The sequence below is a fragment of the Lontra canadensis genome, unplaced genomic scaffold (genome assembly GCF_010015895.1).
Source record: "Lontra canadensis isolate GAN:19392208 unplaced genomic scaffold, GSC_riverotter_1.0 scaffold32, whole genome shotgun sequence".
Classification (NCBI taxonomy): domain Eukaryota; kingdom Metazoa; phylum Chordata; class Mammalia; order Carnivora; family Mustelidae; genus Lontra; species Lontra canadensis.
The window spans coordinates 11,683,577-11,755,665 of record NW_022631026.1 but is presented as its reverse complement, the minus strand read 5'-3'; positions in this window follow the sequence as shown (position 1 = coordinate 11,755,665).

Genomic DNA, 72,089 nt, shown 5'->3' with positions numbered 1-72,089 from the left:
TATGAAAGATCTGGAAAACTTAGTTAAGAATCCTAACTAAGGAGCAAAGATAAAGTTCTTCCAATAATTAGAGAGTAGACACTTTTTTTTAATGATACACAGGATATTTAGAAAAATGGATCAGCTATTAAGGAAGAAAGCTTTTACAAATTAAATTACAAAGAAAATTATAAAGCCATGAACTCTGAATACAAAATAATTAGATTATGAGTTTAAAAAAGTGTTTTAATTTTTTTGGAATTTTGATATGAATGTTAAAAACCTTAGTGTCGAAGAAATCATAATGAGTATTTGTAAATATTTAAAACTCAGCAACAAGGAAAACATGTCAAAACCTGTGTGAAATGCAATGACTTCTATTTCCTAATACAAGCCATAAATAATATCAGAAAGGAAGAAAGCATCAAAATTAAGAAGCTAAATATGTATCTTAAGAAATAAGAAACATGGAATAAATCATGGGATCAGAGGGAAGAAATAATAAAATTAAGAGCAGAAATCAACAAACCAAAACGTGATAGGTATAATAGAGCAGATCAGTGAAGTCAAAAGTTGGGGGAAAAATAAGCAAACCTCCGAAAAGATGGATCAAGGGAAGGCACAAATTAAGTAATAATTGAAAGGCAGTGGGGCACCTGGGTGGCTCAGTCATTTAGGTGTCAGACTCTTGGTTTCGGCTCAGGTCAGGATCTCACAGTTGTGGAATCAAACCCCATGACTGGCTCTGTGCTCACTGTGGAGTCTGCTTCTCTCTACCCCTCCCTCTCACTCTCTTTCTCTTTCTCAATAAATAAAATCTTTAAAAAAGAAAAGTGGGACATAATTTAGGCCATAAATACAGATAGAGATTGGGAAAATACTGTGACAACTATTGGCTTATAACTTTGAAAACTTTGGTGAAATGAACAAATATATAGAAAGATGTAAATGCCCAGAACTAAATCAAGAAAAAATAAAAAGTTGAATAGTCTTACCGCTATTAAATAAATCAATGCAGCAATTAAAATCTTTCCACAAAGGAAACACCAGGCCCAGATGATTTACACCAAGTTATGCCAAACTTTCAAGTTGTTTCAAACTTTCAATTTGAAATATATTTCAAGGACTATATTGCTTCTTTTAGACAGCAGAAAAGGGGAGAATACGCCCATAAATGACCCAATTTATCTAAGTAAGGTGGAACAACCCTGATGCCCAGATGGGCATTTTACAAGATGCAAGTATTTCGTTCATGAACATGCAATCAAAACTGGTAAAGTATAGAGGTACTGGGTGGCTCAGTCAGTTAAGTGGCTGCCTTCATTTCCAGTCTCCACCCCAGGACCCTGGGATTGAGCCCTGCATCGGGCTCCCTGCCCATCAGAGCATCTGCTTCTCCCTTTCCCTTTGCCTTTTCCCCCTGCTAATGAGCTCTCTCTCTCTCTCTCTCTCTCTCTCAAATAAATAAATAAAATATTTTTAAAAACTACTAAAGTATTAACAACCGTAATTAGCAATGTATAAAGATATAATAAATCATAACTACAGTGAGTTTTTCCTAGGCATACAGGATGGTTTAATATTAGAAAAATCCATAAGAAATAACTCATCATTGATTGATTAAAACTAACTAAAAGAGAAAAGCCCTATAGGAGCATTTTGATAAGTCCATGAAAACATTCAGTAAAATTTGACACCCATTCACAATAAGACTCTTAGTAAATAGGCACAGAAGGAAATTTTAACTCCATAAATGATGTCTACTAAAAACCTGCAACAGAGATCCCTCTTAATGGGGAACTGTTAGAAATGTTCCCTTAAATTTAAGAATGATAGAAAAATTTCTTCTGTCATCACATCGAGGCATCCTTGAATTAAAGACCAGGAAAAAGGGGAATAGTGTTGTGTTTTTGTTTTTTAATTTAGAAAGATGGTATAAAATTGTCAACACTTGCAGATAACATTTTTTACTTGGTAAACCAAAATAATCTACCTAAAAATGAGGCAAAATAATAGAACTTAGCAAGGTGACTAGATACAAGATCAACATAAAAATTTCAACTAAAAATTTCAACAAGCTGAAACATATTGAAAATAATTAAAGAGAAACATTATTTAAGCTACAAATGTCAAAAGAAGTTCAAGACCTCTCGGAGGAAAAAATTCAAAAACTCACAAAGAGATATTAAAAGAAACACGTATAAATGGAGAATATTCTCATGAACCAACAGTCTGAGACTTGTCAATTCTGAACCCAGTCAATCCATTGATTGAATCAAAATCACAACTGAGTATGTGTATCATTTTTTTATTGTTTCCTTTTGTTTTTGATTTATTTCACTTAGTGTTAATCTCTCTAAGGTTTATCCATGTTGTAGCATGTATGAGAACTTCACTCCTTTTTCTGGTAGGATAATATGCAGTGTCTATGCATAGTGCATTTCATTTACTCATTTTTCTGTGGATGGACACTTGGATTGTCTCAGCTCTTGTGAATAATGCTGCAGTGAACATTGGCATACAAGTATAGGAGTCGCTCTTCTCAATTTTTTTGTTTTGGGGTGGGGGGCAGAACACACCTGGGAGTGGAATTGCTGTGACGTATGATAATTCTATGGTTAGCCATCTGAGGAACCACCAGAATGTTCTCCACATAGGTTACACCATTTTGTATTTCCACCAACCAGGTACTAGGGTTCTAGATCCTTTGCACCCTCGCCAACTTTGCTTATTTTCTTTCTGCCTTCCTAGCAGTTGTGAAGTATTGTTAGCTCACTGTGGTTTGGATTTGTGTTTCTTTAATGACTAATGATGTCTTATATCTTTTCATGTGCTTATTGGCTATTTGCATATCTTTTTTGGAAAAATACCTCCTTAGGTCCTTTGTCCATATTTCAATTAGGTTGTTTGTCTTTTTGTTCTTGAGTTGTAGGAGTCCTTTTTTTCTTTTTAATTAACATATAATGTATTATTTCCTTCAGGGATACAGGTGGGTGATTCATCAATCTTACACAATCCACAGCATTCATCACAGCACACATCCTCCCCAATGTCCATCCCCGAGCCACCCTATCCCTCCCACCCCCTCCCTTCCAGCAACAACTGAGGTGCTTTTAAATGAGTTTTGATACGCTGATATATATGAAAGAGTTAAATGCTAAAAGTAGCCAGGATGATTCTGGAAAAGGACAAGGATAAGGAACTTGCTTTACCAAACATCAAGACTTATTATGAAGCTATAATAATTTTGTCAGTCTGGTGTTGATGCAAGGACAGATACACTGACCAGTGGAACAGAATAGAAAACTCAGAAACAAACAAATCCTTGTAAGTGAATTTATTATATGACAGAGGCAATGTGTCATCTCAGAAGGGAAAAGAGAGACTATTGGAAAATAAAATGGTCTATCCTACACCAAATACAAAATGCTACTCCAGATGGATTAACCACCAAAATATTATCTTTTTAAGATTTTGTTTATATATTTGAGAGAGAGTGAGAGAGAGAGCACAAATGGGGGGATGGTTGGGAGGGGAGAAACAGACTCTTCACTGAGCAGGGAGCCCGACATGGGACTTGATCCCAGGACGCTGGGATCATGACCTGAGCTGAAGGCAGACACTTAACACACTGAGCCACCCAGATGTGCCTAACCACTAAAATATTATAACCAAAACCTTAAAACTCTTAGTAGAAAATAGCAGTGAATATATTTTAGAACTTGGAGTAGAAAAAGATGTTTCAAGCAAGATATAGAAGATAAACTGGGAGAAGAGATGTGCAATATACAATCTAAAAAATTTTATCATTATAAATGTAAAGAGCTATTACAAATCAATGAGAAGAAGAAGTTGCAAGCAACTTCTGGAACTCCTTAATAGACCAGGGACATGAACATAAGCATTTTGCAGAAAAGGAAACATTTATGCCCAATAAACATAGGAGGATATGTTTAGCGTTTTAGGTGATAACAGAAATGAAAAATGAAAAGCATCATTTATAATCCTTTTATTAGTGCAAATTAAGAAGTCTGACAAGACCAAGCATTGAAGAATGTGTAAATCTTTAAGGCCTCTTATGCATTGTTAGTGAGAGTATAAATTGATGCAATCACTTTGGAAAACAGTAATGACTCCTAACTTTGAATATTCCCGTATCATCTGATCCAGTATTCCATTCCTATGTACGTACCTTAAGAACATTTTGTGCATACAGGACGTGTGTGCAGCAGTGCTATGGCAAAAATCATTGGAAACAACCTGAATGCCCATCAAATGGGGAGTACGTCTACTATGACCCATTCTCACACTTACATGTTATACAGCAGTTAGATAACAAACACAGTTTGTTGACATATAACAACATGAACCAACCTTAACAATGTACTATTAAGTGAAAATAGTAAACCTCAAAGATTATACAGAGTATAATACCCTTTTGTAAAAATCAAGACAACTAAAAAGAATGTGTGTGTGTGTGTGTGTGTGTGTTTATAGACATATATGTATGGAGAGAGACATATATACTATGGTATATTACTCATATATACTATCATTTGTTATGTAAATACACATAAATAGCATTGCACATTACACATATGCACACACATAGTGTCATATAAATAAAGAAACAATAAAACTTTATGAGTAAGTGAACTGACGCAGGGTTCCCTGCACTGGTTCCTATGTGCCCCGTGTCTGATGTGGTGTCAACTGGGAACAATCTCAGACTCATGACAAAGTCCTGCTGCTGCTCAAGCCTCTTCATGAGCCTACTGCAGGATGAGACAGAGCCCTCTGGAAGAAAGCGGACAAGCCAACAGGAGGAGCGTTAAGTCACTCCTGATCTCTTACCCACTATACCACCCCTGTTTGCCCTTGAGTATACAGAGAGGTTCTCTCTTCTTCCCTCCTGCTGTGCTTTCCTCAAATAGCCAACCAGACTTGTTTCATTAATATTCAAAACAGAAAAAGTCATGCTCTGCAGAGGTCCCCTCCAGCTGGAGGTCTTTCTCAGACGAGGCTCAGTGTGGTCTCTAAGGGTAGACAGTGCAAGCGAATCACAGATCTAATTCAGGAGCTCAACGAAGGTTGAGATAGCATATCGTGACTCTAGAGAAGGCATAGGTGTATACAGGATTCTCTTTGCTTGGCTCCTGGAGAATCTGAAACACATGTACTGCAAGTCAGTGTAACTCCATCAGAATACAGGGAATATGGCTTAGAAGGTAGAGAGCGTGCCCTCTACACTGGAGCAGAGAGTTTGTGGACTCAGGCAAGTCCCACCCCTTGTAGAGGTTGGTCTCCTCATCCACAGCGTGGAAGCATCTTGAAGTCTCCCTCTTTTCTGTCCTTGAGACAACAGAGCTATGCACACAGAATGGCCACCAGGAAGGCAGGCCAGAAGGTGTTTGCCTGATGACCCTTTGGAAATTGGCAACAATGCATTTCTCCTTTCATACTTTCCAAGAATTCTAATGGACCATCAAGTACCAAATGAGGACCATTGGAACGTCCCTAAATGAGTTATCTTTAATCTTCCCCCATTCTGAAGTCTTGTTCTTTTCAGTTCAGCTGAAATTGCATCCTACTCTGTGGTTTGCTGAAAACGTCCATGGTGGTTTCATCTCCTGGTTTCAATTTAGGGTCCACTCTCTTCTAATCACTGCATGCCAGTATGTTTTCTAATAATTCTCATTTTGCCAGGTTTCGAGGGAACGTGCTTCCTCTGCCCCTGGGTCTGAAGCCCCCGCCACAGCAGCAATAGCTAGGACACTTTAGCCTTTATTACAAGCTATGTCTCTAAGCCACAGATAAAGCCAAAATAGCAATTATGTTTATGTAAATACCAAGCTGTAGCATTTCCTTCTGACGTTCTAGAGCTTGTCCTGGCAAAATGTCCAGGTGCGATGGCTTTAATTTCTTGTGGAACATTGGATCCTGTATCCTAGCAAGGACCCCTCAAAGTTCCCTGGGACTTTTGAGAGCTTATGGAGGGTCAGTGTGGGGGCTACCTTCCTCCTACCAGTGGTGGCAGACATTTTGTGTTTGTGGGAGTTCTTTCACAAGGTCAGCACCACCTACTCGCTCACATGGTCCGTGATACTTGGGCAACATGGCGCTACAGACGGTAGCTGTGTCTCTCTGAACAGTTTGCTATATGGTCATCAAGCTCAATCCCACCCTGCAGATCTATTGCTCTCTAATGGAAATGAACCTTGTTTGTTTTTGAACACACAAATACCCAGGCTGCTTTTCAGCCCTGAATCAGCTGCTGGGTGTCACGCAACACACTCAGAAATCATTGCTTGGACTATCTAAATTAATCCAAATGTGTCCCCAGAGGCTTCTGCTCAAGGCAACCTCCTTAACTCCTGAGTATTAGGGCTCCTGCCAAGAGCCTCACATGCAGTTTTTGATCTGCCTTTAGTCTGGTGTGCACAGAAGTGCAGCCACATGGAGCCATGGTTCTTACTGTTGAAGCCATCGTAAGAGTCATCCACTAGGATTCCTAACCCAAGCCTTCAAGTCCCGAGGAGTCCAAACAGAACAAAAATATTCTCAGCTTTTATCAATATCCTCAAAAGTCAATACAGAGACAACTCTGTTTTATAGGATCTTTTTGCTAATCCCTACAGAAAATAAACAGGAACAAAAGAAAAAAATGGTGGATGGATGCTCCAGAAGCCTACAGTGAGAGGGAGTTTGGAGAACAAGATATGTGTTAGGGATGGATGCCTGTGCAGGGAAGGACAGGCTGCAAGATTGGGCACAGGAAAAAAGGTGAACTCTTATGTGAGCCAGGCAAAGACACTGTTATCCAATAGGGATTATCTGAAAAGAGTGCTGTCCCTCAGAGCATCCCACATTGCAGTGACATCATTAGGTCTCCGTGCCTCTCTTGCCTCCCTCAGTCACCTGATACAGGCTGCCCCTGGAGTTCCCATTGCTGCAGCAGACTCAAAAGGAGCTTGAAAGTTGTTGACCTCACTCCCAGTACCTCGTTGAAGGGGGACCAATGGGACATCCCTATGTCAACCTTTGGTAGGGTTGTAGACTCACAGGGCTATATGCTCACTGCCCCCAAACTATAACTCTTGATTCCACTTTTGCTTCTATTGGGTGTTCAGGGATGGGGTGCAGCAAATCCTCCTTCTCCCTCAGACTAGGTATCCATGATCTGACAGAGGAGGCAGGACAGAATGAGGCGCTCTCCCTGTAAAATATCTCCAGTGGGCGTGGTGCATCTGCCCACTTGGTAAGCTAGTACACTGTTCAATCCCCTCGGCCCCTGGCCAGTTCTAGAGCAAGGAACTTGGAACATTTCCTCCCAACACAATGCTGGGAGCTTCTCTTAGTTCAGCTCAAGTGTCTACATCTAACAGCCAACATTGCAGCGACAGAAGAAAGAGGTGAACTTCTCTGCTTTAATTAGATGTGATTCCCATTGTACAATGCAGTTGGAAATGAGCACGTTTTCAATATCTAGCAGTAGGCATTGTGTGATATGAAATGGATGACATTTGCTTTCCTTAGACTTCTGCAAAAGTGTTTATTTTTACAAAGAGGGTCCGTCAAACTGCAAATTAGCATGCACACATTCCTTCCTGTTCTCTCCTCCCATCTGGCTCACTCGCAGAAATTACACTTCTTCTCAGTTTGCCCAAACTGTTAGCACACAATTCAACTCCCATTTGCTTGGTGTCAATTTAATATTGCATTAATGAGACAATTAGAGAAGGCCAAAGAAGATTCCCAGCTAAAATGCTTTAAGTGGGAGTCAAGTTGATTAGAAATGGCTCTTTTTCATTTTAAAATAGTTTGTTTGGTTTTGCCTTAGCACAAAAATTTGACTTGATTAAAGTCTCAGAAGCTACTAATGAATTGACTCAATGAGATTAAAGTATTTTCACGGAATCAGAACTCCAAGAAAAGGATCTGACTCTCCCGCCATTATGATGTACCACCTTGAAGAAAAGAGAGGAACTCACCGCTTTGCTTCCAACATGCAAACAGCCACACAAAATGAAAAGTTCAGTCTGATGGGTGAAGAGGCATCTCTTCTTAGCTCCTGCCCTAAAGCAGCTATTGGGCTGGAGTCAAGATGTGGGGGGCTCGATCAGGTAGTGTCATAGAGTGATTAGGACTCTGGGCTCCAGTCAAGCTGTGTATGGCTGGGAGATCAGAAGCTAAGTCCTTCCTTCCTAGCCCCGATTTCACACCTGGGAAAGGGGGTGATCAGGTCAACGTCACAGGAACATCACAAGAACCCAACGTACACGGAATATTCAAGGGAATTTGAATAATCTGAAACTGACATGAAACTATAAAAACAGGCTTAGGAACAACAGGGCCTTTTCTTTCTGTTTTTATTCAAATACTTGGCAACCTGGAGACTATTATATTTAGTAATGATAATTAAACTATTCCATGTGTTCTGGTATTCTCATAATATCATGAGACATTCACTCTGGAACAGATCTTGCAGCTAATCTGGTCTAATAGCTTCATTTTCTAAATGCTCAAAGGGTCTAAAGGACTTAGAAACATGTGAGGGGTACGTTAAGACTCTCACCCGGTCCGCTGAGCCCTCAATGAGGGCTCTGGCCACTGTAGTAGACCTTCTGCAAACTCACCTGGGCCCAGGCAAGCTTCACTGACAGGGGCTTTGCTCTGGAAGTTTCTTCAGAAATTTTCCAGAAAATACCAGAAGTGAATATAGATCAGATTGAAAGATTTCCTGGACCAATTTCCTGGACCCTGCCTGGGTCCTTTGCCTCATGGATAGTTGGCCTTCTCTGACTTCTTCTTCACCCCTTAGTCTGTCAAGATTTCAAAACCAAAGGTAGCAGATTTGGGGTCTACTCGCAAGCCCTGGGTTTTCCAATGAAGTGAGTTGACTTGAGGGCTATCCTGGTGTGAACTGATAGGACTCTTGGTGTTCTGTTTTTGCCCATCTGTTCCCCTTCTGGATCCTGGAATGGGGCTAAATGTATGACTTACTACCTGTGAGGGAAGCTTTGGTGAAGCAAAGCAGAGACAGTGTCTACAACAGAAACTCTCATCAGTCAAGTGGAGGCAGAAGACCGGAATCTACCAGAAGGTCCCTGGAGAAGATGACAACCCTGCCTTCCTACTTCTGATTCCCACTCTCAACACAGGGAACATTAGCTCTTCACCTTCTCTGTGACGGAGACACGAATGATAGCAAACACTCACCAAAGAGAAAATGGGACACCAAGCGTGCCATTCTGGCCCGTGACAGGAGTGTGATAAGTATGTTTTGAATAAATAAACAAATTCCTTGAAAACCAGTAACCAAACCATATTTACATTTGTACATTGAAAGGTCACCCTACTTGGGGCAACCTTAGGACCAGGAATAAACTGGATGAATGTGTGTTGTTTCAGATTTTAACGTTTTACATTTTAATTTAGACTTCTGACCGGGGTCTTACCAGAGCTTGGTGTCCCCTAACAAAAGCTTAGGAAATGACACTTATTTGGTATTTATTAGATATTAGGTGCTTTCTACTAAGTCACAATGGCTCAGGTGGAGACCGCCCTGAGACCCCTGGGTGGGAGTTTTGCTATCCTCTCCATCCACAAGAGATCAGTAGACACTTCCTATATCCATAAAATCAATTCTTCTCCTAAATCCATAGAACCATTCAGCCTTGCTTGGCCTGGCAACATACCCTTTCCATCCACATCCGAGCTGAGCACAGGAGAGCCGGTACACAGGAGGCTGGTCCGAAGGTCCTACAAAGTCCTAAGAGGCCAATGCTACCCAGATGGTAGAAACCCCTCTCACCAACCCCACCATCCCTATGAACCCTGGAGAAAGAAAACCACTTTCAACTTTGAGACCCAGACACGCCCTGCTCTTCTGCTTCCCTTTTCTCTGCCAACACCTTCGCCTTCTTCCCCCCATCTGGCCCAGTGTTGTGTGTGCACACGTCACCATCCCTACTCCAGGCACTCTCTCCCCTCCTCTGTCTCTCCCTTCTCCTTCCCTCTTTATTTTTCTGTAGCCAAATGGGGAGGGGGGGTCTCCCAATTAGGGGAAAGACGCTCTTCTATCTGCCCATCCTCAGGCACCAGGCGTCTCCCCCCTGCTTGGCTTCCACTGAGGCCGTGGTGCACTACGGCCGGAGGCGTGGTAATGCATTGCACATAAACTCAATTTCTCAAATCCAACAATGTCAGTCCTTGCACTGAGGTCTTCGCTGAATCCCACTGTCCTGGGGCCCAGAGACCCTGGCTTATGCTGCAAGTTCCCGGAGAGTGAGGAATGACGTCGGGCCGGTCACTTTCCCTTTCTGGGGTTGGTCACTGGCTGGTTGTCACACAAGGAGGTGAGACTAAAGGGTTACTCCAAGCCTCTTCTGGCTGGAACAGGCTGGGATTCAGAGATGGGGGCTGGGGGAGCAGCATTCCTGGGGAGTGACACAATTCCAAACCGGGAGATCAAAGGGGCTCCGCAGAGGGAGGCCCCAACCAGGAGCTCGCAGGCCTGCGTCTGGGGTCAGTAATTAGCTCCTGCCGCCACCTTCCTCTCCCCACTCAGAGCTCTGAGCGGGCAGGTGGGCGAGCACTGTGGGCCCAGCAACAGAGCTCTCCCCAGACTGGAGGCAGGAGCCGGGAGGGATAGAGAGGGAGGGTGAGAGCCCACCGGGAACTGTGACATCTGTATGGAACTTTCTGTTAGACAGATGCAAAGTTTAAACATTTTAACAAAAAGCAGTCCAGTCCAGGCTTTCTGGGCACCAGTGTGAGAACCGCACCGTGCGGGCACCTCTTAGAGTACTTGACGAGACACTAAAAGGCTGACAGGCTAACACTTCACTTCCTTCCAATTAGGGGCCTTGAACATCAAAGGCCCAGGCCCCACTCAGCCAGGCTTACTTGAATGAATTAGGGAAGAGAATGAGTCCAGGAGTTGCTTCCTTCTCTCCCTCACAGAGACGCGGGGCTCTAGGGGCTTTAATAAGATGTTGAAGGTCACAGGGGTCAGGCTCTGACTGGGGGCACCGGGAAACTGCCAGAGTGTTTCAATATGTGTGGTGTTTGTCATGCAATCAGGCCCGCCAAAGCCTCCCCTTGTGGGGCCCGTCTTTCGGGGACCATTCCGGAGATGGAGCTCTCGGGCAGGCAGGGCGGGGGGCCCCCAGGTCCTACTCTGGTGAGGAGTACAGAGGGGACCAGGGCCACTGGTCTAGAGGCAGCCCCGCCCCTCTCCCCTTGCCCAAGAGCCCAGGCCCGGAGAGAAGGTGCTAGAAAACAGCCCTATTAGGTGCCTGTTCCATTAGCTTCTGAGGTTTGCTGTGTAGACCCAGGGACTGCGGGAGGGTAGGAGTGACTCTCAGCCCCTTAGCTGGCTGGCTCTGGGCATCAGTCAGAGAGACAGTGCGATTCTGTAAGCAGTCAAGGTCAGGAGAGAAAACAAAGCATTTCTTCGGATTTGATCGAGCTTAATGATGGCAAGGGACCCAAGTCTCTGCAGCAGCTCCCACCAGTGGGTTGGAACTCCTGCTTACACATCCCAGTATGGGGCAATTCGCCATCCTGAAAGTCCGTATCCATCCCCGGGGGGAACAGCTCTCGTGATTAGGAAGAGTGTTCTCCCATTTTGGGAATTGGAAGTTTCCTCCTCCGCCTTCATTTTTTTTTTTTTTTTGGTAAAGTTCATTTATATTTATTTATTTATAATCCCTACACGCGATCTGAGGCTCAAACCTACAACTGCGAGATCAAGAATCAGTGCTCTTCCAACTGAGTCAGCCAGACACCCCCTCCTTGAATGCCCAGCCCGCAAATTCTGTGCTGCCTTCTGCAGCTGAACAAACAGTAGGATCTCGAGAGCCAGACAGACCTGGATTCAAAACCTGGCTCCATGTTTCCGCAATCTAGAAGCAGACAAATCACTCTGATTGTAAACTTCTGCTTCCTCTTTGGAGAATCTGGCGAATTCCTCTCTGACTTTGGAGGAAGAGAAACAAGTTTATAAAGCACCTGTCACAGAATCTTGCACATGGTTGGGACTTACTGAGATGTTCACATTATCTATCACCTGTTACGACTCAGGAGGGTCCCCTTTTCCAAGCTTCACATCTTCCACCCCCAATGCCATCGTCGCAGGCTGAGGAGGAGTGCCTCCATGTAGGGGTCCATGAAGAGACAGAGAAAGGAAGGCCTTCTCCACTGAGGGTAGATGGACACGGCTCCAGGAAGTTCAGGTGAAGCCTGGGAAGATAGGGAAGTCCAGAGTAGGGATAAAAGCAACAACACGCAAGAGGAGGCTGAAATGTACAGGAGACATTTAGAGGACAGTGGGACAGTGCGATTTGTCTAGAACATCGGATGAAGGGAAGGAGAAGAGGCCACGGTGCTAAGACAGAACTCTCGAGAGAAAGCTTGAATGCCATCCTAAGATGCTTCAGAGATAATTACTCTACCCATAAATCGGGCTTTTGCAAGAAACTCATGATGTATTTTTGATCCTTAACACAACGCAAAGAAGCAGGTATTGTCATCCGCATTTCACCTACGTAGAAACAGAAGCTATGAGAGTCTCAGTGACTTGCCAAGATCACGGTAAGTAGAAGAGCTCCCTAGGATCTAGGTCTTCTACCATGGAATACAGATTCACGAAATGATTTGTGGTCTTGCTGAAAACACAGAAGCAGTACAAACAGATGAGAAAATAGAGGGAGGCAGAGCTCAGGGTGGGCTGGACTAGTCAGAGAAAGTTTCCTGGAAGAGGTGGCCTTACGTGAAATCTTCTCCCCACTGCACTCCATCAGGGTCATGGACTCATGGACACTTTCCACTCCATTTATTTTACTTCTGAACTTAAAATTGGTGCTCTGTCTGGGATCACATACCCAGAGATCAAAGCCTCAAGTCACAAACAGGTGATGGAGGGAAAATCTCCTGTGTTTCTACCTCCTCGAGCTGAAGCTGAGAGCCTGGCACCAGGCTGATCCACTACTCCCCGTACTTTGTTATTTATGCTCTGAGTGAATTTCTTATTTATGCTCTGAATGAAAAGGTCCTCAGGACTGCTCCAGAAACCTGCCATAATTCACCATTAATGAGCTGGGTCATTATTTTTAAGGCCCCATCAATATCTCCCTATGGCAAAGTCAGCTTTAAGCCACAGACATCTACATACAAATTGCAATCCATCCCTACACCTTTCTCACTTCCCCTAGGAGGGGCCACTGTGATCAGTGTTCTCAGTCCCTTTTTGCAGCTGCAGTGAAGGAGAACTCCACCCAGAGTGCATGGAGGAGCCCTGGGTCGCAGGGGAGACAGATGGACGTAGGATGATCACCCAGCCCCCAGTCTAACTGAACTGGCAATGACTGCGGAATAAAGGTGGAAAACCAAAGAGTCACCCAGTGGGTGCTTTTGTGTCAGAGATACTGATACTGGTATTTTCCTGTAATCTATGAGCCATGACAGTACGAATTAGCTAGAGCTTCCAACCCTGGGCTCCGTTTGATTGCAACAGTTGGGCTCCAATCTGAAGACTGATTCCATCACCTTCCATAGTCAACATAAAGCACTGTAATGATACCACATTCCCAAACAATGAGATGCAGCCAGCTTTCCTTTTTCCTTTTTTCCTGGTCTTCACTGCACATCCCCCCACCTAGCCCTGGTCAACACAGCAGGAACATACTAAAGATTGCAACTTAGTAGATAGGGACTGTGAAGTCTTGTGAAAAAAGCAGTTTCTATATAAATTATAATAGGCTGTATATAAATCAGTAGGTATTCTTACGATGAGTCTCAGTACCTAGTAGAAAAAGAGCATGGATTGTTTTCATTTGGCAGTTGATGATGGGGGAGGGGCATTCAGAGATTTGGCAATCCAGATGGGCTTCTTGGAGGTGTGGGGGTTTGGAGTAGGCCCTGAAGGTGCGACAGGATTCCCCAGGCCAGGGGAGGTGGGAAGGATGAGAGAAGGAGGGTGTCTTCAGACACAGCAGAAGGAACGGGCTGACACATAACAGGGTGGTGAGACCTGGCCAAGGGTCTCAGCAAGGCAAGTGTGTGGAGACAAGCTGCAGCCAGACAGCAGCCTGTCTCTCCGGGTCAGCAGAGGGGCAAGGCACCTGTCTTTCAAGGGTGCATCTGCGAGTGCCCTATGAAGGTGATTCCACGACAGCCTGACATTCTGTGTGTGGTACCATAGGTACAAGGGGCTCGCTGCGGCAAGGAGACCATGGAAAGTTATGTTCTAGCCACAGAGCTGCTTGGGCCTAGCCCACCCCAGGTGCCTGCTGCGCGGGCCTATGCTCCCTGCTCTGTCAGCGTGTGACACTCCACACCCCACTTTCCAAAGCTGGTTCAGGTCACAAAGCCTTCCATGATTCCCTTCACCTCCCCAACCTCTACTCCTGCATCTGTACAGCAGAAAGAATGACCTTCCTCTTCCCTGGGTGAGAGGGCTGTTCTGAGCATGAACAAAGATGGCGCCCACCCTGGCAGGTACCAGGAAAGAGCCAGAAAGACCCAGATGGGGGTTGCCTCTCTACCTCTTCCAAGGAGAGCCCACAGGATGCAAAATAGGCTCTTAGAGCCTCACTTTCACCATCTGGCTAGGGTGCCTCTTCTGAGAGCTCCCGGCAGAGGGGGGCGGGGGGAGCTAAGACAGATGAACTGACCCAGTGCCATTCCCAGAAGTTCACGCATCTTGGCCTCCTCCCTGTTGCCATCTATCATTGTCTCTTTTCTCCTCTTCCTTTCCTTTCCTCTCTGAGAACAGAGCCAGCCCCGCCAACTAGGCCCCTGGCTCAGACTGTGGTCACGTTGTCTTATAGGTTACAGAGCTGGTCCCTGGAGAGCTGTAGCCCCCAATTTCTCCCAAACTGTGGGTGCTGACAAGTGATTCACTGGGACATTGAGCTATTCCCAGTGTGGAGGGGCTGGCCTCGGTAGGAGCCATCAAGCAGTGAGCTCATAAAGCGGGTTCACCTTCCAGGGAGCAGGGCCGCTTCAGGGGCCATTTTGCAAATGTCTGACCCCCAGGTACCTCCAGGTCACTGGGATTTATTAGTTGGAATCTGCATTTCAGCAGATGACATTTTAAAAGGCGTTTTATTTCTTCGTGACCTGTGTGCATGGCAGGGTGGTTCTGAGACTTCATGTCTGCAGGGACTGGCCAAGCTGCAGGGGCTCCCGCCAACTCACAGCCCCGCCTGGCCCACACGACAATCCGGGGATGACCACTCCCCTCCCCTGACCCCAACCTCGACGTCCCAGACCTCAGGCTCTCCTCTCATCCCAAGCCGGGACTCGATTTCCAGCCCAACCTGGCTGGAAAAAAATGCAATTACATCCCCCCAATGGCCAAAGGAGCCAGACGACTGTGTGCATGTGGGGAAACTGAGGTTCGGAGAGGTGAGGAAGACAAATTCAAAGACCGATGGCTCCTGTGTGATGAAGTGAACACTGGAAGCCTGGATCCCCGCCCCCTCATCATCATCATCGTTCCACGTCACAGGCTACATCTGCAAAATGTAGATCTTCCCTTTGCTTTAAGAGCAGCGATCCCTACGGCATGCTTTGATGGGAGATTCCTGGAGCAGCATCACTAAGAACCTGTTGAGCAGAGCGGCCTGGAAGCCACGTTCTAAGGGAAACAGAGAGACCACCAGAAGGGGCAGTGGGAGCCCCTCTCTGTGTGCGTGGGGCACCCTGGGCTATGCACGTGATACACAGCGCACAGCTCATTTCAGGCAGCCCTTTGAAAACGAGTGCAGGAGCACCCTTCTCTAGGCCACACAGTCTGACCCTAAGGCTTCCCGCAGCCTCCTGGATTTCCCTTGGTGCCGGCACCTGCACCTCCACCATGAACTTCTGTGGGCAGAAGTCAGTGTGATTCACTCCTGTCTTCCCAGGACCTTCCCCCCTACCCAGCTCAAAGTCGATGCTCATTATCTGGTGATGTTATCAAGTTGAGCTCCAAATGCACCACCCTGGGGATGCCATCTCTTCCATTCAGCATCCCTCTGGGACATAAGGGAATCAATCGTAGAAGAATAAGCTTCCGACCCTGAGACACACATTAAGGCATGCGATCCAAAGCCCGCAAGACCCAGCCCATTCTTGGTTGGATGAGGTTTGGAGGACAAAAATCACACATACACACTCTGCTGTTTTGTCAAACACCAACCTCCCAGGGAGCAGTAACGTGTGAACTCTTTTATTGGTTTCTTATTCAAGATCAATGAAACACATAGCCGAGCCTGAAATGATAAGGATCTTCTCCTTAGACTGCCAGCTGTTCCTTTTTCACGGAGCCAACTCAGACTTGGCTCAGTTCAACAGACTTTTATTGAGTGTCTACTCTGAGCCAGTAACTGAGTGAGATGTCAGAATGATTAAAAAAAAAAAATGAATAACGTAGAGTTCCTACTCTCAGAAGTCCGTCAGCCTGCCAGAGGAGAAAAATGAGAAATCAGATCATCAGGGTATAAAAAAATGCGTGCTGTGCAGGGGGACCCCAAATGTAGAGAAGTGTGGAAAGCAAGGGTGCTGTGAACTTGGTGACCATGAGGCCATCATCTATTGGAGGGGATGCCTGAGCTGTGTGTTGCAGAGTAAACAGATTAGGGATCGAAAGCAGAGCCTGCAAAGGCATCACACCAGAGCGCACAGCATGAGCAAAGGTATGGAGTGAAAAAAGGGTTTGCTGAGCACAGGAAAGTCACTAGAACAAAGAGGCTAAGTTAGGGAGTGGCCGGTTTAGGAAAATGGACAGAGACCCTATCATAGAGATGTATATGCCAGTCTAGGGAGATTCAGCTCTAGGATGTGGTGACATGGAGTCATTAAAAGATTTTAAATATGGTAGCAAAGATTTGTGTGGCTTAGGATGATTCCTTAGCTGACCATGGATGGACAATTGGCATAGGTGACCAGTTCATTGTGCAGAACTTAATCTTTCTCATTTAAACTGTCATTCAGGACCACAAGCTTGTCCTGGCCTCCGGGTTGGTAGGGACCTACAATGTCTGATATCTGATGGTTTCCGCTAACGTCTGATTAGCGGAAACCGGTTCCAAGAATGCCAGGTCGAGCCATAGCTCTGTCCCTTGGACAGACTGGGAAGAATACAGAGCATCAGGAAGGAGGGGAAAGCAGCCAACCTCTGGGGGGAAAAAGTGCAGGATTGTAAAGAACACGTGTGCCGGCGTGTCAGTTACCAACTGGACAACTCCCCAGCTCCCCAAAGGTGCTCTGTGGTTACGGGCACGGCGGGGTTCATTTAATTGGTAGTCTTTGAAATGTTTTGGCTCTCCAATCTTCATAAAAAGGAAATGAGGGCTGCGGTGGGTGGACGAGGTGTTGAGCTGTTCTGGCTACAAGGAAAGAGACCGGGCCTTTGACGAGTCCTGTAAATAATCAGTAGCACATGTCCACGCCGCGCTGCGTGACGGACCCGGTGCCGGGGGAATGCTAGGGGAGGCAGCGGGGAGAGGCAGGGCGATGGCATTGGCAGGTGGCTAGGTGGAGAGCTTGCCAATATCAGTGATGCTCGATAGGGCTGGAGTCGGGCGGTGAGGTCGGAGAGCACATGCCCTTGAATTTGGGAGTTGGGTAACACAGACGTCCTCTCCCTACTATCAGAAGGCCGCTGGGCCCTGCACAGAACCTGACCTTTCTTTGGATCTGTTTGCTCACCCACTTAAACAGGAATACTGGTGCCAGCCACACAGGTGTGTGATGACAATCCAGTGAGTAGCAGCAGAGAATAGTGGTTAAGGAAACGCACACGCTCTGGCTGGCCCTGTTCTGTTACCTACGAGCAGCGTACCAGGGGCGCATCACCTTACCCCTTCACGTCTCTTCCAAAAACCAGAGTCACGATGCTACTCCTATCTTAGGATGATGTTGGGATTAAACAGGTGACACCTGCATATGTTGGCGTCTAGAAAGAGCTCGGTGAATGGGGACAGGCTTTTGATCTGGAAGCGCTGAGAGCTGCGTTCAAAGAGTGCAGGAGGCTTATTGTACTCCAGGTACTGACGGAGGTGGAAGATAGTCATTAACTTCGACTCGGTGTCGGGTACCTTCCAGGTATATACCACGTTTGCCGTTCACACAGCCCCAGCTCAACTGTGTATCATTTTCATTTTGCAGACGAGACTAGGGAGCCAAAGAAATTAAGTGACTGGCCCAGGGTCGCCCTTAATAGGATTCGAAGCCTGAATCACTTATGCAGGGCCCATGTTCTTCGCCACCTGAAAGGCACACCTGTGCACAGAATGCTCTAGCCCCTGGCCCCTGCATGGGGACCGAATGGTCCTTCCAAGCGCCTGGCATTTGTGGGGGGCCTCCTGGAGGTCAGACGTGTGCCGGGCACTTGACGAAATCTCACTACGTCATCATAACCCCGTGAGCAGTCTACTGCGATCCCCACCTTGGAGAGAGGTCTCCTGCCTGCTGCTTCGGGCTCTGCTCTGGGCGTGGGTCTGCTGGACGTAAGCCTGCACTGTCTCCCTAACCCCACGGCTGCTGCTGTTTGAAAGAGGCGATGCGCAATGGTGGGCAGGGTGATCGGCCCCACGCGTTTTCATTCAACCTCCCTTCACAGACTTTCCTTTTCTCTGTCATCACCGGTAACACACGAGAAACCTGAGAAGGAACCAGACCAGGCAACTTCCCCAAGGTCACAAAACAAGCCCACAGCACCTCGCCGGCTTATCACCCTCCCTTCAGGAAACACACACAGGGAGTGGCATTGAACTCGGAGCTCATCTCAGAAACTAGAGGCATTTTTCTGGGTCATATCCCGGACAACCAGCCCTCATTTCAGAATTTGGGGAAGGGCCTCGGGAGGGCAGGCCACGCGCCCCCCGCCCCTAGGAGCTGCACACGCGGCCCCTGCCTATGTGCTGGCAGCATCAGATGGTGCTTTAATTAGATCGCCATGGTAACGAACTACAGGAGAACAATAGACAGTTGTGTACTTGCGAAAAGCATCAGCCTCAGACAAGGCCCGCTAAACTGTAATTATGCCGGAGTCGCAGCGAATCTTCATTTTGGTGCAAGAAATAAACTGTCTTCCTCTCCGGGCTGTCTTCGGATGTTCTGTGAACCCCAGGGTGAGGATGCTCAGCGAGGGTATTGTGTGAACTTAGATTCTGAAATGGTTAAAGCCCCACGTGAAGAGTTTTGACTGGTATGTCCCCAGAGCGGGGACCTAGGACAAGGTAAGGAAGGAATAATGACCACATAGATGGCATTTACTGAATCTGGCCATGCCGGATGCTTTGTATGGTCTCCCCTGATCGTCACCATCAGCGTCCGCTGGGGGTGTGTCGAGCCCCACTTAACAAGGCAGGAACCCTCACTGAGGGCTGAGTAAGGTCTTGACCCCCGTACGCTTGGCTCCAAAGCCCAAAGGCTCTGCCCTGAGCCACGTCACTGTTCAAGGACACAAGGAGACTGCGTAGTTCAGCTGCTCTTCTAAGAAGCCCTCGGAATCTTCCTTTTGATGAATCGTGAGGGTTTCCCTTTAATCCGGTTAGTTTTGCTAGTCTGATAAGATGCAGGTCACCCCGGCCAGAGTCACCGAGACCCATAAATAACAGAGGGATCATTTAAAAATAAATTACCAACCAAAAGCAGGGAAAACTCATCTTTGGGTTGTTGCTCTCCCGGCCCCCCATAAATCTGTTGTCTTTTCAGCTCGGCAGTGGCCAGGGTCACAGACCGTAAAGAGCTTCCACGGAGAAATTTGAAAAATCCCAGCAAGATGGGGCATGCGGGAGTCATAGGAAAGGCATTTGTATTCTTGCCATCAGCCTGGGTTGAAGGATGCCGCCCTGGGGCTGGACAGGCGGGATGGCGTGGGCACGTCCTCAGAGGACTCAGCTGCTCCCAGCCTGCTGGGATCTCGGGGGCACCACGAAAGGACCTCAGCCCCCCTGATGTCCCGGTTCCTGACCTACTTTCGCGGAAAAGAACAAAATTTCCAGCCTGACTGCTGCACGAAGCTGCATTTCCCTTTGGAGATGGGACCCAGTGACCTCAATTCATAAGATTGAGGATGAACCTGATTTTAGATTTGGTTTTTCCAGAGAAAACACAGTTGTGTTGGAAGAGGGGAAACTGGGATGGGCTGTCAGGGAAAGCATCGGCAGGGGGCGGGGAGCCATCAGGGGCGGGCAAGTGTGAGAAGCTCCCCACTGGCCCCGTGGCTGCCCCTCATCCGGTGCAGGACAGCAGGGTGGCGTGGTGGCTTCAGGGAGCCTCTGGACAGTTGACAAAGCAGTGTCAATGGCTGTCCCTTCATGTGTCGGCTCTTTGAGCTGCGAGGCCCCCGTGACATGGGGCCCTCCAGCCTCAAGCTCAGAAAACATCCCAGGATGGGCATCTCCTCCCCACCTATGCGCAGAGCAGTTCCCAGGTGATCACCCTCGGCCTCCAGGACTGTGTCAGGACACCCTCCTCCTCCTCACTCATGTCTCACGGCCAGCACGAACCTTTAACAACGCACCGCTCCCCGGAAAGGCACAGGATTCAGCATCACGGACCATCTGAGCCGCAAGTGCCTTTTGCGATTGTCATTTAAATGAGTGGTTTTAAACTCTGGGACAATTAACCTCTCAGAGAACGGCCAGGGAGCCAGGGGCCCTTTTCCCTGTGGGGTAAAGGTGTGTACAGACACATATTCAAGCATGTGTGAGCAATCCCAGAGCTCACACCCCAGCTGAGAATGCCAACTCTGGTCTAACTTCCTCATTTTAGAGACGATTAATCAAAAAGAGGGAATGGTCAACTCCAGGCCACAAAGCAAGTGACCCTGCACTAAAGCCCCATTCACGCCCCTCTCTTCCTGGAGAAACTGCTACAACCATCTCTTACCTGGCTTCCCTTTACCACGTAGCCCTTCTTCCATATATCCTCTACACCAAGATAAAACAGCCTTTCTCAGACATAAACCACCTCTGGTACTCTCCTGCCTGTGATCCTCCATGAGCCCTGAGACAAGATCCAGCACTTTCCACATGATCTCCAAGCCAGAGCACCACATAACAGGACTCCAGGAGATGCTAGTCACACCGAGGCTCCCCCAGGGGGAGGTCAGGTGCCCTGCCTCCCAGGCCCGCACCTTATGGATTCTCATACCATCCAGCTCTGCTGGGTCTTCTCTCCCCCTCCTGGGCCTTGGCACGTGTTTTACCTTCTTCCCAACACAATCGTCCATCCCCTCTTCACCCGCCTACCTCCTGCCGTTGTTCACTTCTCAGCTTTGCCACCTTCTCAAGAAGGACTTCCCCACATTTGGTTTCCCCAAATCAGCCGGGGTCCAGCCAGGACCTAGAAGCCATCATGGGTTATGCCAAAGAGACGGGATTTCTTATAGGAGATTTGTTACGTGGGTGTTGAGGGGCTGAAAAGACTTTCAAGAATTGATGCTGAATTAACCCAGAGATCTGTAACCTTGGGGAGCCATTTCTAGCCCCGGAGCTAGGAGACTGAAGAGGAAGGGATGCAGTTACCGGGATCCAGAAGTTCAGAGAACAGGCCTGTGGGGCTATGTGCTGAACACCACACGTGTGGAGAGTGGGGACATCTAAGAGGTCCAGAGCGCAGCGTGAGGGCACACTGGTAACTGTAGCGTCACCATATGTGAGGGCCAGGAGCTCTCCACTGCCCCTGTAGGATCTGGACAAAACGGGAAGAGACTCCCCATGACTCGATTCCCTCCAGGTGCCAGAAGCCAAGAGGAAGCCGGCCAGTGGGGGAGTCTGGGAAATGTGGTTGGAGGACTCCCAGCCACAGCACCACAGAGCAGATCATGGAATGGGCTTGGCCAAGAGACCAAAGGAAATAAGTGGCACCAGCCCACACCACATTGTTTATCTCCTGACCTTTGCGTTTGCCTACGCACTCTGTGAAGTTTGGCCAAAACCATCCCGTAGCCCAGCGCCTGGCACAAACCTCAATGGTTGGCACTTAGCAAGTGTTGACTGGCTGATCGAACAGGAGGAGTGAGAGCTTTCTGAGCCTCAGCTTCCACAGCTGCAAAGTGGAGCTGAATTCCTCTCCACAGAATTATCGTGATGATTACCAAGATGATGGATGTGAGTGGACCATGAGCTGTTTGGACTCGGGTCATGACAGAACATGAGAGCCCTCCATGGACAATGTCTGGCTTCACCAGGAGCCATATTCTGAGCTTGTTTTTAACAGTGTGTGAGGATGTTGAGGAAAGAGTGTGAAGCCCACTTACTGCCTATCTTCCCCTAAAGAATTTCAAAAGCTCCTTCTGCCTATTTTTGTCCTGTGGTGCTTGAGTGACTATGTGGGTTATCGCCTGTGACAAACATTTTTATAGGAGTGTTGACGTTTCTGGTGTTTCCTGATAGGCCAACATCACCTATGGAGCCTTGTGGAAAGAAGTCAGCCAACGTTCCAACCTCAGGGTGTTGGGGTAGGGACAGCACACAGAGAGAGGAACATCTGGGTCCAGAACTCTTAGCTGGTATCCAGAAAACTGAACACAGTGAATTCCTTCAGACCGATCTGGGAAACCCACCCGGGGATTTAAGTCACAGAACATCTCAGAAAGGAGAGCGTTTTGCACACACTGAGACATCTGATCAAAGATGTGTCTAAATGTGCCCTGGGGTGTGGAATTCCTCAGGAGCCAGTTCAAGAGGCTGTCACCTTGTCATCTTCCTAGTGAGAAAAGGCCCCTGGACGGGAGGGTCAGGAGATTTGAGTTCAGGTCTTCTCTTACTGGAGATCTCCGTGAGTTTGGGTGAACCCCTTCTCCAGCATTTGTCTTGATTGGTTCCCAATTTGGGCTAAGCATCCGAATCATCTCGGTCACTCACTCCTAGAGATCTGAGGTAATTGGTTTGGAGTGGGGCCCAGATATTACATGGTTTTCAAAACTTTTGTGCCCCCAGGGACGAGAACCACTGTTGTAACACATTTCAGCGTTCATCAGAAGCACCTGGAAAGACTGTTAAAACACAGGCTGCTCAGCCCCACCTCGGGAGTTTCTGAGTCAGTGGGTCTGGGTAAAATCTGGAACTCTGTGTTCCTAAGAAGTTCCCCGGTGCTGCAGATGCTGTTGGCCTAGGACCACATTTTAAGAAGCCCGACTCTAGTCCTGTGGTCTCAATGACAAGTGATTTTTGTCTTCCAGAGGACACTTGGAGGATGTCTGGAGATATTTTTGGTTTCCACAACTTGATCAGGGCGAGGGTGGTGGGGGAGCTGCTGTTGGCTTCTAGTAGGTAGAAGTCAGGGATGACCCTAGACAACCTACAAATGCAGAGGCCATTTGCCCAAATCAAAGAATTATCCAGTTCAAAATGTCAATAGTGTCAATGCCCCTGCAAATTTTATGTGCCCGTAATCCATGTGCAGCTGTGTTAGATTTTATCAGATTCTATCAGATTCTGATAGAGCTGGTCTAAGGAGAACCCCAGGAATTTGCATTTCTATAAACTCCTACGTAATACCCAAACTGCCAATATGCCACAGCTTGGATTCCTTCAGCTCTATAAAGATACCTGTCCCGTACCTCACCCCTGGCCCCCATCCTGAGGATACACAAGTAAGCTCTGCTCTTCACCACCATATCCTTTGAGCTTACAAGTGTGCATCCACTGTCAGAGGAAGCCCTCAGTAAATATTAGAAGGAGGTAAGACACTCATTATGAGTAACTTGAGCTGACTTCCCCCAACTCCACCACCCTTGGTCAAGGAGCCCTTGGGAGTCAGGATCTTGTCTGGTCCTTCTTGGTTTCTCCAAAGCTGGGCACAGAGCTTGACACAGATTAGAAAGTCTGTATATATCCCTTGTACAAGACTGGATGACACGGTAAGAGCTAGCATCCTTATAATGGTAGATGATCACTTTCTAAGCTACCTCCTTCAAAACCAATCCCCTTCCTTGTCTCAGTGCATTTCTTTTGCAAGGCATTTTCACTTGCATAATTTCGTTTGATCCTCATCACAAAGTTATGAAGAAAGCAGGGTCGTGCAAGCAGCCCCACTTGCAGATGGGAAGACTGAGGTGAAGGTGTAGAGCCTGGACTGGAATGGGTCCAGCAGTCTGGCTAGGCCATGCCATGCCACCCCCAAGTCATCCAAGACAGCTCTGTCTGCTTCATTCTTTCTCCACTCCCCTGAGCCTTGCCTTTCCCTTCAGTGTGGTCACACGGTCTCTACTTTCTTGTCCAGCCTCTTCTGCTTTTTAGTTCCTCCCACCCTATAACCAAGAGCCGTTTCCTCTACCTGGCTGGTTCCCTTCTCAGCCTTTCTGCCCAGGACTGCCTGGGATGGCCGAAGCCTTCCTGAAATGCCAACTTGAGGATTGCTTCAGCTGGTGGAGAAAGTCAAGGTCCCGCTTTATTTCCTGCCCCCTTTCCACCAGCCCCATTAGTCACTCTGGGTGCCGCCACTGGAGAAGCTCCAGCCTAAATAATAGCTTTTTCATTATAAGCCAGTTACGTGGACGACATCTGCTTTGTGTTGGCCCTGTGGTAGCCAAAGGAGACGTAGAGATTTATAATCTAGACCTTCCATCCTGTGGTGTTGGGCTAGGAGTCTGGATTCAGATAGATTTCCACCCAAATGCTGACTCTTGGTTCTCCAACCACCGGCTGCTCCTTCTCTGCCTCTTGTTGCTTTCTCCTTACTTCTGACTGTTCGATGTCCGAGAGCCCACACTCCATTCTCTGACCTGCTCTTTTCCCTGTACGCTGACTCCACTGGCGATCTCATCCCCACCGCACTGATGACCTACTAATTTACATCTAAAGCACCAAACTCTCTTGTGAACTCCACTGATACACCCAACACTTGCTTAATATCACCACTTTGAAGTCTAACAGGGGAAAAATATGTATATGAATCCAAAGCTACATTCTTTTTTTTTTTTAATCCAAAGCTACATTCTTGATTGTTCCCCACCCGCAATGGGCTCCTCCCAGTCATCTTCATCCCCATTAGTGCCAACTTCCTTCCATCTTTGGAGAAATCCTTGTCACCGCTCCCTCACTCACAAGCCTCATTCAGACTTGGTTCTGTGTCTGCAAGGTGGCTGTCTACTTCTACCACCCCCATTCCGCCTGGCCCAAGCTGTAGGATCTCTCACCCAGACAATGGCATGAGCCGCCTCCTCACTGGTCTTCCTGCCTACATCCTCGCCCTCTGACAGACTGCTTTCCACAAAGCACACTATACTCCTTCACCATGTGTGGTGAGCTGAATGACCACCTCGAAAGAGATGTGCCTATGTCTTCATACCCAGTCTCTGTGAATATAAACTTCTGCCCTTAAATCCAACAGCAAGTGTGCTTAGAAGACACAGAAGAGAAGACACAGAGGAGAAGGTTTTGTGAAGACAGAGGCTTCTCTGTGGTGGGACCACAAGGCACGGAGGGCCAGGACCCACTGGAAGCTGGAAGAGGCAGGAAAGGGCCTCCCCTGGAGCCTCTGGAGACAGCACTACTTGTTGAGAACCTTCCCTTTGGAGTTCTGGCCTCCAGAACTGTGACGGAATACGTTTCTGTTGCTTGAAGCCAGTAGGTTTGGTAAATGAACACATTATGTAAGTCAGGTCATACCCCCTCTCTGAGGTAAATTCTCCAGTGTCATCCCATCTTATTTTGAGTAAAATCTAATTCCTTGCCACAAGGCCTTATACAAGCTGACCTCCGCTGCCCTCTGACTGGATCTCCTGCCACATTACTTCTTGTCCATCTACTCCAGCAACACTGGCCTCCTTCCTGTATCTTGACTCCATGCATATCCTACCTCATAGACCTTGCAGTTCTTATTTCCTCAACCCAAAAGAGTTCCCAAATATCCATGGCTCTCTCCCTCCAGTTCCTGTTCCAGAGGAAGAGGCCTTGTCTCCTTCTTGGTGTCCAAGAGCCCACCCCTCCCCTCCGGCCTTACCCACCTCATACTGCTGTCCTTCTTAGCATGTATCTCCATCTAATGTGCATACTTATCCGTCTGGAAGGAGAGAGCCATGAGAGTGAGGAATTTGTTTTCTTCACTATTGTAACTCCAGTGCAAGCAAGTGCCTGACACATATGGGGGACTCAGAAATTGTCTGCGGGATGGATGTCTCTGGCCATCCCTGAAATTACGTGCCCGTCACTCAGCCTCTCTCAGCCCCAGTGGCAGAATGGGAACCAAGGAGAGGCAGAAAGAAGAGCACACATAAAAGCAGAGAAGTCCAAAAGGGCTGGCACCGTGTGAGCAATGGCACAGAGATCCGTGTGCCTGCAGCGCAGGGTACAAATGGTGAGCAGAGGGGTAGAGAGAAGCAAAAGGGAGAGATGGGAGCCCAGCCAGAGAGGAAGCTTGGGCCAGGTTCTGAGCACATTAGGTTTCTATCAAGGACTTGGAATTCCCTCATTATCTTTGAAAAATATGTTCCTTGGGGGAGGGGAGGAGGAAGCAAGGAAGCTTGAGAAAACTTTTGATGTCAAGATTATAGAAAAACCTTTCTGATCATCTTAGGCTCCAGGTCAACTCCCTCAGTTTTCAGATTTGAATTTTGAGGCCCAGAGAAGGAGGGATCAAGGTCAAGAGAAAGCTCACGCAAAAAAGCTACTGAAAGAGGTCTTATCTGCTGACTCCCAGTCCAAAATTCCTTTCCATTCTAGGTAATAATCTCTGAAAAGCAGGAAATATCTGACACAGGAAAAAAAAAAAAAAAAACAGGAATTGTCTGCTGTTCAGATCTAGGACAGGACAGCCCGTCCTCAGAGCCTCCTCAGTCCCTCAGCCCCAGGCTGAGGAGCAGGTGCACAGGTGGGCTAGTGTGGGAGTCTTGACACCTCCCTCCTTTGAGTTCTCAGGCCTCAGGTCTACATCCCATCTCTCGATTTCATTTCAATCTACTGTATTGAGGTATAATTATGTACAGTAAGCTGCTAACAGGTAATGGGCCTCATTGGATTACTTTGAGCATCCGATGACTTTAATTTTGAACCTACCATAATCAAGATACAGAATATGTTTAACATCCCTTGAATTTCCTCTTGCCTCCTTGCAATCCATCCTTCCCCTCACTCCTGGCCCCAGAAACCTGCTGATTGGCTTTTGTCACTATACATCAACTTACATTTTCTAGAGTCTTATATAAACGGCATCCTACAAGATGTGCTTTTGTTGCCTGGCATTCTTTTATCCAGCCTAATTATTTTAAGATTCAGCCACGTTGTTTATTATATCAGTAGTGTATTCCTTTTTATTGTGGAGAGCCGTTCTATTGTATGGGCATACCACAGCTGGCTTTTCATTTACTGACTGTTGGATGTTTTGGTGGTTTCCAGTTGTTAGCTATTACAACCCAAGCTGCTGTCAACATTTTAATACAAGAACTTTTGTAGACCTTTTTGGGTAAAATACCTCCGAGGGGCTGTGTGGTGTATGTAACTTTTTGGAAAACCACTCACCACTTTTCCACAACATGATGCAATTTCACATCCCCACCAGCAGGGTCTGAGCATTCCACACCCTCACCAACATTCGGCGTCAGTCTTTTTCATTTCAGCCAGTGTGGACTGTGTGTATGGGCAGTTCACTGTTCTTCATTTTCACTTTCTTGAAGGCTGATGATGTTGAACGCCTGAGCATGTGTTTTCCCCATGAAATATCTTCCCTTCCTTTGTGAAGTGTCTTCTCAAACCTTTAGTCCATTTTTTTATTGCCTCATTTTTGAGTTATAAGAGCTCATTATATATTCTGGATTCAATCCTAGTGTGAAAGGGAGGTTTGCAAACATTCCTTCCTGTTCTGCGATTTGCATTTTCATTTGTTTTTTCTGGATTTAGAACAGTGCCTAGCTCATAGAAGGTGCTTAGCGAAATGTACTGAATAGAGTCACGAATCCAGATATTGTCTAAAACCAGTGCGAACCCCTTTTCATCAGAGGAGGGTACGAAGACCTCTCCATCCAACTCCTGCTCAGAAAGCAGCCAGCCCTGACCTTACATTTCCACATCACCCCTTTTTGGCTGCATGACCTTGAGCTGGGTACTTCAGGTCCCTGAACCTCAATTTCTTCTCATGGATAAAGAGGATAAAAAAACACTTGTATATAGGAGGATATCAGGATTACGACACAGAATATATAGAAAAGAACCAGCATATTTTATGCTTTCAGTGAGTCACTGGAGCTCAAATGACCAGATTCAGTCACTGTGACCCAACAGTGGAACTGGCCTCTGGTTTACATCTCAAGGATGACACGTTTAATGTTCCTGAGAGTAATCAACGTGTTTTGATGGGACTGAATGGGATAATCAGTTCTGATAAATTGATTGTATTTATTGGCAAAACGCTATAAATGGTTCATGCTTCCCAAACACAATTCCTGCTCTCTCCTCACTAGTACACATTAATCACACAAGTTCCCAGATTGAGGGAACAAATTCCGGAGAACCCCCAATCAGAACTGATGAGCTTAGTAAAGAATGCCAATGCGGAGATCAACACCTTAGCGGAACTGCATTAGCTCCCCATCACCTACGGGGCAGCACGTATCTTTTGGGGGGGGGTCTTGTGTTCTATGGCCTTTCAGACCCCAGTGCCTACAAACCGGTCAAGTTCCATCCACCTTTAACACACAGACAATTTTTGACAACACGACCGCGCTAACGCCCGCTATGTCTTCTCCACTTCTACACCTGCTGTTCTACCACTCAGGCACACCTACCCTTTGCAAATGTGTCTGCCTGGCAGACACCTGCTCATTCTTAAAAGACCAAAAATCACAGGTTCTCTCCTTTGTGAAAACTTGTAAAACTCTCCATGGGAAAATTTGTTCCCTCCGATGTGTTCTCACAACCTTACTTCAATTGCAATTTCGATTATAACACCTCTTCCACCGTTTTGTGATAAACCATTGTATTGTTTTATGTCCTACTGACCATAGAATCCAGGACGGTCCGAGTCTCATTCTCTGTTTCTCTATTCCCTGGTATCTCACACCATCTCTGGAACATTGCAGAGGCTTGGTGAATTTTTGGAGGAATGAATAAATGAGCGAATGACTAATGGACGGATACATGAGTGTGTTAGTGGATCAGTGACTCTAGCTGTTTGGACTCTCAGCATCTTCACTTGTGACATCTGTACAAGCCCATTCTGCAACACGTCTCACGTCTGATATTTGGTGACCATCTGCTCTGGGAGTCCCATTACCTTAGAAGATCCATTGGACTCTTGGTCCCAAGGAAGTTGGGACTCATGAGTGGGACAGTTTGTAAAGAACTCAACAGAGACAATTAGGTCATGAGAGGTGTGCATATCTCCACATGTCTCCTAACTTCTTGTAAGCAACTCCCATATTTCCAACAGGAAACCTGGAATCTATTTCAGTGGAAATCCCTTTTCTGCTCCCAGAAATGTAAGTGGTTGAAATCCCTTCCCTATTTCCCAATCCTGACTGCTGAGTCTGAGGTTCTGGAAGGATTCTGATGTATTCTGTTTGGGAGTAGGAAGAAACATGGTGGAAAGAATTCCAGATTTGGAATTCACAGTCTGAACTAGAGTCCCTGCATTGCCATTGAGTCAGCGGGAAAGGCCATAACCTGTCTTACCTTAGTTTTGTCATCTGCAAAGGGAAGTCATATTACTGGCACTAAAAACAGGACTGTAATTATCAATGTGTAGGTCTACACAAAGATCTCACTTAAACTACAGCCAAGTTGTGCTTGATGACTTTTTTCTTTCCTTCTCTTCTTCTGCACTTCCCCATATCATTTCTTTATCCAGAATATCTTCATTTCCCCTCTGCTGTCTCTTTGTTACTAATAGCTTGACATCTTTCATCTACCCGAGTGGGGATCTTGAATAGCTGTGGCCAAGGACAGGGGAGGTTTACAGAGGTGGCTGGAGGGCTCTGAGAACAGAATACATGGCCAGAAGACCACTCATACACATCTGGGCTTTCTGGTTCCTAGGAGTGAGCAGAGCAAATCCCAGAACACAAAGGAAAGGGTCACAGCCTTCAGAAAATGGGGGAGGCTGGGTCTCCAAAACTCTGTAAGATGTGAAGAGTGCTCTTGTGTTGTATTGCTTTGTTTGTTTGCTTGTTTGTTTTTAACATACATGTAAACTGCCTCCCACAATATAAGGTAGTTCAAAAACTGATCACTGACATCATCATAACGTGGAAAACAGAGTGTGCCTCACCATACACAAAACAGATGAATGAATGACAGAATAGGAAAAGGGGCTGAGATTGCAGGTAAAAAATTGGGCTTTGGTTTCAACAAAACAGCACTCTTAGTTAACTGTGCTCAACAGTGTTCAACAGCTCTGCAAGGGGACTGAGGCAAAGCTTCCTCTAAGGATTGCTTTCAGCCAAAAAGAATTGATAGCATCTCTTATCAAGTCCTTAATGCATGCCCCAACTGACATACTGCTCCCAGGGACTCTGACTACAAGAGAGAAGGATTCAAAACAGGCCCAAGGGGTCAGGGAGAAGCCACGATTGGGTTCTGTGCTCATGGGGATCAAACATTCCAGGACTCCCTCTTTCTTATGTTTATCGACCAGAGAGGACCTCAGCAGTCCCGCTGTGAAATTCTGCCATGTTCTCTGAGCTATTTGAGACCAATTTAAATAATAAGCTAAGGAAACAGAAGATGATACGTGCCTTCACCCATTCTCTTACCCATTCACTAATTCATCTCTATGTCTTGTTTGTCATTATATTTTTCCATTCTTTGATGTGTCCATCTAGTTCACATTTACTGAGCACCTGGTAATATCTCGACATCATGGATACAGAGATGCACCACCCAATATCCTTGAGCTGAGAGAATTTCCCAACACACTGAAACAGCAAATACTAGTACTTTCTATAACATAATTATGGAAAGCCAACTATGTTTCAGGCATAGCATTTGTCTCTGGAAAGCTCATTCTTGGTAGAGGAAGGGCAACAATGTCTCTCGTGCAAATATCTTGGTGTGTCCTAGAAATTGAAAAACAAACAAAAAAGTCAAGCTGTGTAGACAGTTACGAGGAAGGGAAATGTAGGCAGGGATCCGATCATGCCGGCCGTCTTCTCCCAGCCACTGTGAGACACCTGCGTTTATTCTAGGTGCCAAGGGGAGAACATGAAGGTTTCATGCAAGCAAGGGGCATAAGCCTTGTTGCTATGAGAAGAACAGATTAGAAAGATGCAAGAAAATGGCAACTGGGTGTCTCATTCAGTTAAGCAGCCAAGTCTTGATTTCAGATCAGGTCATGGTGTCTGGGTCATGAGACCGAGCTCCCTGTCGAGCTCCACACTCTGTGGGGAGTCTGCTTAGGATTCTCTCTCTCTCTCTGCTCCTCCTCCTGCTTGTGCTATCTCTCTCTCTCTCTAATATAACTAAATAAAGCTTTATTTTTTTTTAAAAGAAAGAAGAAGGATGCAAGAATGAAAGCAGGAAAACCCATGAGAACGTGATAACAAAAGTTTAAGTGTGAGATGATATTGGCTTGAATATAGAGTGGTGACCTACAGATGGAGAAGGGTGTATGAATTCGAGACACAGCTTTAAGATAGAGCTAGAAATATTTCACAGCACAGGTGACAGAAGATAACTCCCCAATTCTTTTCTATTAAAAGAGTGTCACATTGACATCAAAACCTCACAAAAACTAGACCCCAAACAGAAAACGAGAGATCAGTCTCATTCAAGAAAATCAAATAAATCATTACCGAACAGAATCCACCAGCACAAATAAGCACACAATTTTAAAAATGAAACACAAAAATTAGTGTTTATTCCAAAAATTCAAGGATGGTTCACATTAGGAAACCTATTAATCTCAATACAACTAGGCGGAAAAATAATGACAGACTTATCTTCTACTTGTGTATCTCAAGTGTGTCACTCATTCATGAAATATTACTCAATAAAGAACTGATTTTGAGTATTATTATATTATGATTATACACACACACCCCCACACCCACACATTTCAACCAGGTAGCCCACATCTAAATGAGGAAATACAAAAATACTTGAGGCTTTTTTCCCTAAACTCAAAAACAACACACGATATCTACTTTTTCACTAGTTTTCACCATTATTAAATAATTAACCAGTGAAAATAGATAATATAAAGAAATAAAAGGTTAAGAATTGAATAAAACTTGATTAATTACATTGAAAACTAAAAGAATCAGTGCAAAATTACTGTGAACTCTAAGAGAATCAACATATCAAAATTAGCAACTTTAAATATTAAATTAAAAAGCTAGTTAAGATACAATAAAAGAGAAGACTCCTTTTAGAATAACAAAAAAATGTGTATTTTATATATATAAATATATATATAAATAAGTAATTATTACACTACAATTTTATATATATGTAAATTACCTAGGCACAACTTAAGAAATATTAAAAATCCGGGGCACCTTGTCCTCAGTCCACTGGGCACCCAGCTCTTGGTTTCAGCTGGGGTGGCAATCTTGGGGTATTGGGATCAAGCCCTACCTGGGGCTCCATGTATGGCACAGGGTCCACTTGTCCTTATTCTTCCCCCTGTTTCTACTCTCTCTGTCTCTCAAATAAATAAATAAATAAAATCTTAAAAAAAAATGAAAGAAATACTAAAAATCTATGGAAATAGTCTTCCAAAAGATATAAAAGTAGATGAGCAAATGAAAAGCATACCATATTCTTCAAGATGGAGAGTTTTATTTCTAAATTTAGTATAATACAACAAAAAATAATATGAGGTTTGTAGTTTTTCAGGGACATAATTAAGTTGATTGTAAAATTTGTTTGAAAGGACAAATAAGCAATAACATTAAAAAACCTTACAAAAGAAGAACAATCTAGGGGAGCCTGGGAGGCTCAGTGGGTTAAGCATCTGACTCCTGATTTCAGCTCAGATCATGATCTCAGGGTCTTGAGATCAGGCCCCACGGGTGGCTCCATGCTTAGTAGGGAGTCTGCTTCTCTGCTTCTCCCTCTCCCTCTCCCTCTTTTTCTGCCCTTCATCCTTCTCATGCTCTCTCTTTCTCTCTAAAATAAATAATTCTTGGAACACTGAAAAAATAAAATAAAGTTAAACAAATAATAAAATAAAATAAGAATAATTTATGAAACACGCAGCTGGCTCCCTACAATAAAACCAAGGTGTCACAGAGCAGGCCTAGACAGACAGACCAAAGGAACCAAACAGAAATCCAGAAATAGGTCCATCACACATGGAAATTTAGTATGTGATAAAGGTAGCATTTCAAATCTGTGGGAAAAGATGGACTTTCAGAAGTATTGTTGCAAGAAGTGAGTAGCTATATGGAAACAGATAAAATAAGATGTAGCCCTTATGGTATACACAATATGAAGTTAAGTGTAAAAATAATAAAAAATGAAATAAAGTGCAAATAAATAAATACAGAACCACAAGAATACTAGAAGGAAACACAGATGAACTCCCCCTTGAACCTAGGAGTGGAAAAACTTTCCTGACTATATCCCCCTAATCTGGAAGTAGTAAAGGAAAAAAACAGATATATCTGCCTACATAAATATGGCTAAAATGTAAAAAAAAAGAAACAGAAAGAACAAAACTGGTTGTATGATAAAAACAATAACACAAGAAGTAAAAAGACAAATGGTCACTGGAAAAAAATATTTAAAACTTATACCACTTACATGATAAAAGTTCATATACCTAATAAATAAAAAGCTTCTACAAATAGAGAAGGAGAAAAGCTATGAGCCATATTTTTAAAAAAAAATTGGCTGGGGGATAGGAACAGAGTTCAGAGAACAGAAGGTATACTGCTCTTAAACACAGGGAAAGATGTTCCCCTTATTTAGAACTAGAGAAATGTAAATTAAAAGTACATTGAGTTGCCAACTCTAAAATTCAAAAATTGACCACATAATCTGTTGTTGAATCTGCAGAGAATAGGCACTTCCAGAAAATGCTGGTGGGAAAGGATGCGATGGAATCCCTATGGCAAACTTTCAGAATTACATATATATGTACCCTTTGACCTAGTAATCCCACTTAATGGAATCTATTCCAAATATATGATATACTGAAATATATATGTGTGTGTATATATATATATATATATATATATGTTATATATAAATAGAGAGAAGGAGGAAGGCAGAGACACAGAGGCACAGAGTATTCAAATAGAGAAATTGTATAAGATTGTGAAGAACCAAAATTTCCAGCATAAAAAAAGAGACATAAATATAAATAATATTGAACAACTAACAATCCAGTACTTCTAAATCTGAATTTGAAATACTAGCATGGATTCTTTCCTAGCTCTGCATATTGTAAAGATCTAGGAAAAAATGACAAACCCAGTAGCGATAAACATCCCTACCTATCAAACTGCGGTCTCTGGAAATATTTCTCAATTTTTAAAAAAAAGTAGAATTTCTTGAAAAAGATGGCTCATGCCAGAAAATGTACAAGATACACCTGAAATGTCTTATCATACAAAAAACTAAGGACTTTATCTTGTCTACATGGCACTGGAGCCAATGGGATAATTCGAGCATATTAAAAATGCAGTCATTGATTAGTTTCTCAATCTTGCTGTAACAAATTCTCAGATGAGATGGCTTTAAAAAAAAATTTCATTACCATACAGTTCTGGAGGTCAGAAGTTCCAAATGTGTCGGCAGGGTTCTCTTCCTTCAAGAGGTTCTGAAGGGAGAAACCATATCCTGTCTTTTCCAGCTTCTAGAAGCTGTCCCTAGCCCTTGGTTCATGGCCCTGTATCCTTGTGACTTATATTTCTGTCATCCTATCTTTTTTTTTTTTTAATTTTATTTTTTATAAACATATATTCTTTTCCCCAGGGGTACAGGTCTGTGAATTGCCAGGTTTACACACTTCACAGCACTCACCATAGCACATACCCTCCCCAATGTCCATAACCCCACCCCCCTCCCAACCCCCCACCCCCCAGCAACCCTCAGTTTGTTTTGTGAGATTAAGAGTCACTTACGGTTTATCTCCCTCCCAATCCCATCTTGCTTCATTTACTCTTCTCCTATCCCCTTAACCCCCATGTTGCATCTCCTCTCCCTCATATCAGGGAGATCATATGATAGTCCGTCATCCTATCTTTTAATCCAACTCTGGCCCACCAGCCTAGCTCCCTTGTGGTTACACTGGGCCCAGCAGGATAATCTAGAACAATCTTCCCATCTCAAGATCCTTGATTTAATCACATCCGCACAGTCCCTTTTGCCGTATTCATAGTTCCTGGGGGCTAGGGCATGGACTTCATTGGGGCCCATTATTCTAGCAACCAGCCATCACATAGGATACAAGGGAACCAACTCATTATTGAGAAAATTGATAAGTAAGGTTTAAGTATTTATCCTGTCTTTTCTCTACAAACTATACCTCAGAGCAATCACATAATTGATGACAGAACATTTCTTTTTAAAGAAATAGTCCAGCAAATACATTATGAAAAGAGGGCAGATGAGAACCTCCACATTATGTAACTCCTGATGAACCAATGGTCCCAGGCAAAGAGCATTGGTGACCGTTAAAGCCGCTCACTTGGTAAACTTAATTATGATGGTGTCACCTGAAGGCTCTCATCAATTTTAACATTATGAAAGGAGAGACAGCGGAAGTCTACAGCATTACTTTTGAGATCATCCCTTCCCAAAAAAATCAAACCTGCATCTGGCAAGGCACCCAGATCTAAGCACCAGAGTAGATGTGTCACAGGGAGAGAGCGGAGACAGGTCACACAAGAGCAAAAGATTTAAAGCAATAAAATACAGAATGTGGCAAATTACGGTCCATACCCCACAGGTTCTTTTGCAAATAGGGTACAAAGGAAAAACGAAAGACAGAGATGACAACCAATATATTAAGAGACTTAACAGGCCTATCAACCCAGTGAAGCATGTGGATCTTGTTTGAGTTCATAATGAACAAACCTAGCACTGAACTTATTGATAATGAGAGATAATGAGAGAATTTTGAATGGTGACAAGATACCTGATGTTATCAAGGAACTGTGATTTGGTGGGGAGGACGGTAACCATACTGTGGCCATTTTATTAATCCCATCTTTTTGAAAGAGATACACTGAAATCCTTCCAGAAGAAATAATACGAATGATACGATGTCTTGGATTTGCTTCAAAGTAATCCAGTCCAAGAGGAGTCGTTAGATAGAGTTCAAACAAGGTTGGCTGCAAATTGAGAATTATTGAATTGGGTACGTGGCATTCATTCTTCTCTTCTGTTCTTGTATTGGTTAGAAATTTCCTGCAATAACAAGTTGCTGTTGTTGTTCTTGTTTCAAAATAAACAATACACCCAGAAATAAAATTACTGGCTATTACAAGGCATTTACAATATATTGTCAAGTTGCTTTCCATAAGGCTGTAGCAATTGGTAGCCCCAGCCACAGTGTGTGGGAGAGCTGAGGATGTAACATTTTGAAGAGACTTTATCTTGCTTGAGTAAACATAGGAATGTGTATTTCTCAGTTCCCTATGCCTTTAGAAAAGACTAATGGCCTATTACGGGATATTTTGGCCCAGTTGTGACCACATACCTGGAGGCCTTGTACCTGAACAGCAGGGTAACAGTCAAGGAGTAAATGAAGTTCAGTGTGACTCTTGGAAACACACAGATTTATACAAGTCTGAATTACCCTAATGAGGGGTTTCTGTGTCATGTCTGACACCACTGCAGATAATCTTTCTGAATGTCCACTAAGGTACTCGTTTAACGGGAGAATCTGTAATTGTATCTTCTCAATGAAATCTCATTAACTTCAAGAGATTTCCTCCCATAAAGATGGGGGGGCGGGGAATCAATGCACAGGTTTTCTCTGCCTAGCAGGAAAGAGAATTTTCTGCTATAGGGTAATTTTGAGCTCCTGTAATCTTCCAATTATGTTTGATTGCGGTGCCTCTTTCCTGTCTCAGTATTAAAAGATGGTCAGCACTTTTCTGCAACCAAAACCAACTTTCAGATGAAGCAGCCACTTATCTCAATAGCTTGTTTATAATCAGCAGCTCTTTGGGTACGCGGGACATCCTTGCCTTTGAGGAAGAGACCACCCCAGGACTTCTCCCCAGCTCCTAGTCAGCAACAGATAACAGGTGTTCATGACCTACTATGGGTAGGTGAGCCTCAGCCATACACCCATGGTGCAGGGACACCAAGAATAGTGAGCAGTGGTGTCTGCTGTCAAGAAGGTCACCATGCCAGTGGGAGAATTATATATATAGGCAGATGTATGAGAAGTCACAAAATGTTTCTGCCAGTCATTCATTCCACAGATGCTAAATGAGAGATACTGTGCTAGACTCTGAAAGCAAAGTGACGAGTGAGTCAGAATCCTTTAGGGAGGCACACTTATGAGCAAATAATTTAAATGCCACTTGGTAAGTGTAGTGCTACAAGAATATACCAAGAAGATTCGTGGCCCAAAGGAAAGATGAACTCTGATGAGTTTGCAGGGGAGGGGGACTTCCTGGAGGATGGGAAGGTTGGGGTGTCCCTAAAGGTTAACAGGTGACAAGGAGAAAAGAGGTGTTCCAGGTGAAAGAAGAGCGCGTGGAAAGTTGGAGAGACTTGAAATAGTCTGGAGCTCTGGAGGGAAAATAATTCATTTGGTTTGCATCAAAGATAGGGCATGAAAAAGGAAGTGAGCAGAGATGAGAATGGCAGGACAGAAACGGCAAATAGAGGCCTTGTCTGCATGGCTATGTAGGTGATGTTAAGTTATCACGAGAGGTGGGCGGAAGGACGGAGATGCCCAAGGAGCACAGGGTGCTGATACGGAACTAGCATCTTGATTGAATGGGGGGGGCGGTGGGCATCAGGATGAGGATGATCCTGGAGCATGCCAAGCCAGGAGACAGATCTCCCATGCAGAAGCATTCATCAATACAAATCATTCACACAAATTGTTAATGTAGACACTCTACCTTCAAGGAGCTGAACCATAACTCCCCATTCCTTAAGTGTGGGCTGACAGAATGCCTAACTTTCCAAAGAGGACAGTATGGAGTGGTGGGGGCGAAGGTAATGAAAAGAACAAACATGAGATAACTAACAAACATGACCTCAGCCAGGTGATCACAGTCAACGTCAATAATGCTAAGTCATGTTGATAGTCTCTGTCCTTGATATGATGTGATGAAAATGATACTTCTCCTCCATCCTCTTCCTCCTGATGGTCCACGACCCCCACTCGATCATGAGAAGAAAAACATCAGGCAAACCCCAATAGAGACCTTCTACAAAATATCTGACCAGTGTTTCCAAAACCGTCAAGATCATCAAAACAAGCAAAGTCTGAGAAACCGTCCCAGCCAAGAAGAGCCAAAAGACACATGACAACTCAAGGTAATGTGGCTTCCTAAGAAAGAAAGTCATTAGGCAAAAACAATGGAAATCTGAATACACTGTGGTCTGGAGATAATAATCCTATCAATAATATCATAGTATCAATACCAGTAATGATACCAATATTAGTTAACGAATGGTCACAAAGGGACTGTCCTAGTGTAAGATGTTAACATAGAGGGTGTTGTGCACAGGGTATTGTGAACATTTGCACGCTCTTCCATTTTCCATAAATCCAAACTGTCCTAAAAAAAATAAGGTATGTCAATTTAAAAAAAAAAATGAAGCCGGATGATATTGCCAGGTCAGTCTGTGATCTTGATCCCATGTAGATCTGCTGGGAGGAGCGGCAAGACAAAGGAAAGGCACAGAGTGAGTTGCTAACTGGAAGGAAAGAATTTGCAAGAAAGAATGACGGACGGATGCAGGAGCATTGAGGAGGGAGGGAAAAGATGCTTGGGAGTTAAGGAGGAAGGAGGTAGAGGAAGTGGTGCTTGAGATAGGTCTCAAAGCATGAAAAGAATTGGGAAGGTAGAGAAGGAGGTAGTCCACCCAGGAACTTAAAAAAACACAAATGATGGAAGGTCTCAAAAAAAAAAAAAAAATCCATCTGAGTGAAAGGATCTGTAGCTTTGTTCATTTTAAGATGTTTTTAATGTTGAATCCAGCTGGGGACAAACATTTGGGTCACAGCAGTGATGAAAAAGAGGAGGAGGCGGGGTGGCAGGAGGAAGAGATAACATCCAACAAAGTAGGACCTACTATTAAAAACTAATATTGTAGAAGAGATCACTGTTAGTAGCGTGCTAATGGGAATGAATTCTAAAATCTCTCACGGGGATTTCTGAACTCAGATTACCCTTTTTTCTTACTGGTAAACTTTGAGAAATAGTCAGTCTTTCCTGGGAGAGGGGAAACTGCCTTGACAGGTAGAGGCCAAGTTTTAGCAGTAGAAATTGTTTACTGAATGAATTAATGAAGACATAGCAATTGTCAGAAACCCTACTTGTAACTACCCTTGAAAGAGGCTTTGCAGGCGTGGTGAAATAAAGTCAGTCTGCCTCGTTCATTAGTAGAAATCTGTTTCTAAAATTTAGTAGAGTGAAGTATCTTTTTAAAAGCAGTAGAGGAAATGGTTCGTTAAAACAAGCTTATTGTAAGTTTTTTGGCTAAGAGAATTAATTTTTGTTAAAAGAAAGTAATCGCCACAGGAAAAAAATCTAATATCAAATTAGTGGTTTGCCTGTTTCACTAAGTGTGTTCGCATCAGTTATCCCCCCAGGAAGGGCCCCTCTCCACGTGGCTGCAAGCAGATGCTTAATTCACCCAGGAGCTGGGCAGGTATGTTTCACGAATTCATCCCTTCCACTCAGCTTTAAGCTTTGTTTGAACACTCAGGCACTGAGACAGACCAAGGGAGAGGAAGAGAAGATAAAGACAGGAGAAAGTTTTACTCAGAGCTGAATAATTCTTTAACATTCTAGAACTTCAGGTTGTTTTCATTCCAATCTTAAATGGTTAGCTCTGAGCAGTCTTGACATATATCGGATGGTTACGAAAAGAAAGCCAAATTGGTCATGACCAAAAGGCCCGTTTCTGCAGAGGTTCACTGCTCCGTGCACCCAATCAGGCAGCCCCCCGGGAGGGGAGGAGAAAAGAGGAGGTCTGCAAGGCAGGGGCCACTGGGTGATCAGATCCTTCAGAGGGCTGCGGGAGCTCATCTGCTGTTCAGATAAACGTGGCATTCATGCTAGCCATCTGTCCACAGGTCAGTGGGGACAGAGACTCAAAGTCATTATCTCTAATGAATGAATATACAATGACAGTCTTGTGTGTGGCAAAGGATCATCGCATTGGAACATGGTTGGGGAAATCAGGCCCTGGGTAAAAGCGCAAGGGCAAACAGCTGTGTGCGTGTGCGCATGCCCTTGGTTTCCTTTAACCCTTAATATCTGCGCTAAACTTGAAAGAGAGGTGTTTTTGCTTGGCACCTTTGCCCTTTCCTTGCCCAGAGCACCGCTGACATTGTGCAGAGATGCTTTGGGGTAAGGAGTTTCTGCATAGAATGCTCTTTTTCCTCCAATGGGCCTGTCACTTTGTCACCTCATTTTTTTTCTAGCGCTCTTAGGGACAGGAAGCTGACTTCCTCCCTTTTCTTCACTCAATGCCATGCATGCTTTAAAAGTTAAGAGCCCGTGATACTAGATATATCATGATTTTAGCTGAAACAGCAATCCCTTAAGTCCCTTATTCTGTATGCATTTTTATTGCTTTCCAAGGTGAATTCATAAATCACGCACATATACAAATATACAAAGATGTATATAGGTGTGTGTATGTGTATATATATACATACACGTATATACAATATATGCAAATATATATTATTCATTTATTATATATATATATTTCATTTAACAGAAATTTCAATTCCAATAAATGGATATTTACTGATTATCTACTCTAAACTAAGCACAGAGGAGAATTAGGGATAAAGAAACATTTCCAGGTTTTATAAACTTTACACTCTAATGTAGAAGATAAATTGGTGTATAAATAATTATAAAGAAAATCAAATAGGAGTCAAAACAGAAGCAAAATCAACATGCTAAAGAAAACAGAGAAGGGAAGGAGCCGGGAAGGGACACATCAGGCATAGTATCTGCACAGGGCACTTTACTTTAAAGACATTGTTCATTGTTTTTGACAATTCCCTTCCAATTTGGGAATCATACGCCCTGTTTTTCAGATGGAAAAGCTCAACCAAAGAAAAGTAAAGGGAAAAATACGAAGTCACACAAGAAGTAAGAGGCGGATCTGGAATTTGAACTCTGACGTCAAAACCCATGCTGGTGGAAATCTATGGAGACCATATGAGAGAGATGGCATTTGAGCTGGGGAAACCAGCAAAACACATTTGTTCTAGAAGGAGGGGCCAAATGAATTTGGAGGCAAGGTCGGGAAATGAGATAGCACATTACACCTGAGGAAGAGTCAGAGGTCAGGTGCACTGGAAATAAGCTCAGTGCAGAAAGTATAGATGCTTGATGACCAAAGAATTGATGCTACACCTTGTGGAAGGTTTGAAAGCTACAATGAGGAGTTTGGGTTTGATTCTGTGAGCAGTGAGGACTAATGAGAATGGAATCTCAGAGTCCAGGACAAAGTTAGGCCCTCATTGCAAATTTGGTCATGTCCAGGGATATCTGAACAGCCGATTTAATGGACTCAGAGAGTTCTCTGTGCAGTTGGGAACAAAGAACCTCTTGCGATGGATAAGGATGAAATCCTCGGACTCTGACCCCTTGGTCTTGACCATAAGGAGGAAGGACCACTTCCTAGTTCCTTAGCAGTATGTGGGGCTGGATGAAGAGCACTATCTGGTGGCAGATGAGGCAGGCACATAGCCCAGGTGGAAAGAACACTCAGGATTAAAGGGAGGGATGCATTAAGTAAAATCACAAAGTACTGACACTTAAAGTTTCTTCTGATCCAAACCCTGGGCTAAAATCAGCCTTTGGGAGTAGGCTGTGATGACAGCCAGGGGCCTTCACACCTAGGACACCAGAGTCTCCCTACAAATGTGAAGGCAGAAGGCCATGCTTCTCTTGACCTTATAACTGGTATCTCCCAGGTGGAAAGCATATGTTCATCATATATTCTCACACAGGCCGGTGGGAGTGGAAAGGGAAAATGTGTCACATGCAGTGGACCGAGGCATATCCTCCAATCTTTCTTTGAAGGACGTCTCTTTGCTTGTCCTAGAGCTTCAGCTTGTGGGGCACACTTTAGGCTCAGCACACACTTGGGACCGTGTGGAGCTGCTCTCAAGGAGTGTAGGCTGTGAACACCATCTTGGTGCTATCCCTCTGCCTTGTTCCAGCTTGCTGGTATCACCCAGAGAAAAAGCTTATACCCTCATCTGGAACCCTGAGTTTTGCAACTGCCATCCGAGAAATGCCTCCAGATCACCTGATCCTGGTGGTCTGTTGGGCTTACACGTTTAGTCCCATGGGACTGTATAATTAAAACTATATTCATATACTTTTAAAAGCTGATGCCTGAGGATCTGGTTTCTAGTCAGCCTGAACCTAGGTGCCAAAATTGTTCCCAGTGGAACACAGAGAGGTCTTAGCGCATCCTCAACTACTGGGAGCTATTAAATAAACACGTAGCAAGTTGTTTGGACAAGCACAAAAGTTTGAAAGACAACCAACACCTGAGGCAAGATTGAACATCAAGGTTAATGTCCTAGACAAAGCCACTCCTTCAAGACTGGGAAAGGTGGTTGTGTTGTCTACTGTGTAGGAACCAACACAGAGAATCAAGCAAAATGAAGGAACAGAGGAATATGTTCCAAATGAAAGAACAAGACAATACCTCAGAAAGAAAACTTAAATGAAATGGAGATAATTATTTGCCTGATGAAGAGTTCAAAGTCATGATCATACAGATGCTCACGGATGCTCACGGAAGTAGGGTGAAGAATGGATGAACACAGTGACAACCTCACAAAGAGATGGAAAATATAAGAAGTGTCAAACAGAAATCACAGGGCTGAAGAATATAATAACTGAACTGAAAAATGCACTGGAGGGATTCAAAAGCAGACTAGATGAAGCAGAGGAAAGGGTCAGTCAACTTGAAGACAAAGCAGTGGAACTTACCCAGTATAGAACAACTAAAAAGAATTTAAAAAATGAAGAAAGCTCAAGGGGCTTATGGGACAACATCAAATGGCCTAAGAATCATATTATAGTGTTCCCAGAAGGAAAAGAGATAGAAAAAGCAGAAACCTTATTTGAAGAAATAAGGGCTGAAAACTTCTCCAACCTGGAGAAGGAAAGAGACAACAGATTCTCAGACAACAAAAATTCCAGAGAGTTTCAGATAAAAGGATCCCATAAAAGACCCACACCAAGACACATTATATATAATCAAAATGTCAAAAGTTAAAGACAAGGAGACAATATTAAAAGTAGCAAGAGAAACACAATTTGTTACAAATAAGGGAACACCTATTGAACTATCAGCAGATCTTTCAGCAGAGAATTTGCAGGCCAGAAGAAGTAGCACAATATATTAAAAGTACTGAAAGAAAAAAGCTTCCAACCAAGAATACTCTACTCAGCAAGATTATCATTCAGCAGTGAAAGAGAGATATAAAGACTTCTCCAGACAATCAAAAGTAAGGACTTCATCACCACAAAACTGGCCTTACAAGAAATGTTAAGGGAGATCATTAAGCTGAAAAAAGTGGTGCTAATTAAGAACATGAACACATATGAAAAATAAATAAACAAATCTCACTGGAAAGGTAAATATATGGTAAAGTTAGTGGATTAATCACTTATAAAGTGAGTCTGAAAATTAAAAGACAAAAGTAGTTAAAATAAGTATGGTTACAATAATTAGTTAAGGGATATACAAGATAAAAAGATGTAAAATGTGACATCAAAAACAAAACATGAGGCGAATAAAAATATTGAAATATAGAAAGGAATCGGGGGCTCCTGGGTGGCTCAGTCAATTAAGCATCTGACTCTTGGTTTCAGATCAGGTCATGATCTCAGGTTTATGAGATTAAGCCCTATGTCAGGCTCCAAGCTCAGTGGGGATTCTGCTTCTTTTCCTCTCCCTATGCTCCTCTGCCTGCTCACATGATCTCTCTCTCAAATAAATAAATATTTAAAAAAATGATAGAATCAAATTTACATTGTTATGAAATTAAAATAAACTGTTACAGATATAACTTGTTATATCTAAACCTCATGGTAACCACAAAGCCAAAACCTACAATAACTATACAAAAGATATAAAGAAAGGAATATAAGCATATCGATAAAGAAAGTCATCAAACCACAAAGGGACAGAGCAAGAGAAAAAGGAAGGAACAGAGAAGAACTACAAAATGCAGACAGAAAACAATTAACAAAATGGCAATAAAACACATACCTATCAATAATTACTTTAAATGTAAAAGAACTAAATTCTCCATTCAAAGGAAATAAAGTAGGGGAACCTGGGTGCCTCAGTCATGTAAGGGTCCAACTCTTGATTTCAGCTCAAGTCATGATCTCGGGGTCATGAGATCAAGCCCAGCATCCTGTTCTACACTCAGCATGGAGTCCGTTTGAGGTTCTCTCTCTCCCTCTCTCTCTGCCCTTCCCCCCATGCTTGTGCACTCTCTCTCCTTCTCAAATAAATAAATAAATCCTCAAAAAGACATGGTTTATTAGAATTTTTTTTTTAAAGACAGAGGATCTGAATGGATTAAAAAAAATCTGTATTCTACCTACAAGAGATTTGTTTAGATGTAAGGACACATACAGAATGATAGTCAAAGAATATAGAAACCAAAACAAAGTTGGAGTAGCTAGCTATACTTACATGGGACAAAATGACTTTAAAATAAAGACTATAATAAGAGAGAGAGATAAGTGTCACATAGTGATGAAGGGGTCAAGCCAAAAAGAAGATATAGCATTTATATATGTTTATGCATAGGGGCACCTAAATATATAAAGCAAATATTAACAGACCTAAAGTAAGAAAAGGAAGCAACACAATCATGGTTGGAGACTTTAATACCACACTTATATCAACAGATACATCATCCAGATAGAAAATCAATAAGAAAACATCAGCCTTAAACAATACATTAGATGAGATGGACTTAGATATTTACAAAACATTGCATCCAAAAGCAACAGACTATGCATTCTTTTCAAGTGCACATGCAGTGTTCTCCAGAAGAGATCATATGTTAGGCTGCAAAACAAATCCTGCTAAATTTAAGAGGATTGAAATAATATCGAGTGTCTTTTCTGACCACAATGGTGTGAAACTAGAAATTAATTCCCCAAAGAAAACCAGAAAATTCACAAATATGTGGATATTAAACAGCATGCTACTGAACACTCAACTGAAACTAAGAGCTGGTTCTCTGAGAAGATAAACAAAACTGACAAAACTTTAGCTAGACTCATCCAAAAAAGAGCAAGGGAGAACTCAAATAAAATAAAAACTTAAAAAGGAGATGTTACACCTAATACCAGAGAACTACAAAGGATCATAACTACTATGAACAACTATACACCCAAAAAATGGACAACCTAGAAAAAATGCATGAGTTCCTAGAAACATACAACCTTCCAAGAATGAATTGGGGTGAAATAGAAAATCTAAACAGACTAAATATTAGTAAGGAGATTGAATCAGTAATCAAAAACCTCCAATTAATAAAAGTCAAGGACCAGGGAGCTTCACTGGTGAATTCTACCAAATATTCAAAGAATAAATACAAATCCTTACCAAACTCTTCCAAAAAATAGAAGAGAAGATAAATTTTCCAAACTCATTTTGCAAGGCCAGCTTTGCCCTGATAAGAAAAGCAGACAAAGAAGCCACAAGAAAAGAAGATTACAGGACAATATCTTTCATGAACATAGGTGCAAAAACCATCAACAAAATACAACTAACTGAATCCAACAATACATTAAAAGGATCATACATCATGATCAAGAGGGATTTATTCCAGAGGTGCAAGGGTGGTTCAACATCTGCAAATCAGTCAATGTGACAAACCACATTAACAAAATGATGGATAAAAATCATATGATCTCCTCAATAGATGCAGAAAAAGCATCTGACAAATTTTAATACCCATTTATGATAAAAAAAAAAAACTCTCAATAAAGTAGGTATAGAGGAACATACCTCAAGATAATGAAAGTCATATATTAGAAACCCACAGGGAACATCATGCCCAATAGTGAAAAGCTAAAAGTTTTGCCTCTGAGATCAGAAACAAGACAGGGATGCCCCTCTCACTACTTTTATTCAGTATAGTAGTTTAAGTCCTAGCCACAGCCATTAGACAAGAAAAAAAAAATTAACCAAATTGGAAAGGAAAAAGTAATGGTCACTATTTTCAGATAGTATGATATTACTTATAGAAAACCCTAAAGACTCCACCAACAAACTCTTAAAACTAATTAAGAAATCTAGTAAAGTCACAGGATATAAACTCAACATACAAAAATCTATTGCATTTCTGTGTACTAATAATGAACTATCAGAATGAGAATTTTTTTTTTTAAATTGCATCTGCAATTGCACCAAAAAGAAAAAAAAAAAAAATACCTAGGAATAAATTTAACCAAGGAGGTAAAAGATCTGTATATCAAAGACTTCAAGACATCAAAGAAAGAAATTAAAGAAGACACAAATAAATGGAAAGCTATTCTGTGCCATGGTTTAGAAAAACTAATACTGTCAAAATGTCCATATTACCCAAAGCAATATACAGATTCAATCCAATCCTTATCAAAATTCCAATGGCATTTTTCATAAAAAGAGAACTAGCAATCCTAAAATTTGTATGGAACTATCAAAGAACCTGTATAGCCAAAACAATCTTAAGAAAGAAGCACAAAGCTGAAAGCATTGTGCACTCTGATTTCAAACTACATTTCAAAGCTATAATAATTAAAACAATAAGTATGGTATCGGCATAAAAACAGACATATAGATATATGGTTAATTAATTTATAATGAAGAAGCCAAGAGTTTACAATGTGGAAAGGACAATCTCTTCAATAAATGGTGTTAGGAAAATTGGACAGTCATATGCAAAAGAATAAAACTGGCCCAATATCTTACACTATGCACAAAAATTAACTCAAAGTCGATTAAAGACTTGAGTGTAAGACCTGAAACCATAAAACTCCTAGAAGAAAACATTAGTGGTAAGCTCCTTGACATTGGTCTTTGTAATGATTTTTTGAAACTGATACCAAAAGTAAAAATAAACAAGTAGAACTATCAAACTATGGCGATTCACAGACCTGTGCCCCTGGGGTTAAAAATATATTATATGTTTATAAAAAATAAAAAATTTAAAAAAAAAGAACTATCAAACTAAAAAGATTCTGCACAACAAAGGAAACCATCAACAAAACCAAAAGGCAACCTACTAAATGGGAGAGAGGATTCATAAAGCACATATGTCTTCAGGGCTAATATCTAAATATATAAAGAGTTCATATAAATCAATAGTGTAAAAAAAAAAAGTCCAACTCAAAAATGGACATAAGATCTAAAGATATTTTGTCAGAAGGCATACAGATGACCAACATACAAGAAAAAATACTCAATATCATTAATCATCAGGGAAATACAAATCAAAACAACAATGAGATGTCATCTCACACCCGTTAGAATTGTTATTATCAAAAAGACAAGAAATAACAAGTGTTAGCAAGAATGTGGGGAAAAGAAAACTTTTGTGCACTATTGGTGGGAATATAAATTGGTGCAGCCACTATAGAAAGCAGTATGGAAGTTTCTCAGAAAATTAAAAAATAGAACAACCATATGATCCAGCAGTTCCACTTCTGGTTATTTATCCAAAAGGAAAAAAAAAATGCACTAACTCAAAAAGATATATGGAACCTTATATTAATTAAAGCATTATTTACAATAGCCAAGGTATTGAAATAACCTCAGTGTCCACTGATGAATGAATGGATAAAGAAACAGTGATTAGATAGATAGATGGATAGATAGATAGGTAGATAGGTAAAATTGGCCACTAAAAATAATGAAATCGTGCCACTTGTGATAAGATGAATGAAACACACAAGCATTATGTTAAGTGAAATAAGTCAGATAAGAAAAGAAAAATACCATATGATCTCAATTATATGTGGAATCTATAGATGATAGATAGATGACAGATACTAAGCTCACAGTTATAGAGAATGGATTGATGACTGTCAGAGAAAGGAAATAACAGGTAAAAGAAATGGTTAAACTATTGCTTTGTTGTAGTATAAATAAATTGAATAAAGAGAAAATAAAATAATACAGAAAGATCTCTTATTAAAAAAAAAATGTGTCATGTAGAGAAAAGACATCACAAAATGCCCAGATGTATTTGAAGAATTTGGGGACAACCATCACAGCAACCTAGCTGTGGAAAGGTCACAGATGGATATGGAAGACAAATACTGTTGGTTGGGGGAAATCCAAGGACTCCACGTCCGAGCTTGAGGATGCCATATGGAAAGGATGTAGTTCCAAGTAACTGGGAGTTCCTCCAAGTGTGGTCCATTGGTCTCTAATGTTTCCCAGTGGTCTTGCAAATGGTCTACAGGTGGCGTGGTGGTTTCAACAGAAAACCTGTTGAAACAACCACGTTCACATATATTTCACAAATTTAAAATGAAAAATTTTTGTCAATCAGAGAAGGACAATTATCATATGGTTTCACTCATATGTGGAATATGAGAAACAGCACAGAGGATCATAGGGGAAGGGAGGGAAAACTAAAGGGAAAGTCATCAGAGAGGGAGAAAAACCATGAGCGACTCTTTCAACTATAGGAAACAAATGGAGGGTTGCTGGAGGGGAGGTAGGTAGGGGGATGGGGTAAATGGGTGATGGCATTAAGGAGGGCACATGATATGATGAGCACTGGGTGTTATATGCAACTGATGAATTATTGAACTCTATATCTGAAACTAACGATGTACTGTATGCTCGCTAATTAAATTTAAATTTAAAAAAAGATTTATGATTTTTCAAATCACAAAATTATGTGATTTGCTTAATCACTATATGCTTAATGGTTTTGCATGTACTGTGAGGGTTATGTTGTCAGGTCACCTAAGATGGCACACTAAAAGAATTGTTCTTTTTTTTTTTAAGATTTTTATTATTTATTCAACAGAGAGATAAACAGCACAAGTAGGCAGAGCACCAGGCAGGGGAGAGGGAAAAGCAGGCTCTCTGCTCAGCGGAGAACCTGATGCAGGACTCGATCCCAGGACCTGGGATCATGACCTGAGCCGAAGGCAGCCGCTTAACCAACTGAGCCACCCAGGTACCCCCAAAAGAATTGTTCTTCACCTTCATCTCATTGTATTTCATTGTACACATAAAATTGTTTTTCTGCATTCATCTCCAAATGCCAAAAGTATGAATCAGTGGCTGAAAAATAGTTTAGAGAAGTAGAGAAGTTGTGAGGATAGTAGTAAATATTACAACTCCGAGCAAGGTCATAAATAAATGAGTGAAGGTGACATGGATCAAATGTAGAAGGTGACCCCAAATATGGAAGAACACAGATGCTGCCATTGAAGATTTTGCTCAAGCAGCCAAAAAAAAAAAAAAAAAAAAAAAGGAAAAGAAGAGAAAAAAATGTGACTAATAAGTAAAATGATATATTCAAAAATTGGATTTTCTGGATTGGGGGTCCATTCATCCTTAGTCCCAGCAGACTATAATAAGATATTAGTTGTAGAGTGTCATAGAGTCATTTTTGATCCCAGTTTGTTGACTTTTCTATTCAGCCAATCCGAATATTTCAGAACACACAGATAAAATGCTTCACAGTAGTGAATTAATGAATTGTATCACTAAAATTCACAAAAAAAGCCCCAGAAATCAAAGGATCATTATTCAAAGATAAACTTTCACAACGCAAAAACACGTACAATTATGCTGTTGCCAAGGAGGTTGTAAAACCTCCCACCAAATTAATGACAAATACTGTGCTTGGAGAGAGAGAAAAAGAAAATAGCAAACTTCCTTTAGAAACCAATACTGATGGGAGATCGAGAATATCAGTGGCATACGACGTTAAACAACAATTATTATCACTACTGAGAAAAAGGTAACGAATGAGCTCTTAGCATACACGTAGCACAGTGACAACTGCCTGGTGACTTCTTGTGTTTATGGCTGAAAACCATGCTGTAAACAAATGTTTTTTTTTTCCTGTCGGTAGTGATTGCTTTGTGGACCATGATACAGAGATCCAGCAGGCGGAGAACTAGCCACAGGTACCACAAGAGATGGCAAGAAGAGATGAAAATAAAAGGTTATACCTGAATGTTTATTCTGCCATCATTTAGACAACCCTGGACATCAGTAGTACGTCTCCTGAACTTGATTCAAAATTTGAGGAAACGGTGAAACTGGTCAGTCTGCTTTCTCAGACTTAATAAGAACCTGGCTGTGTAGGGAAGAGGTTCCCATTCAAGCTTTGAAGTAAGTGATCTGATTAAGACCTTTTTGCAAAATACAGATAATTCAAGATCATTTCCATTACTGCAAATGGCTTCCTCCAGTGAGTTCCACCTTGGCAACATTTTGAAATCTTGGACCTATCACTTCAGGGTCAGAATACATGCATGCATGTTCTATGTGTTTGTGTTGAGAATAAGATAACAAGATTCCTTTAAAAAGCTGAATTTCTGTGCAACTTTTAATGATTTCTTCATGATTTTCTTCTCTGAGAAACTGATGCTGTGGTATTTTAAAACAACATCTTAATGCAGTATCAGTGGGATAAATATCTTTCAAAGTCAAATACTATGAAAGAGCCGTTAAATCCCCATGGCAAGTTGCAACACTGAGCCTACCAGACACATCCATCTAGCTGGTATGAACAGGGGCTCGGTACAAAATTACTGTTTATCATTGTTTCTTGTTCTACCTTGAGACCAGTTGCCAGGGAAACACCTGTTAGAGAAGGCTGTTCCATATCCTCTAAGCTCGACACAGCGCCTGATGCACTAAAGTCACTCGGAAACATGTCATTAAATACCCAAGTGAATGGGCCATCTAGAGGATCCAGCTCTAATATTCTGTAATAATATGATCACAAAAATAAGTACTCTCCATCCTTTTAACCTTTCAAGTCTTCAAGTCCTATTTAAAATCTCTCTGTTGCTCTCCCTTCTCTCTGATTCCCTGGGTTTTCTTCCAAGGCAAAGTTATCCACCATCATACAGGCACCCATGTGGAGCAAGCAAGGAATTTCCCTCCTAAGAATGTTCCTGTTGGCTGTGGCATTTTAGATCCACTCCTGACATCTCTCAGAACTGGCATCTCTTCCTTGCCCAACATACCATATGCTGACAATAGATATTTGTCTATTTGTTATTGGGTTTTTTAAATTTTTATTTTATTTTATTTTATTTTATTTTATTTTATTTTATTTTTTTCAGTGTCCCAAAATTCATTGTTTATGCACCACACCCAATGCTCCAGGCAGTATGTGCCCTCCTTAATACCCACCACCAGGCTCACCCAACCCCCACCCCTCTCCCCTCCAAAACCCTCAGTTTCTTTCTCAGAGTCCACAGTCTCTCATGGCTTGTCTCCCCCACCGATTTCCCCCCACTCACTTCTCCTCTCCATCTCCCAATGTCCTCTGTGTTATTCCTTATGCTCCACAAGTAAGCAAAACCATATGATAATGGATTCTCTCTGCTTGACTTATTTCATTCAGCATAATCTCTTCCAGTCCCATCCATGGTCGGTACAAAAGTTGGGTATTCATCCTTTCTGATGGAGGCATAATACTCCATAGTGTATATGGACCACATCTTCCTTATCTATTCGTCCGTTGAAGGGCATCTTGGTTCTTTCCACAGTATGGCGACTGTGGCCATTGCTGCTATGAACATTGGGATACAGGTGGCCCAACTTTTCACTATATCTGTATCTTTGGGGTAAATATCCAATAGTGTAATTGCAGGGTCATAGGGAAGCTCTATTTTTAATTTCTTAAGGAATTTCCACACTGTTTTCCAAAGTTGGCTGCACCAACTTGCATTACCACCAACAGTGTAAGAGAGTTTCCCTTTCTCCACATCCTCTCCAACACACATTGTTTACTGTCTTGTTAATTTTGGCCATTCTAACTGGTGTAAGGTGGTATCTCAATGTGGTTTTGATTTGAATCTCCCTGATGGCTAATGATGATGAACAGTTTTTTATGTGTCTGTTAGCCATTTGTATGCCTTCTTTGGAGAAGTGTCCATTCATGTCTTCTGCCCATTTTTTGACATGATTATCTGTCAAAAGTTCATTTTCATTGTCCCAAAAGTTCATTTTTGCTTTTGTTTCCTTTGCCTTTGGAGACATATCTTGAAAGAAGTTGCTGTGGCCTATGTCGAAGAGGTTACTGCCTGTGGTCTCCTCTAGGATTTTGATAGATTCCTGCCTCATATTGAGGTCTTTGGCTAGGCTGGAAAAAACCATTAGTGACAACGTGGAATCGATTAGGGCAGAAGTGAAAGCCACCCGAGAAGAAGTTAAAAATGCTACCAATGAGATCCAATCTAATCTAAATACTCTAACAGCTAGGGTAACCAAGGCAGAAGATATAATTAGTGATCTAGAGGAAAAACTGATAGAGAAAAAGGATCCCGAGGAGGCCTGGAACAAACAGCTATTAGAAGCCATGAAAACAGAATTAGGGAAATAAATGACGCCATGGAACATTCCAATGTCAGAATTATTGGGATCCCTGAGGGGGAGGAGAAAGAAAGAAGACTAGAAGATATAGTTAAACAAATTCTCCATGAAAATTTTCCCAGTCTAAGGAATGGAACCAGCGTTTGTGTCCTAGAGGTAGAAAGAGCACCCCCCAAGATCAACGAATCTAGAAAGACCCCGAGGCACTTGATTGTAAGACTGACTAATCATAATTTTAGACAAGAGCTTTTGAGAGCAGCTAGGGGGAAGGGATTCCTTATGTACAGAGGAAGGTCCATCAGAATAACGTCAGACCTATCCACAGAAACCTGGCAAGTCAGAAAGGGTTGTCTATTTCTTCTTGCTATTGCAAGCTAAAGAGGTGGGTTCTTTGGATTTTTATCCCTAGATCTAGTCTCCTTAGAGTTTTGGGGCTGGAAGGGAGGATCTTATTCTCGATGAATTGATGAAGTGATACTTACAAGCATTGATCTCTTCTTAAAATACTAACAATCTGCTTTGTAACCTGTTCTAGAATTCTGCAGCAAATCAGCTGGAGTCTTCTCCATCTACAGCTTCCAGAATCCATGGTTTTGTACATTGTGGGGGAAAAAAACTGTAGGATTGACTATTTGTCAGTGTTTATACAAACCTCCAGCTCTTAGAATTTAAGATAGATTACAAGAGGGGCTCAGAACAAAATCTCTAGAACTGTTTTAACCTCCAGAACAGAAGGCATTCAGGCCTGGATTCTTTAAATCATTCACAGTGACTTTGAGTGCTTACATCAGGGCCCATTCCAAGGACCAGAACTTGAAAAATATATGGGTCTCATTATTCTGGAGAAGTAAATGCTCTTAACTACCAAGGTAAGAGAAGGCAACCTAAGGAAGAGCTCTGTGATGCTAGTCTTAGAAGGAAAGGGGAACATCCAGTGACATCTTTCTAAGGAAACCCACATCTTCTCATCTGGGATTCTCATAATTAGACTTAGTTCTGCTCCCTCAAATTCAACTTTCAAAGATCAGTTATGATTATTCCAAAGCATAGGCTGATCTTGTAACTCTTACTTAAAATATCTTGATGGCTTGTCATTACTGACAAAATAGGTCAAATCCAAATCCCTTACCATGGACCATGGCATAGGATGTCCGCCATGTCTGAGAGCTGATCTCACCTCTATGTGCTAGTTCATGTGGTTTCCTCAGTCTTTGCAGCCAGTCATCTCGCTGAGTCCCAGCGATCCCTCAGAACCAAGAACGGGTATCTTTCCTGCAAGGGTCTTCTCCGACTCACCCAGCATGGTGAGATCCCTCCTTTGAGCTCCCAGAGGGCCCTGTGCTCACCTGGACAGGAGAGCAAAGACATTCTCAAGAACTAGAGTCTGAGACCATCACCACATCCCAAATTTCTAAATAGTATTCTAGCATACCATTGCCCCCCCCATAAAATGCAGTAAAAATGACTGTACTTGTTACCACATACGTGATGACAAGTGATGACTGTTCCACTTACTGGTGGGCAGGTGTCTGTGGCTGACCTGATCACTTGCTAGCTGGCAATATACTACTCTTGCCATTCTCACATGTATGACTCAGACTGCATCCTTTAGTAGGTTCCCTTTGCTGTTGTCACAAATTATCACAAACACAGTGGCTTCAAGTGACAGAAATTTATTAGCTTATTGTTCTGGAGGGCAGAAACCCAAAATGGGTGTCACTGAGGTAAAATCAAGGTACAGGGCTGTGTTCCTAATAGAGGCTCAAGGAGAAGGTCCATTTCCCTGCCTTTTCCAGCTTCCAGAAGATTCCTACATCACTTGGCTCATAGCCCTGAGTCACTTTGACCTCTCCCACAGTCTCCTCTCTTTTTCTGACTTTGACCTTCTTCCCTTTTCATTTGCAAGGACCCTTGTGATTACACTGGGCTGACTCAGATCATCTGGGATAGTCTCCCCAACTTGAGATCTTTAACTTCATTTCATCTGCACAGTGCTTTTTGCCATGGACGGTGAACCAGGCTCAGGATCCAGGCAGTAGTGTGTGGTCATCGAGGGTGCCATGACACTGTCTACCGCATGTCCCAATATGTTACAAGAAAGTACGTATCACTCGTCTTTGGGTTTTCCTATAATAATCTCAAGCTCAAATGATAAAACCAAGACTTTGGGAAGGATTGTCTCTTGCTCATTTGCCACTTCTCAGGGCCAGACCCATGTCTTAGTCATGTCTGCATTCCTGGCATATGGATGTGTTCTATGCATGTTCACGGAGATGAAACTCTTACCTTTACTGGGAACAAGTGCTCTACAAGTTCATTCAGGGACACTGTCCAACACCTGACTAAGGAATGACCTGCTTGATCTTTTCCCAAGGACAAGGTACACTCAACTATGCTTTAATTTCTCTATCGCATTTAGCGGTCTCTCCCTCATTCCGATCAGACCAGCCTCTCTGCTCTCTCTCGTTGCTAAGTTGGACAGTGTTTCAACTCTGCAGCTTCCGCTCATGGGCAGAGGGAGGACTGGCTGCGCACAGCAATTCAATGACCGACCTCAGCTGAGGGCACGGAAGCACTTGGAACGCCTACCATCTGGAGTCATCTTGGACATGCAGCAAAGGCTGTATCCCTGCAGCCCCTTTAGAGGACGCCCATCTCTCCTCAGCCCTGCGACCTCAAAGCCCCCCACCTGCAGAGGGAGCAGGGGCCCAACCCTCAAGCAGGCTCCGCGATGGGGCTAGAGGAGGGCCTGGCTCTTAGACCACAATAACGTGCTCCTGCCTTTAAGATCTCTGCTCACTTGGCCCCTCACCTCTGAGGGCACACTGGGGTGTGGAGTTTGATCCGGTGACAAAGGCATCAGGAATCACATCTCTCGTGCTTTAGCTCTAGGCATGCCAGGATTCCGGCTGACCCAAAGAGCCTTGCGTTGGGTGCGGTCCACCTACCCCGTTTCTGCAGACCCGGGGATCTCGGCAGGCTTCCCCATCCCTACGCTCTGCAAGCATCACCCCTTCTTCTGCCATTTATTTATCAGCATTTCTCCTCCGTGGGGCCACAATGGGCTGTGTAAGTGCCGGGGTGTGACCTGGCCTGCACCATCGGTGGACCCACCATCACATCCCGGAGACCTATGTCCCCCGTCTGTGACCTGGAGATAGTAGTCAGTGCCTGCAAGGGCCCAGGCCCAGAATACGCACAGGGGTAGAAACCGATAACTTAACGCACAACCAGTGTTGGATAAACAGTAGACTTGTTGTCGTCGCTGCAATTGTCCCGATTGTTTCTATCTGCATTGTTTTCCTCTGGTGTCTTCTTGGGAGAGCGGAGCCTGGCTCATCAGAGAGGTGAGTCAAGGGAGGAACCGCCCACACGGGCCCTCAGCCACGCCACCTCCTCCCAGGCAGCACCCCAGGCGACAGCCACAACCTACTTCCCTTATTACGCATCAGAGCTAATCTCGGCAAGAGTGGGATTAGCCGTGTCCTTGCCCTCTCACCGCTGGGCCATATGCTCCTGAATGACAGCTGTGTGACAGCCTTTGCTAGGGGAACGCAGTCTTTTCAACCCAAATTTGATAAACGTACATTTCTTCTGTCTGCCCTACTTTGGGCCACCTGTCACTGTGGCGTGGTGCCTTCATGGGACCAGCATGACACTGAAACGGGACCACCAAGGAAGGTTCAAAGACAATGCTGCTGCCACCAGAAAGAGCTGGGGGTAGGGAGGGATGGGGGGGTCGGTGGCAGGGAGGTCTCCTCAGAATCTAGGAGAGCCAGGACTTGGGTATCTGGGCCCAAGCAAGAACCCGGCCCTCACAGCCAACTTGATCACCAACTTGGGCACCCTTTACAAAAGAGGTGGCCCCAGACAGAGGGTTATAAACCAGGGCCTCTCAAACACCCTGATGCTTACAAATTTCTGGGGACCTTTATCCAACAAGGGTCTGGGGAGTTGCCTGTGAGTCTGCATTCCTAATAAGCTCCCAGGTGACGCCCTTCCTACAGAGAGTCTCTTACCCCAAGAGGCTACTTTGTGACTGAGATTTCCATACTGACGAAGATAAGAAGGTAAGAGGCCAAAGGAACGAAAGAGCCTCCTGAGGGAGCCTTGCCAGACTTCTCCAGCCATCCCAGCTCAGGGTCACCAGCCATGGTGGGGTAAACACTGCCAAACCAACCGGCCAACAACAAAGAACCTTGTAGCCACGCCCTCTTTTATAGCATCGAATACAAGCTCAGAGGAGGGCCTAAGAAACAAGAAGGGAGAGGAACGGTAGGGAACTCCAACACCCTTCTCTGCTCAGCGCCTGCAGAAGAGAAAGGATGGGCAGGGGATCACTGGGCCGTGAGAACGGAGGCAAGGGAGGTGAGATGCCCCAAAGGAGAAGCCCCAGATGCCTGAAGACAGAACTTACCCCTTGTCCATGTAGCCTCGGGCTCCAGAGGCAGCCGTTGGGAAGCTACCTCAACGTGCTTCCTTTCAAGGCAGGAGGAAAGTGTACGTACTTGCCCGGAAGCAGGTAATATGAGCAATTTTCCAAATCGACTTTGGCAACCCCGAATTTCGGTGGAGATGTCAGACGGTGACATCAATCCACCCGAATTGCTTTTGAAGATGGAATGCTCACGATCTCATAATTCTTCGTTAATTGTTAAGGAACTAATTAAACCCATAGCATCTCTGCTAACTGAGTTTTATTATGTTAATTTCACTACTGGACAAGCTAAGTCAGGCATCTGTGGACTCCACTGTGGGCTTCTGGCTCCTGACAAAAGGCGTTAATGATATTTTCAATGAACACAGCGCCTGTACCCACAGAATCCCAAGCGATCCACCGACAGCTCCTTGCCAATCCCCACAGGGCCGAGACCTGGCATCCGGGCATCACCTTGCTGGCTGGGTTCAAAGCAGCCCCTTCCCCCCCCGAGCACACACGCACACACGTGTACCTGCCCAGGTGCAGAGCGAACACGGACTGCTAGCCCGGATGGAGACAGACAAGCAAATGCACACTCTGCCATCCTGTGTGTATTTCTCTTGAAATTGTTATTCATTCCTGTATTTTCATTGAAATCCGAGCCTTAATTGTGGCTGGTTAGTGACTCCTGGCACAGGACGTGCTGTATCCTGCTGGGTCCGTCTGCCTCTCCTGCATTCCCCGGCATGACCCAGGCCCAAGCACCTGGGTCTGGGTGCTGGCCCACCTCATCCATACCAGGAACGCTTCACCCCTCCTCGCACGCCCTACGGCCCTGAAGCAAGCGGCGTCTAGGGGAACAGGATGGTGCGGAGTTCCTGCCCACCTCTGCCCCTGCCACACTCCAGGGCACGTGTGGACTCTACGATGACGCTCCCTGAACTGATCAACCCTTAAAGAGCCAGAGACATTCCAGGGCTTACCAGGGAAGTGGCAGAGTTAGAACGAAAACGCTTATCATTTAACCTCCACTTCCCCAGAATGATGGCGTGGAATGGAGTTCCAAACCTTGGAAAAGTTTCACTTCCTACTTTCTCCTTAGAGAGGAGGAAGCTGTGGCTTCAGGGGAAAGAAAGTACTTGTTGAAGAATGTGTAGCTAGTTCTTGATGATTCTGGAGTCTGGTCCGCCCCCTGCCAGCCCAGTGTTTTTTCAGCAGACATATGACCTGCTCGGGAGACACGCATCAGAAAGATAAAGGCCACACACTCGGAGAAACCTTTTGAATTTCCCTTAGAAAAAAGGTCTACACACATACCCCTTCTCACGTCTGACTTCTTCCTCTTTTTCAACCAAAACAAAACCAAAAAGAAGCTGAGAGTCCAAGACCCTCTTAAATTTAGCCAAATATTTATTTTTCTCAGGCTGGTTTCTTCGCCTCAAAATAAAAACAAAACCGAGAAGTACAAAAAAAGGAAAGAGGAAAAGTGCCACGGATGTCATCTCTTCATGCCCTTGTTCCTGATGGAGCACATCGCTCATGAATCATGTACTTTTTGCCTGCTGCTGCCCAAGGCCCTTTGCTCTCTGAGCCTCAGTGGCCTGTCCTCCAAGGCTTATGGTGTGGTCTCAGCTCCAAAAAAGTCACCAGCTCCATCCCGAGGGGAGGAAGTCGGGTTCAGCCACAACCCACCTCTGAACCTGCCGGTGAGCTTTGTGGAGAGATGCCACACCCAAGGAACTGCTACTAGTCATCAAATCTTCGGTCTCCTTTCTAGAAGAAGGGAGGAAGGAACCTCGGTTCCACGTTGGCCAAAGGAAAAAGGGGGGAGTACACCGATCACCAGAAGGTGGCGCTACACTGTAAGACAGGCTAGCCAGAAGGGGTGAAGCCTCCAGGATCCCGGGATTTCAGAGCTGGGAGCCTGTCTAGAGATAAAATGAAATAATATGAACTCAGACCTGGAAAGATCCTAAAATATCATTCTGGCACAATCCCATGTCACTGACAGGGAAACTGAGGCCCAAGGAGGTTCCAAGATTGGCCCACTATTGTACAGACGGGGAGGTAGAACTCACAGTCTGTCAGCTCCGTGTGCTCTACAAAAGGCTGCCTGCTTTTTGGCACAGCTGAGATCACAGGATAAAACACAGAGATTGGCTCATCAGAGAAAAAACAGGTTTAGGAACTGACATTCCACAGTCTCTTCCTGAGGAGCCCCCACCCTTCACCCCTGGGCAGAGAGGAGATTACAGAGGGTCCGTCGTCTCCCTGGTACCAACTGCTCTGCGTCCTGAGTCTCGACCGTACAACCAGATAAAGCTCCACCACTTCCTAGCTGTGTGATACCGGTGGATGGTCCACTCAACCTCTCAGAACCTTGACGTCTTCATCTGGAGAGTGGCACAAAGATACCTCCCACTCGGGATCGTTTTGGAGAATTCGAGATCCTCATGTCAAATGTCTAGCTTAATGCCTGGCATAGAGTAAATTCTCATGAGAGAACTCTCCCTTCTCTTCTGAACTGTGCCTCAAGGAACATTCCTCCAGAAAGTGTCACAAACTTGGACTGGAAATGCCCACCCAGAGTGCACCGTGGAGAAAGGTTCTGCTCCCATGACAGGCTCATGGCCAAGGACCCCAGACACGGAAGGGTGAGGTCGCAGGATGGATGGCGGGAAAAGGAGGAGGGAAGGGCAGAGTTCATCCTATAGTGTCCACCAAGAGAGAATCAGACAAAGTTGCCAAGCACTCCTGTCTCTGCGCAAAGCCCATTCTCAGAGAAATAGTTCCCTGGCCAGAACCTCACCAAACATCCACAGACACCCGCCCCCATGCAGGCCCAGCACACGGGTGTGTACACACAGATGCACACACGTCCATACCCAGACCTGCAAGGAGGGCGTGGGCAGTCATCGGAGGGCTGGGTCAGACGAGCAAGGCCTTCACCGCGGCCTCAGATCCCGCAAGGAACCACATTGTATCTGCCTCCCTACCCGAGCAGCCGACGCGCTCCTTTCAGTCTCTGACTCTCATTCTGAGCCCGCAGGAGCCGGACAGCATTATCACCACCCTCTCCACACACGAAAGACCCCAACTTTTAAAGGGCTTCCTTGGGACCACACAGCAAGGCAGCCTGCTATGCAGGTGAAGCCCCTGGCCAGTGGACAAGGCGCAGGCTCCACGGGGTTTCTCACCCTGGTTCCAAGAATAGCTCCCCGTGGCGACTGAGTCTCAGGTCTGGGCTGAGAGGTGAGGGGGCAGAACGGATTCCTCCCAGGGACAGAGGTCCCTCACAGCTCTGTGACCCTTCATTCTTTGCCTCTTCTAAGAAAAGATGTCCTCTGGACCTCTCTGACGGATCCTTACCTAAACTAGAATATGTTTTAGAGATGCAGGACTTTCTGGGTCATCTTTTAGGGACAGCAGGTGGGGAGGAGTCAGAGTTAACCTATGGCAGGGGGCACAATGACTCCTGTCCCTTCCCACCCAGCCCCCACCATCCCTGGGGACTTTCGTGATTCTTCCAGGTTTCTACTAGGAACACTCACTCGATGTTCCTGCACTACAATAGCCTGGGATAGAATATGCTGCTCATTAAGCACCCAGATTCGCTCCTGCCACGTAGGCAGAGAAATATGGGCTTCCTGAGCATCAGCCTGTGTGAAGACGCGTACCTGGGCTACGGCGACATCTCACCCACAGCTGGCTGAATTCGGGGATGGTGACGTGCCCCAAGCTGGACTACTGAGTCCCAATCTTGTGCCCCACCCCCCACCCCAACCCCCGCTAGCTGTGTCATCAGGGGCAGGTAATTCCATCTCTGGAGACTTGGCTTCTTCCACGGGCAACGGAGGATAAAGACATCCACAGATCTTCCTTGACTTACATTGGCGTCGTTATGTCCCAATAAACCCATCCCAAGTTGAAAATAGAAACTGCCAGTGCATTTAACTCACCTGTCGAACACCACAGCATAGCCTAGCCTGCCTTGAACTTTCGGTTGGGTAAAATCATCACGGCCACTGCCCAGGATCACAGCAGAGTAACACACCACGTATCGCCAGCCCAGGAAAAGAGCCACATTCAAAGTAGGACTGGTACCAAGTGCATATTGCTTTTGTACCACTGTGACGACAAATTGTAAGTGTAAGCCAGGGTTGGTCCGTCCACATATCACATGAAACACTCCCAGTGACTGGTTTGTAGTAAGTACTTAGTAAATGTTAACCAAGATTATTGGTGTTTTTCACATGCATTCATTTGATGTTGACAGTATACCAACTACGCACAGGTATAGTAGAGGTTCTTCCACCAAAGGGAAGGAGCCGTGGCCTCCCTCCCCCTGTCTGTGCTGAGCAAAGGCAGACCTCGCTCTGCCCTTCCCCCTCGTCCCTATGGAGAATGCATCTCAGATTGGCAGGGCCCCACCTGTGGGCACTGTTTGCACAGTTAACATAGTTCGTCCGTGGATTCTCTAAACAATTCTGAACTCCGTGTTCACTGACTTCTCTATTCCTAAAGGTTCACACTCCTCCTGAAGCCACTTGTGATGCATCTTGTTCTATGCTCTGAGAGGAATCCTCCATTTGTGGTATCCCCACTGTGTGGTAACAGTGAGGTAGACTTTGGGGGAGCAAGAAAGATGACTGGCACATGGTCCTGGCCCTCAGAAAGCCCACACCCCTCTAGAGCACTCATTCTTCCCAATTTACTGAGCATGGACTGGGTGTCAGGTGTCTGTGTAGCCGGGAACAAGATGGGCTGCGTGTCTTTCTCCTGGAGCTTTCAGTCAACTGGGAGATAACATGTAAGCAAATCATGACAATCATGATGAGGGGAGAGTGCCAGGTTTCACCGAAGTGTAGATGAGACAATGGTTAATAACAAAAAAGTGAGATAAGTGTCATGGGAAGGCGTGACATGGAAGCTGCTAGAACACAGAGGAGGAGGCCAGCTTTTCTTAGGGGGCTCAGGAAAGCTTCATGCATAAGAGGCACAATATCACCATTGCTGAAACCACGGGTTCTAGACTCAAGCACCAGGCTTGCAGTAGCAGGCCTGACACTTACTAGCTCATTGGGTTAACAGAGGCAAGAACTCAATCTTTCTAAGCCTCTGTCTTCCCATCTACTCTAATGGGAATTAATCAGTCCCCAACATATACCACTGATCTGGGGGTTGAATGAGATGACTCACGGGAAATGTGTAGCTTTCTGCCTGCTGGCATAGAAGAGCACTCAGTAAATGTCCCTCTTTGTCATCTTTACTGAGCGAGATGGGAACTGAAAGAAGGGATTGCCAGGAAGTGATCGTGCAGAAAGGCATCTCTGCCCTGGTGGGGTCCCTGGTCCAAGGCAAATCACTTCTTTCCTGGGCCTTACTTTTCCCATTCAGTAAATAAGTGGGTTCATTACTTATGATTGACGTCTCCTTTTGCTGTAAATTGCTCTCTGACTCTGGTTTGCCTTGGCCTTTTGAGGTCGACAACCACACAGAATAATCACTCTCTGACATGACTTCCTACTGCCTATGTTTATGCAGACCATGGCCCAAACCATATTCTTGGTAACTGCAACGTCACCGGGGTCAGAGAGCTGACACACCATGGAGAGGGTACAATATTGCACATACACCAGTCCCAACACTGGTGTGCTAATAGAACACTCCTGTCTATGGTGATGTTCTCAGTCTGGATCTTTACCACCAACTCACTCACCACTGAAAATCCAGGTGCCCAACAGAAGTGATGACAGAACCGTCGTAATATACATTCAGATGCACGAGGCATGTGGTTTCAATATGCCCCATTGTGCTCATGACATTGTGGTTGGTACTTTATTGTCTGCCTGTCAACAGAATCCTTTCTCCAGAGTTCTGGCCAAGTGGCCAAACTCATACGAATTCAACTAGAAGTTGAATTTTTGTACTGTGGCTTCTCCTCGGTTCTAGGAAAAATGCTTTCTCCTTGTTTTCTATCTTGTTATTAAGCATCAAGATCACCTAAAACAGAAGCTGGGAGTCATCCCGGACATCCTGTCCTCAGATTCAATAATTAACCGGAGACCCACTGCTATAGATTCTACCTCCCTGATACCTTTCAGAAGAGCCCAGTACATTTTTGCCCCATTGCCCCATACTGGCTCAGACACCCATCATGTCCTTGCTCAGAATTGTGAGATAAAGTCGGTTTACCGTCCTCCACTGGCCCCAGTGTCTCTCCTGTTCCAAGTGAGCCCCTCTAAAATACAAGTAGGAACGACCATGTCACTCTACTACCCAACGCTTTTCCATTAACTCCCCATCCCCTGGTGGTTCTCAAACTTGAGCAGGCATCTGAGTCACCGTGAGAGCTTGAGAAAACACACGTTATTAAGCCCACGCTCAGAGTGTCTGATACAATAGGCCAAGGACGGGACTTGGGAATTTGCATCTGTACCAGGTGTCCAGGTAATGTCGACGCTGCTGTGTTGGGGACCACGCTTCATGGCCACTGCCCTACACTCCAGGATGTAACCCACCCCCACCCCGTCCTGACACTCTGGGATCCTTGACAAGCTGTTACCCAGCATAGTTTTTCCATTTTATGCAAGTGACGTCACACACACACATAGACCTATTACTTGTGACTCCCACAGCCAAGTATCCTTGTAGAACAGAGACTTTCGGGTTTGAACAGAGAATCCAGACTGTAGGTATGAAGCTCATACGCTTACGAGACGAGTAATAAGGATGAGGCTGAACTCAGTAGGCAATCCGGGGCTCAGCCCCCCACCCCCCAGTAGGTGCTGGCAAGCATCGACACCCAAGCTTTGTAACTGAGCTTCGAGGTAGACTCCATCCAAAATGCTGTCTTCTCCTGATGCCTGAAAGCCGTGTGGCAAAATAAACACCACAGCCGGTTCATTATTTAAGCCAAACATAAACAAGATCTAAAACAGAATAGGATGGATGTGAGCCAAATGGAAAGGTAGTTTAAGGTTATGAAATCTGGCTTGGAAACCACATGTTGTCTGAACTTGTAAACATCAAAGAGCCAGACTGGAAAACTGTAATAATATAATAATAATTAATAATAATAAAATCATGCCTTCCCCACTATTACCTCGGGATATAAAATCATAAAAAAAGAAATTAAGATGTGATAGGCCTATTAAGCTACTTACTCTGTCTCCTGAGAGGGAAGATCTGTACCATCTACAGGGTCTAGGAAACCTTCTGCTTCAAAGGACACTCACAAATTCTCAAGGACAGAGGGAGCTTCAGAAGAAGCAAGATCACAAACACCCCGCTAAGAGGTCATACAGCAGTCTCCATTTCTCCTGCCTGCAGAATTTTGAGTTGCTGAGGATGGAAAGAAGGCCCACTCGCCGTCCTTGGAAGAAGAAGGGAAGCCCGGAGCCCACAGCCTCCCCCGCTGGGTCATGTCCAGCCGCCATAGCCAGGAGGATCATTTGGCAGGACAGTGGCTGTGACCTTGACCATCACACCTGAGTTGCTGAGGCAGGCCCCTGAGATCAAGCTGCTCACACAGCAACACCAGAGAACTGGTGTTGTTGGGTTTTTTTTTTTTTTATTTTATTTCTTTATTTGAGAGACAGACTATGCACACAAGTGAGAGAGATCATGAGAGGGAAGGAGAGGCAGAAGGAAAGGGACTAGAGACTCCCCACTGAGCAGGGAGCCCGACATGGAGCTCCATCCCAGGACCCTGGGATCATGACCCGAGCTGAAGGCAGCCCCTTAACCCACTGAGCCACCCAGCACCCCTAGAACTGACCAGATTTTAATTTCAGCATTTGGGAGATTTATGTGCCATTATGTGCCAACTTTCCTTTGAAGTTCCGGATCAAAACAACTTAAAAATTCAAGTTAACCATATAACAAATTATTCTCCTATAACATGATGACAATACTCATTCTTTTGAGATGAATGTTCCAAAATTAGTTTATCTTTCCCTTCCTTTTGAATAGCTTCCTCTTTACCCCTAAAATAACAACAAAATCCGGACCTAGCAGATGGAAGTATCCAGTAGGCCTTTGGAGTGAAAGTGTTTTTATAGAATTTATTTGGGACAAATATATATCTTTTCTACTTTCAAATAGGTCTCTTCTTATCTTGTCTCATCCATCATAAAATAAACTCTCACTTGACCCAATCAGTGCTCTGCTAACCTATCAAAGGTCTTTCTGCCACCACACAGCTTAATCTCCTTCAGTTTTTAAGTAGCCCCTGAGCAAAGAGATTTACAATATTTTAAGTTTCTCAGGGCAGCCTCATACTTTCATTTTAGAGCTGTGGCATCCAGTATGGTAGTCATTGGCCATACATGACAATTTAACTTTTTCATTATTAAAAATAAGTAAAGTGGCTTTGCCTGGCTGGCTCAGTAGGTAGAGCAAGCAATTCTTGATCCTGGGGTTACAAGTTTGAGCCCCACAATCGGTGTAGAGATTACTTAAAAATGTTTAAAAATCTTTTAAAAAAATAAATAAAGTAAAAAAGTTCAGTCCTATATTTCAGTAAAATATGTGGATAAATCACACTAACCACATATTAAGTGTTTAATAGTCACATACAGGTCGTGGCTACCAGATATAGAAAATGCCCATTATCACAAGAAGTTCTATCTCTTTGCCCCATTTTAGAAGTTCAATTTCTCCCCAAGTCCTTTACCTCTCCCATCCCGCATTCCTGCTCTCAGAACCCACTTCACTATTTCTCATCCCTATGTGGCAAATGTAGCCTCTTCCTTACCTGGGCTCATTGGCTTTGGCCTGTCCAACCCTGAGAACTGCCCTCCATCCCGTAAAGGGAAGAGTCCTGCCGAAGACAATCAGTAATGCAGGGGCCCCCAGATGGCTCGGCCAGTTAAGCATCTGCCTTCAGACTCAGGACATGATCCTGGTGTCCTGGAATAGAGTCCCGCATCTGGCTCCCTACACAGTGGGGAGCCTGCTTCTCCCTCTGCCTACTGCTCCCCCTGCCTCTCTCTCTCTCTCTCTCTCTCTCAAATAAATAAATAAAAATTTAAAAAAAATTGTTTTTTAATTTTAAAAGGCAATCAGTATGCAGAACCAGGCTCAAAATCCAACAATCTAATTACTAGTCCCTCATTGCATTAATGTTTTTGCACATCTTATCCCTTTGGTCCTCGGATACATTTGTATCCCTTACTTACCTGCATGTGTATTATCCTACTCCGACCTCAAATGACTCCAAGCTGCAATTCTTCGAGAAGGGCTCCACGCTTTACGCATATTCCTGATGTCTTTTTGGTCTCTGGCTGGTTGGTGGTGGGCTCAGTTTCCCATATGAAAGTTGGAAAATCCAGATCAGGCCGCGAGCGTCCACTAATTTCAATCTCAGCAGCCCTATGTCTGTTCAAAGTAGAACGTGGTAAGGTAGAAAGAACGCTACTGGTCATGGAATTCAAGGAATTCTGGATCCTTGTCTCCATTCCTCTGTTTCAGGCTCTGGGATCTTGGGGAAGTTCCAGAACATCTCTGAGGCTCCCTGTCCTCACCTGTGGGGGTAACAATAACAATCATGAGTTTGTGGCAAGGCTTAGAGAGCATAAGGATAGTAAACAGCTAGCTCGGTGGTGAGTTTATATAAATCTAGACACCCGGTGCAACCATGCCCTTTAAATGTTTCTCTTTAGAAATTTTTGAATTAGTGGTAATAGAATAATGCAGCTGGTAGGGTTTTTTTTAAGCCATTAAAAGATGACAGCTCTTAAAAGTAACTATTTAATTAACATCTTACTTTTGTTTATATTACTACAAATAATCTGTTATCCATGCTCTGCAAAGTTAATCATTCAGAACAAATGGGTGTCATTTGAAATCTTACGTGGAAAGCAATCCCTTTAAAGGCCAGCACTTTCAGAGCTAACTGAAATTAGCGAGACACAAGTTTTCTCTGCCCAAGGTAGATTTCTAAGCACTAAGGTGAATCTTGTTCCAAACATGCCCACAGACACCAAAGTGAGGGCAAGCAGCATAGCATGGCAGGTAAAACACCTTGGCTCCGGAGTCAACAGCTGAATGGAATCTTGACTTGGACACTTCATGGCCGAGGATTGCATAGATTAACACACTGGAAATGTGTCCAGTATGTGACAAATACTTCCTCTCTAAATCCTTAAGAAATTATCCTCATACTCCAAGGATCCTGGCACACTTAGCTGAAATATTATGATCATGGGGGAATCATTCAGAGAGGACTTGCAGCGATTCTTATGAATAAGATGGACTCATGGTCCACTTCAGTCCCAGGTGGAATGCTCTACCTACATCATTTCGTCTCATTTCATCTCCAACCTATGACTCCTTGGGAAAATTCTGTATCTAGTACATGGCAAAGACAGAATTCAGTGCAGGGAAATCTGACTTCAAAAACCAGAGTCTGGGTGCCTGGGTGGCTCAGTTGGTTGAGCAACTGCCTTCGGCTCAGGTCATGAGCCCAGAGTCCTGGGATCGAGTCCCACATCGGGCTCCCAGCTCCACAGGGAGTCTGCTTCTCCCTCTGACCTTCTCCCCTCTCATGCTCTCTCTCTCACTGTCTCTCTCTCAAATAAATAAATAAAGTCTTTAAAATAAAAATCAGACTCTGAACTTCTGTACGTTTCTGCCTCTCCAGGTAATTAGGCCACGGTGATGGAGGCTGGTGGCTCCAGCCTCATAACCGGGGTTCGGGTCCTGTTCCACAACTCACTAGCTTTGTGAACTTGAAGTTGAACCTGAGTCTTCTGTCTCCTCAAATATAAAATAGGGGTGATAATAATACTATCTTGAGGGACTTCATAGGAGAAGTAAATGAAAACGTGCTGAGCACCTAGACACATTGTAGGTGTAACAGGAAAAGTTTGAACACAGGACAAGCACACTAGCAATTTGCAGAGCCAGGTGAGGGACCCCTGCACCCCGGTTGCTGACAACAGCCTGGTACCTCACTGGAGCAGTTAAGTGGGTAATTGCTTAAGCGGAAAGGGAGACTATTTATAAAGGTAGAAATCCTGGGAAAACCAAGCCTTGCCTATACCAGTCTTGCTTGGTAGAATCGGGTATCTCTGGGCCTCTAACCTGCTGGGTTCTCTAAATAAAAAAGTCCTGAGGCATTTAGATTCACAAAGAAAAGCCATGCATTTTTAAAACTGCTCTTTGTAAACTGAAGTTAACTTTTGCAACCGCTAAGTCCTGAAAACCTTGATTGTTGACCTTCACAGAGGTCACACATTTTGCCAGGATGCCTGCTCAGCCATTGCAAATAGATTTCTTGGCTCTAGAACTAATGTCTCAAAAGGATTTTGACCCATAGGCCATGTTTTCACTTCCTGGGTTCTGTAATGACCCCAGAAGATGGCTCAGTCTTCTCAAAAGGACACCCCAGACCAGGAGAACCCTGGTATACTCCTACCTACAAACTGTTTTCCCTTTCTCCAATGTAGTTGCCAAATAATCAGCTTAGTGATCCTTCCAGAAAATAGGATCTGACTCCTCCTGGGGTCTGGCTGTCCTTATGACCTCACCCACCAATATGGCACCCACCTCCTTGCACTGACCAGTCATAATGAAGTTCTATAGTTCTTTAAGTTTTCATGCTTTGCTGCCGTTATGCATTGGTCCACACTCTTCCTTTTGTCTGCACACTCTCCCCCTCCATCTTCTTGCTAAGTCCCAACTAACTAATGTCTTATAACTAGGCTCAGTACCACCCTCCAGTGGATTACAAACTCCTCCTTGGTCCTCCCACAGGATTTTCTGGCCCTTTTGTGCAGCTCTAATGGTACCAACTGAGAATTGTTTCTGCCTCTTCCTGCAAGAGTGTAAGATCCTCAAGGGCAAAGACCTCATGCTATCCAATTTTATATCACAAATGCAGGGTCTGGGGCAGAGAAGGTGCTCAATAGATATTTGGGGAAAGAAGGAAATGGAAGGAAAAAGAGGAGAGGGTAAAGAGGGAAAGAGGAGAGTAAACTATGAGCTAGAAAGAAAGGTAAAGATTAAGTTCTGAAGGCTTTTGGCTTGAGGAGCCCTTCTTGGCACCCCCTGGCATCAGGTGTCTGCAGCATGTACCTTCCAGACTCACCTGGCACTACATGCTGGGTAAGGATTTCCAACTGAACCAGCTCAGGCTGGATTCTATTATTTTGCTTGTGCACATGCAGCTTTCTGCCTTTTGAAACAAAGCCACATGGACACAATCGACATCACTTATCAAGCATCCAGGTTCCTGGCCAACTGCCTGTGCTGAGCACAGGCACCAATGCCGAAGTGAACACACAACCTCCTGATGGGCAATGGAGCGGTGGTCGCAAGATTCTCATGCCATCTTGTAAGCAGCTGGCATTCTCTCCGCAGTCCGTGGGCTCTGAAATATTTGGGCACCCCAAAAGACTCCTGTTGGTTAGCCCCTAGAACAACTTCCTTAAGGATGTATCTTTATTCCTTTTTCTTTTCTTAAGAGCTCTCTCTACTCTGTCCCTCTTGAACCCCTGGCATTCATAACCATTTATTCCCCAGAATGCATAAAAAAATAAGCCACCTCACCAACTCCATGTTTCTCCCTGTCTCCAAACAAACACTAGGAATCCTTGTCATTTGAGGAATATTAAAGGGTGCCTGGCATAATGAAAGATGCTAGCTTAGTGGTCTGTCAGACCTGGGCTTGCATTCCAACCAAAGCAATTGTTGGGCTAGCAGCTCAATTGCTCTAAGAATCCGTTTCCTTGAATGTGACATGGGGGGGGCAGGGGGACCAACAATGCCTCTCTCATTGAGCTGCCATAATGATTGGGTGTAATGTAGGTAGAGCTTTTCTGCAAAAGGTCTCACATATGGTGGGTACCCAACCAACTACAGCTAAAATAATGAGAATTCTTTAAATTCCTTAAATATAAATAACTTGAAATAATTACTAAATAAATAAGCCCCACTAGGCAAAGTGTAATCAACAAAAATAACTAATGTGAAGACGTCGTGAAGATTCAAGAACATTGACAGTCTCTTCATGATTCTGGTCTCAAATTTGTCACTGACCCTCCACAAGGTTGTGAGTCTTCCTCAAGGGTAGTCTAGTCTTGTTAGATCTTCACCTTTGATTGTCATCAAATTATCCCAACCTCAATCCCTTACCCGAGGAAACCACCTCACATCCAGAGACCTCCCCCTTCCTGACAGAGAAATCAAAAAGGACTACTAAATCAATACATGTTTTATATATATATATGTATGTATGTACATATATATATAATTTAGCAAATTTAATTTATTTAATTTCTTAATAATATCCAGTTCTCTAGTAAATTAGAATGGACTAGAGATTAAAAGCTGTATGAGGTTTTTAGAAAGGGCAAAAAGCAGAGGTGGGAAGTACTGGGGAGACATCACCACCAAGAATGGGCAGCCAACATTCAGAAAGGAGGGAGATGAGACACCAGCAAGAAAGACAACCCTCTGGGGCCATTTAGCATGGGGACAAGAGGCACATCCTATCTTAGGACAACCCTCCCCACATCCCCCGCCCCCACCCTGTCTTGCCCGGGGTCCCAGCCTGCAGCAGCCCAGTGACCCTGTAAATATTGTGACAACTGCCAGGAAGGTGTAGCACACAGAACACCCACATTATAAGGGTCCTCTGAGTTCTGCAAGCCCAAACTTTTCTAATCCCGATGAACAAGGAGGGCCCCACTCTCTCATTTCCCCCCAAAAGTAAAATCCCTTAGAAATGGGGAAAGTCTATTGAGTAACTTATGCTGGTTGTATAGTATAATGGTAATGGTGACAATATCTAACATGTGTTAAGTGTTTGCAACAGGCCAGGCTCAACACCTCTTCTCTCCTTCTATCTTCAGAACCAGCCTCGGAGGTAGAGCTGATTCAGTCCTATTTCCCTGGGAGCTCAGGTGTCAAAGGTTGAAATAACCCACCCAAGATGACAGAGCTAAGAACAGATGGAGGCTGCGTGGCTGGTGTGTTTTGGATTTGTAGGATGACTCCCACCAAAAATGCTTGGTATCTGCCTCCATTTCTATGCTATGTCTGGTTCCCCTAAAAATAAAAAGACCAATGACACACTAATGTGTTCTCCGATACACTGGACTGATTATTCCTCTCATCAAGCCAGATGCTTGGTTGCTTCTCAGAGGGGTAAGCCTTTTGACTCTGCCCAGTTCCCCTCGAGCAGCGGTTAACTGTTCAGCTCAATCTGAAACTATTCCCACCCCGTTTAATTCAATAGCCATTAATTCCCTGACTTCACTCCCTGAACTCTGAACATCTGTTTCTTCCAATGCCTGGGTTTAGCTCCTCGTTGCATTTGGTGACTGATGTTAACATTTACTTCTCACGTTCTGTCTTCTGCTAAAATCCTTAAAGCAAATGATAACCAGAGATTTTACATGAAAACTTTTCCTTTTTTTAATTTTTATTTTACCTTTTAATAAGAGTTATATGTATTTAAGGTGTATAACATGATGATTATATGTATATAATAAATATTATACATATACATATATATACAGTGAAATGATTATACAGTCGAGCTAGCTGACATATCATCTCACATAGTTACCATTTGTGTGTGTGTGTGTGTGTGTGTGTGTGTGTGTGTGGTAAGAGCATCTGAAATCTATTCGCTTAGCAAATCCCCAGTATAATTTTTTAAATTTTATAATCCTCAGTGCTGACAAAGAGGTGTCACTAGTACATTCATATTCTGATTATATTATAAATTATAGGAAATTATATAATAAGACGGAGCTAACGTCACAAAAGTGCTCATGCCCTTTATGTCTCTTTTTTTCTTTTCTGAAGATATAAAGATAAGCATTTAATGAAAATTCTTTCTAAATGTTAAATACTCCCCAAACAGGAGATAGCCATCTATGTGTTTAAATATTGGGCAGCCATCAAAAATGGTAACTGTGATCCTCATAAAATATTCTTACAGGAACTTTGATTTAAAAAAAAAAAAAACAAGATACAAATGTTGTTTTCACCATGGTTAGGATTTTATA